The following is a 69,878-nucleotide window of genomic DNA, read 5'->3' as shown; positions in this document are numbered from 1 at the left end:
AATCACAGAACAGTTTTAATCATAGTTTATCTCTTTTCTCATATAAAAAGGCAACCATACAGTGACCCTACTTTAGCGCATCCAATGGAAAGCAAGTCAGCCGGAAGTATTACCTATTATGTTCTAGTACCAAACAACCCAATGAACATTTCCATCCAGGTCAATACAGTATTTAGAAAGCCAAAACGTGTTTCTATAAGTCCACTGAATTGTTCAAACCCCATAAGGGCGCAATTTCAAGTTGTCTTTCGTAGACACAAAAGGTCTTTATCACCGCTCTGTATTCCAATTGTGGTTACAGTCAAGTCAACTCATTGTTAAACAAGCCCCAGACGGGCTCTACAAATGTCAAGCCAGAGCTAATTGAACCTCATTATGGCTACCATCAACCCATATCTGCCATACAGTCACCACAGACATACTGTTCTCAAGTCCACTGTGTGTTCAAAAAACCTTTTGTGCCAAACAAACAATAAAGGGGCTCTATGAAGCTCTATTAAGTGCCCAATTGAACATGATTTTGTAATACTTGAAACCATTTAGTGTAAAAAAATCAAGTCAATTAAGTGCCATGTAAACAAATTCTGCTGCAATGAAGTGTATCTTTTGTCAAACATACTACAGTAGGGCTCTTCTACATTCAACTCAGTTCAAAATAATCACAAATGCAGCTACATTTAAGTCCATCGTGTGTCAAGCAAACACAAAAGCAGCATAACAATCGGCTTTCTTAACCACAGAAGGATTCTACACATACCCTTTCCAGAATTTAACAATTCCTTTTGTGGCTACATTCAAACATATTCATAGATAAACAGTCTAGTTCTCTGTCATTTTCATTTACATTATGACTATAATAAAGCACATTCAGAGCCGAACACACCCACGTGTTTCTCTCATTAAGCCTACTCAGTGCTAAATTGTCCACATTTTAGCAACCATAGTGCCAATTTTAAACCAAACAAGCTTATTTGCAGCTGTCATTAGGCATTTTCAGTGCCTAAAACACCACATGTTGGCAACTCATGCTTTAGCCTATTCACAGCCAAATCAACCCATGTGCTTCTCACACGAGGTCTTTTCAGTGTCAAATACTTCACATTTGTGCAACCGTGAAGCCCAACCAAAAGCAACCAAAATCATGTGCAGCTCTATTATTAAGACGAGTACTCAATGTCATGGAAATATTCTGAGAGGGTCCTTACCAAAACCATAACAGGTTAGTTTACTTAATAATGTTAACTATTTTATAAAAGTAAGCTTATGTAATAAAATATTCAATTTACATTTATATCATCCCAAATTGAATACATACAAATTTGAATTAGCTTTATACAAACAATTATACTGGAAATCACATTTTGTTTTTGGCATTTTTGTACTTTAACCTTGAAATGGCCTTGACCTTAAGGTAGTAAATGCATCAGGTTAATTTAAGGTACATTGGGAACATGAGCAGAATTCATTAAAATATATTTTATTTTTTTAATGTTTGACATATATAGAGAAAATAAATTCTCGATTAAATTTTTATGGGGCCATCTTGAATATCATTTTAGATTTCTTGATCCTTATTAAACAAAGGTTACACGAAATGAAGTTCAAAACTTCTGCAATACTGTAACACATTAAATGCTTTGTAATAAGCACCAATTTATGTAAGTATAGGGTTCTTGCCCTTGAACTCGATAAACTAATCATTTTTCAGGGAATTTATGTTTGCCATGTTTTTGATGAATATTTGTATGAAAATTAAAATAGGTCTTATTCAATATCTTAATATTATTAAACATCACTTAACGACATAACATTACATATCATATAGTTTATTGTAAGCTAAGGCCTCCGGCCCATAATACATATATTCAATGAAAGCAATGAGATATCAACCATATTCTTGCAAACTCCTTTAAACAAATGTTTTAAAATTCAATGAACCAACAAACTTGTACCTCCTTATTGCATTCATAAGCATCCGGTGTAAGAATAAGATGCATTTATTATTATAGAGCAAAGTGGAATGACACTATAACGAGTTATCATTACGTTAATGAAATGTTTCTCTTGTTTTAAAAGCGTTGTGAGTATATTTTGAAATCAGTATAATACTATTTTTGACACTTCTGACATAATGTTGTAGAAAAATGCTTAAGAATAGACAATATCCAGTAAAGTATGAAATATTGTAGGGGGCTCACCTTAGTTTCACGCTTGTGAATGTACTAGACACTTGATACTTGTTTTACTTGTTTAGCGTTAACTGGCCGCGGCGAAGCTAGAATTGTGGCCACATTGGTCGGGTCGGGACGCAAACCCTCGGCAGAGACAACATGTCCGAGAAACGTTACTTTGATCTGCAATAGCTGGCACTTCTCCGGCTTTAACTTCAGACCGGCTGCTACAATACGGTCTTGAACCTCTGCTGCTCTGGTCATATGCTCATCAAGACTGCGGCCAAAGACGATGATGTCATCTATGTATACCAGACAGGTGACCCACTGGAGTCCTTGCAGCGCGAGCTCCATAACACGCTGAAAAGTCCCGCTTGCACTATTAAGTCCGAATAGCATACGTACCATCTCATTGTGTCCGCATTTACAGCAAAATGCTGTTTCCGGTATGTCCTCCTTTTTTACTGGTGTCTGGAAATAGACACTTGTAAGGTCAAAACTACTAAATATGGTGGAACCTGCATCGTGACAGTCTTATATTCTAGGCAAAGGGAGGCCTTCTGGTTTCACCAGCTCATTGACCTTTCCATAATCTACACATGGTCGTATTGCAACCGACTTCTTCTTGACAAGGACAATTGGTGAAGCCCAAGGGGAAGTGCTCTTGCGTAGAACACCCTAAGTAAGTCCTCAACCGCATACGCAGTTGGAACTCGTCTGGGCCGCTGTTTTACTGGCGGGGCCTCACCTGTATTGATTAGGTGCTCTGCTAGATCAGTGAGACTCTTGTTCGCGCTGACTCGTACCTGTCGCAGACCGTTCAGAGATTTTAAGTGCTCAGGAACTTTTGCAACTTCATCCCGCATATCCCCACATGCTGGCTGCACATCAGTCGCGCTTCTAATCTGCAATCTTCGGACTGGGTTCGCATTTCTTTCCTCCTTTGCATTTTCGTTTGGAGCCAATACGCCTACTACACGCTCCAGTCGCTCAGCCACCCCTTTCTCTGCATCCTGTTTAAGGGATGTCGCAGTAAGAAAAGTTTTGAGTATTTTCACCTTGCATGACGTATAGCCGTTAATGTCAACGAGGGTAGATGCCAACAATAGTCGGTACCTCGCTTTGAACGAGTCTGTGGTTTCGATAATGTAGTTTGCCCCATCTTCCAGGTCATTCTCCTCTGTCCTCTAAACAAAAACATCAACAACGGCTTCTGACTGCGCCGGCAAACAAATGTCCTCGGCAACAACCACTTTCCACAATTTTTGTAGATTACCTTTCCGCTGGAACACCATTCACCTCGCCCCGGATGAATATACCATCGTCAAGGTCCCTATGTGTCTCTCCGTTTTTTAGGACCCCCGCCGGCGTGCATGCATCATCTTCAAAAGTATGGCCTTTGACTAATTTGTGCTCACTTAACTGACCCCCCTCTTGCCGCGAAAGACGGTTCCTGCCTTTTTAAAGCCCTGCTTTCTTGTTTCTCAGTGTCCAAACCCTTCTTTTGCTGCTTCACCAAACGTTTGTTCAGGCACTCCCTGGCGTATTGGCCTAACTTATGACAATTGACGCACTCAACATTATTGCTTCTCCACTGTGGCCGTTTTTGCCTCGAAGCCTGTTCTAAATTTTCAACTCGCTGTAACAGTCGTTATAGAAGCTGTTGATGGTTATCAGGTGAAGCGGGTTTGCTCTCATCATTCCGCTTAGCCGTCTGTGCTTTAGGTCGCAATACCTTCACGTCCGCTGCTCGTCGTAACTGCTCTTCGCTTTCATCCCCAAGCTCTTCAACGTCAACGTCAAAAGTGCGTCTGGCTGCATTCCGGCCCTGACTCACTCCCGCTTTCATCTGTATCCAGCTTACCACGTGGAACACGGCCTCATCTGTATTGCGCGGCTCCTTGTTGAACTCGACGGCAAACCTCGCTTCCTGATCTTGCAAACCGTCAAAGAATCGCCTAGTGAGATCCTCGTCTCGTGTACGCCTGTCCATATGCCGATGGGCTTTGTCGTAAAGACGCTTTAATTCGGAAATCTTCAGCGGTCTCACCATGTTTTTGGTACCGTCTGCTAAATCTAACAGCAAACAACTGTTATGTTCCAATTATATGGTATCTGCCTGTTGATTCCCCGACTATAGCCTCGTAATCATCCAGAACGTCCGCTGATATCTGTAAAAAACACCAACTCACTTGTCTGCCCCTCAATTATCGGCAACAAATTGTCTAGGCGCTCTTCAAAGTCCCACCCATGTCGGTCAGCAATCGTTTTAAACTTTGTCAACCAGACGTTCCAGTTCTCTTTTCCCGCAAATGTTGGCAATTTGAAGTATCTTTCAAACGCGATTTACCGGCCGGGTCTCTCAGCGCCATGTGGCGGGCTCTCATATGCTCTGGGCCCGCCGGTTGTTATGAGAGTTATTTGCATCAGCTCCCCATCTGTATTCATGCGCGGCTACTTCCGGTGACGGTTCTTTTATTGGTCGCCATCTCTCGCTGGTGAATTGCGCTTCCGCTGGCACATATGTACGCTGGGCCTCTTTTAATACCCGTAGCTCAGTGACCACCATGTCTGACATCATTGCTTACAATTGCGCCTGGGCTGGTTCGATAACGTCAGTATGCGTATGTCGCTCATCAAAATTTGCGTTGCGGTATGGGCTGCAGTCGCTATCCTCCTCTTGCTTGCCTGATTGCTCTCGTGCTCCCGTCCTTGTCCGGCTTCTAGATCTGGGGAAGGTTACCTCTTCGTCGCTTTCGTGGCTTGCCATGTTATGCGCAGATGCGTATCACTGGATTGGTATAAAATAGCCAATCCCATTTCTGACACCAAAATGTAGGGGGCTCGCCCTAGTTTCACGCTAGTGAATGTACTTGACACAAATGTATAACATAACTCTAGTGGGCCGTGCTAACCAGCTCAGCTCTCGGGTGACCGACTCCACTCTGATATTAAGCAGACATTCTATAGTTCGTACCAATATCAATCACGTATTGAAAACAGTTTGTAAGTTTTTAACAGTTTTATTGCATAAATGAAGTTGAAACATCACTCGAACTAAGTAGAATGGTTCATACAGAAATATTATGTATTTATATCATAGTATTTATTAAAGTTCACTATGTTTTCGCTGATGCGCACGTTCCGTAAAAACCATATTAAATAATATAATTGATCTGTTATTTTAACCGTGAATCTAGTGGTGTTGTTTCTGTAGTACAGTTTAATATTGGTCTGGTAATGACAATCTAAACGAGATAACACACAAATGTCACCCTACTTGCTCAATACAGTTGTCTGTGCTTTATAACTTCAGTACGTATACACGTTATGTTAATTCCTGAGTAAATATTATATCAAGCAGTTCTTTAATGTTACTTTTGTTATTATTTCAGTTAAAACTCAGCTTTATTACTTTATCGAACGTAACGTGGCTCTGCTCTGAACAAAGACTGGGTTCAGACTGACTGCCAACGAAAATCGTACGCTTTTATACCCGCACAGCAACCGTTGGCGAAACGTTATTGCCACGAAAAATGATGGCAATGTCACCCAAAGCGTTGGCAGTGCCAAGAAAAATGATGGCAGTCACAACAAATTGAACGGCAGTCATGTGACCGCAACAAAAAAGAACGTTTGTAGGAATTCATGGCAGCCATCTTGGAAAAAAATGCAACTAATACAAAGAAAGGCTCTGATGATAGCCCTAAGTTTTGGAATTTAAACATAAACAAATCAAAAGGATTAGTCACCTTATACATGACTGCACTTGACCTTAAAACAGCGGTAGTTGCGTAGAATAACAACATGGCTGATATTGTGCGATTACAGAAACTTACGAAATATAATGCAAGAAATATGGATTAAAAGTCGCACTAGTGGTTATAAAAGTTTATCTGAAGTGCACTTCTGACAAATCTAAATACAGAGTCAGTTCCTGATATTTTACCCATTCCCCCCGAATGTCATCAAGTCCTGAATGGAATCGGGTAAGTGTCAAATAAAATCAATTCTAATATAATATGTTGTATTTATATTGTTTAGGTAGGTATTAATGTACATAACAATAACAATTTTAACATTAAAGTCTCTTGTGTCCAAAGATCTGGGCATAACCATATTCATTTTGCAAATTTACATACAACGGACAAATCTTTAACATGTGGATTCGTTTTCAATGACATATAACAATTGTTCAGACAAACCATATGGACAAAATCTAAACAAGGCATTTATTAAGGTCACAGTAAATACCACAACTATTTATTTACATAAATATGGTAATGACGACCATCTTGAATTTTGGTGACCATATTGTATGAATCCAGAGTGAGTCCTGAGCTTTTTTTCATCATATTTTTATTTTCTGCAAGTGTACCAAGTTCAAAATTTAATTGTGCACATTTTTTTACAAGATAATATCTAACCTAAACAATTAAACCACCTGAATTGCGTTTAGTATCTGTCATTTTCTCAGATCTGTTCAAAACAAAACATTTAAAGTTTGCATATTCAAAATCATTTTCGCTACCTTTACACGTTTCTGTAAAGCAAACAATGTCCTTGTTGTTAGATATCGTACTTAATTCATTTACTTTTAATTTGTTTAATGTGTTTTTTTAAGCCCATGAATATTTAAAACAGCAGTGCGGATAATTTTACTATTGTATACATTGGGATTACAACAGAAATCCTATTTATTATTGTTCTCATTGCTCTCACTCGGTTGTGTGTTTGCTTCTGAGTTTTACTTCCTGGTCGTGCTTTCGGTTGATTGGTTGGCTGTATAGCACGTCATTGTAGCTTTTACTGATTGCGGTGTGTAAAGATAGACCTGCACTGTTTAAACTAGTCTAGGTCTGCTGCGCGTGCGCATTCTGTGATAGGTCGGGGGTATCAACACCTGTATCTACATCTACATTTAAAGACAATACATTTTCAACAATAGCATCAATATTCTGAAATTTAGATTGTATAATTTCATGGGATTCATCTAATTTTTCTTTGTCCCACTTAATATAATCAGTTTTAACATTGTTACTTTGTTCGTTGGTAATAAGCATTCTTGTGAGCAAGTTCATTTGTATAAGGGTATGTGTTGATCAAGATTGAAAATCATGTACAATAAAGTTATCAACAAAGGGAAACAACTCATACGAACATGAAGCATAATCAATTAGGTTACTACCATTTCTTGAGTTTACCAATGATGTGTTCATGTCATAACATAATTTGGGCGTGTAATTTTACCAGGTGGAAAAAAGTGATCAAAATTCAACAAATTTGAGACACGCACCTCTGCACAAGTTCCCTACTCACACTTTGCTTTAGTTATTCCACTCCGTGTGGATAGGATTTAAAACTACAACGTTTCTCTTATTTCGGAAAGCAAGTCTGGTTATACACCATTTATGCTATTTTCAAAGACTTTATAAATGGTTGACTTGTTTGTTGTTATGGATACTAACTAACTTAGGCGTATTTCATCTGACATTAAAATAATATTTTATGATAACTACTTTATAGACATCATTCAAAGTAAAGAAATCGTTTTTGGTAAAATGCAACTTCAATAAAGCTGGTAGTCTTTAGGAACAAAAACCAGATTGAAATGATGATAGATGGTCGTTTTGACGCAAGAAATTAAACATGTACTTATGCAAAATTCTTTCAAGAACCTTACTGACAACACTTAAAAGTGAAATTGGTCGATAATTTCCAACATCTTGAGGGTCAGACTTCTTATAAATAGCACAGACATGAGCCAACTTCCACTTACATGGTACTTTACCGAGACGAAGTGAGGTATTAAAAAGATCACGGAGTGGGTAAGAAATTTCAATTGCTACTTCGCGCAGTACATAGCTATTTATTAAGTCTGGTCCAGTTGCTTTGCCGGTTTTAAGAGCCATTATTGAATCGATTACATCTTGAAGTGAAATAACAAAGTCTTGAAGTTTTGGATTATCACTGTCAGTGGAGGAAGGGAGGGGCCTGTTTGGTATATTTAATAGAGTCTGGGATTGGAAGAAATTATTTAATAGGTTCGCTTTGTCCGTATCTGATTCGTAGATAGTACCGTTATTGCTAAGTGGAGGGATTTCTTTAGATGAAATTGTTGAGAAAGCGAAGTTCTTTATGGTTTTCCAAAAATCGGAGGTGGCAATGTTTTTTTCCTTAAGTCGTGTAGCTAGTTTGTCATAATGTGACTGCTTGGCAGTTCGAACAAGGTTGGTAACGCGATTTCGTATTTGGTTGTATATACACCATTGGTGTTTGGAATTTATACGTTTCGCCGTTCTATAAGCGCGCCGTCTTTGTCGAAGAGATTTTCGGATTTCGTTGTGAAACCAAGGGGGGTCCCTATTGCGAATTACAACAGTCTTAGTAGGTATGCATGTCTCACACATAGTCATGAAGTGGTTAGTGAAATTATCGGTATATATATTGATATCTGTGTGCACACAGGACTGCCAGTCAAAATTAGAGATAAGGTTCCTTAGTTTGGCATAATCACCTTGAACGAATTTCCAGACCTTTCGTTTAAATGATGAACCGACAGTTTTATCGAAGCGTAGGACGCAATAGACTGGACAATGATATCGGACTAACTGTTCGAGGAATGGTTCACCTACTCCACAGTCGAGAACAATATCTTTTGAAGAAACGAGAAATAGGTCAATAAGAGACTCAGAGGATTCGGTAAACTGTCAACCAGCTCGTATCGATCTATCATTCTTTTTGCCTCGCTCTAGATGAAGGTAAAGAAGTAAGGCAGTATTTTGTGATATTTCGAAAGCCTTTGATCGAGTATGGCATGACGGTCTTATCCATAAACTTCGTGAAAGTGGCATTACCGGTTCTTTATTGTTATGGCTTCGTGATTATCTCAGTGAACGTAAACAACGTGTTGTTCTTTCTGGTTCTATGTCTGATACAGTTACAATATCAGCTGGAGTTCCTCAAGGCTCAATTCTTGGGCCGCTGCTCTTTCTTATCTACATTAACGACATTGTTGATGATATACAATCACATATTCGACTCTTCGCAGATGATACAACCTTATATATAATTGTCGAAGACCCCGTGTCTGCTGCACAGCAACTTACTAATGACCTAGACAAAATTCATATGTGGGCTGACAGATGGCTTGTTACATTCAATCCTGCAAAAACCAAATCGCTATTATTCACTAGAAAGTCTAATAGGCATATGCACCCCTCAATATTCATGAATAATACAGAAATATCTGAAGTTACAACTCATAAACACTTGGGCGTCACACTTTCTAGCACCTGCTCCTGGCACGATCATATTCAATCCGTCAAACAGAAGGCTTGGCAGCGAATTCACTTCATGCGATCATTCAAATACGTTCTTGATCGTAAATCGCTTGAGGTTCTGTATTTCACATTCATTAGGCCTTTGTTGGAATATGGCGATGTTGTCTGGAATAATCTGACGCAAGCTGACGAGGATGACTTAGAAAAAGTTCAACATGAGGCGGCCAGAATTATATCCGGTGCAACTCGTTTAGTATCTTTGACAAATCTTTATGTTGAAACTGGAATCGAGCCACTCAAAGAAAGGCGACGTAAACATAAACTTATCCTATTTTACAAGATGTTTCACTCTCTTGCACCAGCATATCTAACTACTCTGATTCCAACAAGAGTTGGCGACACTACTTCGTATAACCTTCGAAATGCAGCTAATCTTCGAAACATTTCATGCAAATCACAGTTGTTGACGAGTTCATTTCTGCCATCAACTATATCCGCATGGAACGCACTCCCGGAAGAAGTTCGTACATCGCCATCCGTGCCCTCTTTCAAATGCAAACTTAATAAGAACAAAAAACAAGTTCCTGACTTCTACTACGAAGGTGACCGCAAATCTTGTGTCAATCACGCGAGGTTGCGTATGCACTGCAGCAACCTTAACGAGCATCTATTCTCAAAAAATATTGTCAACAGCCCTAATTGTCAATGCGGTGAAATTGAGGACACTTTCCACTTTTTCTTCACCTGTCCATTATATAACGTCCAACGAAATTATCTCATTGTTCAGTTATCCACCGTTGGTCATTTGTCTCTTCCACTATTACTCTTTGGATCGAAGGAAGCTTCATATCAAACGAACAAACTTATCTTTGACCACGTCCAGAACTATATACGCCAATCTAAACGTTTTTGAGTACAAGCTCCAACAAACCTTATCCCGATCCCGATCTGACCAGTCCCTGTACCACCTTGCTTATCACACCTTCCTTTTCTTCAACCTTTATCCTTTCTTCCTTCTTACTAATTGATTACAAACTAAAACAACTGGTTTTTACACAGCATAGTTTGCACCATTCGACTGTAAGATTATATTTATTCGAATCACTGCAACTTGCGCACCAGCTTAGCAGCGTGAATGACATACAGAAGAGAGACATAGTATAAGCCTCAAGGCTTTCTTCTCAATTCTGTGTACACTATTGTTTTGTGCATAATTTACATGTTCTTCTCTTTCAATGCATTACGTATTTGGTCTTTGTTAATTTGGATTATGCTCAAATTTGTTAAACTAAACTAATTGTAAATATTATATCGAAATAAATATTGTTTAAACCAATAAAGCTGGTATTATTTTCATTTGCTGGCTAAATGAGCATTCACAATGTCTGAATCAAATGTCTATTTTAAGCAGTTTACTTGAAAAATATAACTATCATGCAAGAATCCGTTCTCTGGACTATATCTACAAATCTCATTTGTTGGATTAACCAGCATTCACAACGTCTGAATAAATATTCAATTTTCACCGAAGCGAATTAGAAAAATATAAATATAATACAAGTTTCCGTTCTCTGAACTATTCTTGACTGTTGGAAATGATATCAGTATTATGTTACCCCAGACAAGGTGTACACTTTAGTATAACATGTTTGCTTATAATACATATGTAAGTATTAGTAAGTGCAACCACTACCTGAGTTACTGTGTATTTTTTTAAACTTTGTTGTGTTGACACTTTGTCGAGTATGAAAAATAAAATCCCCAATTTACTGATGCATTGTCCACTGTAATAACCGATATAGAGCTATGTCAAACGATACAATATGTTTGACCAAACATAACCACAATCCTCGCAGTCTTCTGCGCTTTGATTTATATGACATGTAAGTGAAATCAAGTACTATGCTGTTGAATTAATAATCATTTAATGCTGACCTATATTTATATTCAATCTGTCCATCATGATAATAATACTTCTTATCTAAAGTGTACTGATTACCTGAAGTTCACTTCCATAATACGACGACATTTGAATACAGTTGAGCCTGCTTCGGCACATACAAAGTCATGGTAAGTCAACATACCTAGTTCTAACTTGTTTGCAGGGCTTTCTAAGTTTCTTTATGCCAATATTTAAGAAAAGTTGACATTGAAGTCTGTGACTTAAACTAAACTTTACACAAGTGCTGCTGAGTTACCTATTCAATGTAACCGTAACTCATTTATTTAAAATGTGTGTTAGTTTATTTATTTCTGGTCGATTGGTTTTTCAATGGTCGTGGACAACATTGTTTTATATCTTTATACCACTAAATTTTGAGTAATATTTCCATAGAATGGCATTCATGCCCTCGATTTCATTACGTGTCGTAGATGTTTTGCGTCTCATTCATACAATCATTGACTTCCAAAAGCAAGAGGCTTCGTTAATTTCTGAAAGTTTCTAACACCTGGACAACTTACTATTTTAGAGAGAGAAATGTATGTTTTTTTGAACAGATGGTGGAAGCAAGAACGTCATTGTTATGTTTGGATGGCCGAATGTAAAGTTCGACAGGATATTAGTTTTATAAATATACCAAAACCTTCACTCTATTGTTTTATACACCACGTACGACTTCGTGCCGCATAAATCATTAAGACATGACAGTTACTTAAGGAAACGCGGTGGAATGAAACGTTAATTGCCATGCGATCGGTGATTGGCGTCTTAAACTGTGATGCGACCGTTTATAAAACCGGGCCCTAATATGTAACACTAATATTATTGTCTGTTTTTTCAACAGATGGTGATAGCAAGGACGGTATTGTGGTATTTTGCAGTCTCTTTAACCTTTCATATAGGTAATATATGAATCAACTTCTAACGTAAAGCTGTAAACAATCAATAAAATGACTGCGTCCATAATAAGACATGCTTTGAAGTCAATAAATAATTTCAGGGTACTTGTTATTTAAGCGGATACAATAAGCTGAAGAAGCCAAGTTTGTTGGATAGCTTAGTTGTTTCTTGATGCGGATATGTGAATCTGGCGGGGATCAATGAAGATACTAGTACTTGTATCGACTTGGTCACGTTTGTATTCTAATCTTCAATATCTAGTTTATCTGAAATCTTATTAATATTATCAAAGAGCCGATTGACTATATTATATTTTGAAATATAATACGGACGTTTCTCTTATTTGGGTTGATTATGTATACCACAAATACGTTTTCAAGATAGGCGTGACTGTGCATTTATGTTTTCTCATCCGATTGTTCGATTCTCGATCATGAAACGTATTACATTCGTCCGATCATGACACACTATCCTATCGCTTACAGGAGGATGTCTTACCTGTCTGAAAGGTGACGATCTCTTGGAGCCGAGACTAAGCATGACAGTGATCGATTGTCCAGATGCTCATGTAATTATCATTGGTGTGAAATATGCTATTACTACCCGTTGTGGCTATGGAAACTAAAACGGTGAAAATGCCACTCTTTTTATTAGATCCTGCAATAACTCAAGAACAATGCATGGTATATGTAGGTTAATGGCATTTGGTGTGCTGATAGTAGACCATAAGTAGTTTATGCACGTTGTTTTTGCTTTAGACAAAAGTATGGTGCTATTGTAAAGGAAATAGAAAAAAGTAATATCATTTGAAAGGATCGTGGTATTACTCTTAAAGTATAAAAGCTACATTTACGAAACTGTGTTTCTGGTAACAAGGCATTTAGCTGATTATGCATGCCATTTGATATGTTTCGCTTCGATGTTTAGTTACTTTGGCAACAAAAAATAAAGAAAATACCACTTTCAAACTTGATCTTAGAATTACGCAAAAAGTAAAAAAGGTTTACATCATTAAAGTTGTATTACGTAGTTGAGAATATCGTCAAACAAGGTCTGAGTTATGTTCGGTGACGGAAGCGGAAGCAACAGGGACGTCTAGTGCAACAATGACGACGGTGTCGGTGGTTCAACAATAAATACGGGGCCGGTAACAACGGCGACCGTGGGTGCCAAATTGACAATTATGGCGGTAACAACGGCCACAGGTGGTGCAACAATGATGATATGATTTGCAACAACATGGACGGGTAGTGGAACATGCATGACTGAAGCAGCAACAATAGTGATAGGAGTGGTATCAATATGGACGGGATGTGGAACATGGATGACCGGACCAGCAACAATGGCGACAGGTGCTTTAAACAAAAACGACGGAAGCGATAACAACGGCGACGGTTGATGTTACAATGACGTTAGTAGCGGTAACAACGGCGACGGTTGATGTTACAATGACGTTGGTAGCGGTAACAACGACGACGATTGATGCAACAATGACTTTGGTAGCGGTAACAACGGCGATGGTTAATCCAACAATGACTTTGGTAGCGGTAACAACGGCGACGGTTGATGTTACAATGACGTTGGTAGTGGTAACAACGACGACGGCTGATGCAACAATGACTTTGGTAGCGGTAACAACGACGACGGTTGATGCAACAATGACGTTGTTAGCTGTAACAACGTCGACGGTTAATGCAACAATGACGTTGGTAGCGGTAAAAACGACGACGGTTAATGCAACAATGACGTTGGTAGCGGTAACAACGGCGGCGGTTGATGTTACAATGTTGTTGGTAGCGGTAACAACGGCGGCGGTTGATGTTTCAATGACGTTAGTAGCGGTAACAATGACGACGGTTGATGCAACAATATCTTTGGAAGCAGTAACAACGACGACGGTTGATGCAACAATGCCTTTGGAAGCGGTAACAACGACGACGGTTGATGCAACAATGACTTTGGTAGCGGTAACAACGGCGACGGTTGATGCAACAATGACTTTGGTAGCGGTGGTAGCGGTAACAAAGACGACGGTTGATGCAACAATGACTTTGGCAGCGGTAACAACGACGACGGTTGATGCAACAATGACTTTGGTAGCGGTAACAATGGCGACGGTTGATGCAACAATTACTTTGGTAGCGGTAACAACGACGACGGTTGATGCAACAATGTCTTTGGTAGCGGTAACAACGACGACGGTTGATGCAACAATGACTTTGATAGCGGTAACAACGGCGACGGTTGATGCAACAATTACTTTGGTAGCGGTAACAACGAAGACGGTTGATTCAACAATGTCTTTGGTAGCGGTAACAACGACGACGGTTGATGCAACAATGTCTTTGGTAGCGGTAACAACGACGACGGTTGATGCAACAATGACTTTGGTAGCGGTAACAACGACGACGTTTGGTGCAACAATGACTTTGGTAGCGGTAACAACGACGAGTAAGGGGTCGGGAAGGTCGCAACCAGACTTTGCATCTTCTAAAATTCGTCTAAGTGAACAGTTTCATGTCAATATTTGAGAAGAAAAATGATACATTATACCCAAACACACAATAACAGACTTAAAATATGCAAAATTGTAAGGGTCGTATATAGACTTTCCTTTTTATTTTAATGGCAAGAATATATGCACTTTCTTTTCTCACAAATGTTATTTTTTTAAAGAAATAACATTTAAAAAAGAAAAGCCTACAATTTGACATGCAAAGAGTACCAGTTACGACGTCTTCACGTACATAGTCTCGCATTTTATAAATATCCTGCCTTATCTCTATAATTATGCCCCCCTTCGAAGACATGTCGGTCGGTCGGCAGACCAAAGTTCGAGTGATAACACAGCAATTCCTGGACGTATGGTCATCAAACTTGACAAGCAGACCAGTAGATGACCGCTATTGATTTTAGGGCTCATCGGACCAAAGGTCAAGGTCACGGTGACCTAGAATGATAAAAGGTTGTCCGAGTGATAACTCGACAATGCCTGCACCCATAGCCCTCATACTTGACTTGGAGTTTGGGCCCGACCAGTAGATGACCCCTATAAAAATTTTGGGGACAAAGGTCAAGGTCACAGTGACCTTGAAAGCAAACTCGACAATTCCAGGGCCTATGGTCATCAAACTTGACATAAAAGTTGGGCCTGATCAGTCGATGATCCTATTTACTTTGGGAGTCAGCGGGCCAAAGGTCAAGGTCACAGTAACCTTTAACGCATTTTTTTAACAAATCTTCTCCCAGTGATATCACAACAATGCCTGAACCTATGATCATCAAACTTGACATGGAAGTTGGGCCTGACCAGTAGATGACCCCTATCGATTTTAGGAGTCATCGGGTCAAAGATCAAGGTCACAGTGACATTGAATGCGAAAATGTTGTTCGAGTGATAACTCGACAATTTTGCACCCATGGTTCTCAAACTTGACTTGGGGTTGCGTCTGACCAGTAGATGACCCCTTATGAATTCCGGGGTCATCTGGTCCAATGTCAAGGTCACAGTGACCTTGATAGAAAAAAAGCTTTTCTGTGTGATAACTTGACAATGCCTGCACCCATGGTCCTCAAACTGCTTTGGTCTGAACTCGACCAGAAACGCCGCTTGTAATCGCAATCAACATGAAAAAAGAATACACATGTTCTTTACAACTTTCAGGAGTCTGTATTTTTGGCGTACATGCATTGGCTGCCCTTAAGGCAAAGACATGTTAATTAGGTTGCAAAATTACATAGTGTTACAAGAAATCAATTTGTAAAAGCATAAAAGCAAATTATGTTGAACGATATGAACAGAGACCTGCCTTTATTTAGTTCAATTGCAAATTAAAACTAAAAATAGTACGTCCAAATGAGGAATGGGGTATTAATGCAAACAGTTAAACCCACCGGCTAGCTAGGCTTTACAGCAGATCATCAGATTCAAATTGTCGCAGTGTGTCCAAAACTGTTTCGATTAAAACCAGCCAATGATATAAAGTTTTAAACAGAAAATAAGGTCTTCGACTGAATAATCAGCATTGTAAATCTCGTCAAGACAACTTATGCGCAAATTGACCACCAGTTTCTTTTCGACAAAATATATTTTAAAACAACCACACTGTAACTGTTGACTTTTACATTAATTTTGACAAGTCTTAATTATTACTGAATTTCGTTTGCCATTTTAGGTTTGTTATGCAAAGAGGACTGTTAATGGTTTCGGTGAACAAGGATACAACCTCGGGTGTATTGCCTCCACGGTAAGAAAATGAAAATGTACGTGGCATACCTTTCACGGTATAATCATTACTTAAGAGTGCACGTAGCATGCCATATGCACGCATGTTTTCGCCGAATGCGATGCCAACGGTATCGCACAGCCTTGTTTAATTGTTATTCTTTTTCTCGCCACAGGTCCACATTAATATGTACTTCTCATGCAAATCCAACGCATTTTGCAGCCCTGTTGAATTGTTATACATTTCTCGACACGGGCACGCACTATTGGTTTCTCCTCATAAAACATCCATGGCCATCGAGCAGCACTATTAAATTTTAATTGTTGTCCAAATCTCTCTACAGGCATGCAGCAACGTTTCAACTAGCTCACAATGCGTTCACTGTTGTGGAGAAAATTTGTGCAACCATGAAGCATGTGGTGTACCAGGTTTCAAAATTATTTGTTAATAAAATCTAGAAACAATGTTATATAAACGTTTCAAGGTCATTTGGATTTTTTTAAAAATTAAATCTCGACCGAGAACATTTATTTCAATATATGGTTTCCGAATACAAATGGTTAAATCAAACGCTAACACACACGTGACGATATAGTCACGACCTGCAATTATGAAGTTATGATATGAAACATTCCGCAATCATTTGTTAACCAATACACAATGTAACCTTGTCTTAACCTTCAATTTACGTTTTGTAAAAGGTTTTATGCCAATTACGATCGATTCTGTGTGCATTTACATGACTCCCTAAACAATAAATTAAGGTAGATTCAGTACCCATATTTCTTAACGTCTTGAGTCTTAATTTCAGCCTTGAAATGAGATGTTTTATTTTTTACATTTTCAAACATATGCTATATTGAACTCTTCGCTTTTGTTACTTTCCTTATTCCAGGTTACCCTCTAGACCGCGGTGTTATATGCTATAGTTGCCATAACAATCCCCAACCAGAGAACAGATGTCATAACGTAGATGTTTGTAAATCCTGGGAGGTATGGATACTGTTCTGTTCAGTAATTTTACTTACCGAATAAAATACGTGTTCTTCATCATCCCTACTCGAGGGCAGATGTCAATACATAAATTTGCGTTCAACCGGGAGATGTTGTTAGCGCCAAGTAATTCCAGGAAAAAGAACTTTAAGAACTGTCACGGTACCGATACCTAAACATGAGATGAGAAGGTGTGTTAGCGGTCCGGTAGCTCAGTCGGAAGAGCATTCGCCCTGATAGCGAGGGGTCCCGGGTTCGAGCCCCGGTCTGGCTGCATACTTTTCTCACCCTGTGACATTTGGCGCCCAACGAGGGACCGTGGCACCACTGATTGGTAGCATAACGCGCTCTCAGTGTTAATTATGTGCATTCCTTAGCACTTGTGTTCCTCAAATTCGAGGACGAATGTCCAGTTTGCGGGGAAATATGTCACGGTACCGATTCCTACACATGTGTCGAGGAGGTGTGTAAGCGGTCCGGTAGCTCAATCGGTAGAACACTCGCCCTGATAGCGAGGGTCCCGGGTTCGAGCCCCGGTCTGGCTGCACACTTTTCTCACGCTGTGACATTTTGGTAGCCCAACAAGGGACACTACTGGTGAAATCACTGGAATCCAAGATGAGGAGCTGAATTATTTTGCAGAGCAGCTACGAAACTCAGGGAGATACAGGGTATAGGAAACTTCTAGCACTGCTCGTTTTGATGCAGACACAACTCGTGTCCTTACGCCAACTCTTGAGAAAGTTGTGCGTCAGTCGCGACAGTTTGATTTTGATACAGCGTCAGGTGGTGGAACTCCCCGAAACTTCTTTCTTTTTCTCCTAACAACCCATTTCTGGATGACAAGCCTAAACCAGTGGTTGCTGCTGTTCAGTTTTCATTTCAACCACCAGTTGCTCGCTCAGATCCTGTTTTTGATCCTTTTGATTCACTGAAGTTTACGAATGATCGCAAAGATAGCGCAGTCAAGGTTCCAAAACTTGTTGAGCTTTCTGGTGAGAAACCAGATGAATTTGACCTTTGGCTTTATGACCTGAAGTGTTTGTTGCGTAGTCAGGTTTATTATACAACATGTACACCAATTATTCTTGAAGACATTCGAAAGAGTCTTAAGGGTACGGCTCGTCTGTTACTTCTACATGTTGGCGAGTCAGCCACTGAAGAAGATATTGTTGATTAACTGGAGGCTGTCTATGGTAATATTCACTCCAGTGAGAAAATCAAAAAGAGGTTTTATAATGCAAGGCAGGAAGCTGGTGAGTCGGTTGCTGCGTACAGTCTTCGTTTAGAGCAGAACTTGTCTAACATCGCCCTTGATTCAGCAACTAAAGATGAAATGCTCCGAAACAGATTGTGGGCTGGGTTACGTAATTCTGATCTACACAACATGTCTCGATATAAATACGAGACTGCTCTTGGTTTTAACAAATTCCGCAAAGAGCTACGTCAGATGGAGTTGGACATGCAGCCAAAGCAACAGATTGTTGAGCCTGCTGTCCAGCAAATGAATGTAGTCGTGAGCAGATTGTTGCAGCAGATGCAAGATATGACTGCACAGTTCAAGTTGTTAAACACTAGGGTGTCTAGTATAGAAAAAGACTTGATTGTCGCGAATGAAAATGGTTCGTCTCTCAGGGCGACTGGGATTATCCAAATACACTGGAATTATCCAAATACACTTTTATGAAGAAATAAAACAATAAAGTTTCCAAATTTATCAAACGATGTTTACGTCTCCATCGACAAAATATGAGTGCCAATACATCAAATTACACAAAAGACAAATTCACACAATGCCAACATGTATATTATACTAATAAATGATACCTGGAATTATCCAAATACACTTTTATGAAGAAATAAAACAATAAAGTTTCCAAATTTATCAAACGATGTTTACGTCTCCATCGACAAAATATGAGTGCGCTTTGCACGAGGAAAATACCGCAACTAGATGTGAACGAGGCGAACTACTTTATAAAGTAAAAGCGAAAATGAAAGTGAAATTAGTATATGAATTAGTGGATGATAGGAATGACTGAAATGCCTGAAAGTAATGAAAGAATAGGAAAATGGATTATCACAAGAAAGATGGACTTTGAAGGTATGTGTACTGGATAAACATACATGTAGACATATGACACTAACACAAACATATAGAGCAGGGCAAATTGACCCCGCGACAGAACGATTTCATCTCGCAAAGGAGGGAATGAAAACTTTTTAAACAAAGGAGATGGATGCAATCAGAAAAGCGACTGACAACAGTCGTAGCACTCAACAATCAATACTCTGGCGATGCAAACCAGTCCGGGAAAGCAAGATAACCCTGAACACGGGATTAATGCGATGTATCTTATAATGAAATTAGTCAAGTGGTGTCAAATTGGTTGTCCGAGGTCAGCAGTATTTTTATTGGCGGGAACGGCGAAAAACAATACTGCTGATAGAGGAAAAATAACTCATCGCATATGTAATCACCTTATTAACATTAACGAATAGTTTGTAAATCAAATATTTATTTAAAATAATCAAAACAGCTTAGTTCTACAGTTTGTCATGTACACTCATATATTTACAACGTGTGATAGTTATGCTATTTTCACGTTTATTCGTCAATAACGGATACTAAGACTGATTGCTATTACATTTTCCTAACGACATTAACCAGTTTTTCAATTAATCAGGAATGCCAAGTTGTTGGAAGAGACATTTTTGGACGAACAGTTTATACAACAAGTTGCGTCGTAAAAGGGGTATGTATTCTTTCTTTAATAATTCGGTTTTATTTACACTTGTTTCAGTGGGAATTATGAAGTTGTTTTACTATTGCTTTTTTAATTCTAGCCCCATCTTTGATTGTGTTAATGACATATTCCTAATACCTAACTGATATAAAACTCATTGCTGTTGTTTGAACTTGTTACGATTATTACTATACATTTTCAATCTTTTCCTACCTTATAGGCTTGTGGTGTCAATTCACCTGAAACCGGCTTGATTGGAAAACGTTCTAAAGTAATTCGTTCGAGCCAATCAGAATTGCTTAGAAGGTCACGTGAAACCAAATGCACAATGTGCTGCGATACTGATTTGTGTAATCGGAACTGCGACAATGCGACTTCCTCGTCACCTATTGGTAGGTACGATAGATGGTGGTAAATGAAGAGGGCTAAACCCAAAGTTATACTAGGTATTAACGGAAATAAAAGCATATATAATCGCGTCTGACCCATCATTTCTATAAACGTGGTACAGATTGACGTATCCATTTCTTATTTGATGGGACTCTGAACTTGTTCACTTTCAATACACAATACATGTACACCAACAGTAAATCAGTTCATAACAAACACTGAATATAACGCCTTGAGTAAGAGTTTAAGACTCGATACTCAAACCTCCTTGTTGAATAAATATCTAATAGTAGACCAGTGATCGCAATGGTTGCAATATTCTATATAACTATATTGATCGCAGTCGAAACTTATCATAAAAAATCAGATATGTAAAACTATCTCCAATCGGAACACGTTTATTATTTATTTCGTCTCCTTCGTGTTCGTATTCAATACAGGCTGAAGTTCAATTTAACATGGATATGTAGCACAATAACAACAATATGACACTTATATCATCGATTACATCTAAGATAGATTAAGAGCGTAAATGAAACGCACGCTTATTGTCAAATGGAATGGTATTAATGTTATACATTTCTGAGTCTTAGTCTGAAATTAAGATTGTAGAAGTTTGTGAATATTTGAACAAGTACTTGATCACATACTGCGATAATGTTTGTTTGAAAAACACAATCAATTCAAGCGTCAGTTGTTTATTGTAAATGCATAGCATGCCCTTTAACAAATGTATGATATTAAAACACAGCAATGATTTATAATCGTAGAATTGCAAACATTGTGTTTTCTTATTTTCAGTTGTCATCAGATTTTATCATATCATTATATTAAGGATTTGTTTTAAGCTATTTGCACATTTTCATAAAACCGACCATTCATAAAAACGCATACTTAACATTTGAGGAAATAATGTTGTTATAGCAAATCTGTTGTCCAGTAAACGCAGTGGTTAGCGCACTCGCGACTCACTAAGGCGACCCGGGTTCGATTCCCGGCCGGGGCGCATCTGAGATTGGTAAGTGGTGACCAAGCCGTAAGGTTGGTTTTCTCCGGGTACTCCGGCTTCCCGCACAACACAAGACCACACTCTCGCGGAACATAGTACCAATGAGAGGGATTAAGTTATCTTCACAATCATTGTAAAATAGATAATGTTTAAACTAAGCAAGATTATGGTAGCAGTTTAATGTCTTGATTATCAAATACTCCACAATCTTCATTTTTACGTACTGCAAATTATTTGGATATATATGTGTATGCGTCAAAGATTGAATACAAATTTACGATTTACACTTTGCATCTAAAGCATTGAACATTTAAATTTCATTATAAAACACATAAGATATTAGCATACAAACAGCACTATAAAATATAATATTAAGTATACAATGCATGCATAAAAAATTGAAAAATAAATGTGAAATTAACCGGGTAATCGTAATATATGAAATGTGGCTACAGAATGACACGCGATTATTGTCATACCAACACTACTTAAAGGTGTACACAAAGCTGGATCCCAACAAAAACTAATAACATATCAAAATAGATGTTATGTTATGTCTGTAGGCTACACCTCTGCCTCCCCTGTTATAACTACGCCAGCTGGTCAGTCATCATGCAGAGACAGCCAAGCTACGTGCAACCTGCTCGACAAGAACTTCTACTGCAAGGGAGATTATTTCTCATGGGCTTTGACCAACTGCAAGAGTTTTTGCGGATATTGTGATTATACAAGTAAGTCTTCAACAACGAAATGAAAACAAAAATACTATTAAATTATTTTTAATCCTCCATCAAGAAGATCTTGGTAAACACCGATCATTTTGTCTGATTTAACTGATAAATTGATGGTGAATAATAGTTTAATAGTTTTATACGCATTCCCTTTATCACATATATACGTATACGTATATACTATATCACATGTACTCTTAGTCAAATGCAATGTTTTGTTTGGAATATTGCGAATACTTCATTTCATTACTCGACCCATGTACATCAAACAATACAGATACTACTTTTTCAGCTGCTGCTGATACAATTTATAACACCAGCCAAGTACATTATTGCAATACAAATAAGACTTCTTAAAGCTGCTGCTGCACCAACAATTCATGCATCGACCAATTAACACTATTGCAATACACGTACTACGTATTTCAGCTGCTGCTCCTACTTAAATTTATACTACGACCCTTTTTCATTATTGCAATACAAATATTTCTTCGTTCACCTGCTGTTTCTGCTGTTTGTGTTTCAATAATACAACAATCCCTGTTCATTATTGCAATACAGATAATACTTCTTTCAGCTGATGCTTCTGCTACAATTCCTATAACAACCCATGTGTATTTTGGTAAGTTTGTTTTCATTCTGTTCTAGTTATTGTTGGTTCTCTCAATTTGAGAATTGCTTTAAAGGCTTCATTTCTGGTGGTTGCTAAGTGATGAACGCATAGGACTCTTGATCAGAGGTTCAGTTATGCGATCCCCACTCTGAGCTTCCTGATATTGTTTTGTGGTTATCACCAAGAAAGGAAAAATATATTTTTAAACTTAACCTTTGTTCGTCGCCATAAAAGCTCTTTAGAGATTATGTTACTTCTTTCGTTTTGACGAACAAATAATATTACCTTTTAAGACTAAAGTTAATCCTATCATGTAGTCCTGCAGGCTCTACCTGAGCCGTGATGTTAATTTTCGTACAAATATTTTGTTTTTAATCAACAATGGCGTCCAAAATTGAGATGTGCTGTATGTATTGTTATGAAATTCAAATTATGTGTTTTAAACTTACTTTCAACACATAATTATGTAGTAAACACAATATTTGTGCCATATTTTGTGTGTGTGTGTGTGTGTGTGCGTGTGTGTGTGTGTGTGTGTGTGTGTGTGTGCGTGTGTGTGTGTGTGAAAAATACATGATAAGAAATTGAATAAATGCGATCCAAAAGAAAGTCCTTTTTCATGTCATCTAGCTACCCTGATCTTAATATTTTTCATGGTTAAGGGTAAGAGTAAATAGGTTTCATCTGCTTCTTATTTAATGCCACTAAGAACTGTCTCACAACCCCCCCCCCCCCATGTGAATGTGTACTTGGATCCATTCGATTCTGTGGTACAAATAACTTATTCAACATGCTATTTAAGTCAATACTGTATTTATACATTATTGCTTTCATTCACTGTATAGTCCTTTTGTTTTTGTTTTATATAATACCATGCAACCCATCACCGTTCTTAAAAGGATATTGAATACCACCCCGTATGAATATTTCAAATACCACATGAAGCTTTTTAACCCATAACTTCATACAATGGGGATGTCTATTAACACCAACATGAATATTACCCGATAACTATATTATATAGACATATTTCTAAGATGTTTGATTGTGAACAAGTAGAATGTTTTGGTTAACAATACTATTTTCACAGTATTATTTTCACATTAATAGGATAATAATTTAAAGTAGCATTTAAAGAAATCTACAAATACGTGTAGTAAAGTCAATGCATTTGATTAGTTATATATGTTCCAAAATTGCCTTTGAACAAATGCAATAGTTTAAGCCGAATAGCAATCATATTAGAAATAAATCGGGTAAACGCCAATGACATAGAACAATAATAATAAACTAATAGGTAAACCCAAAATACTTCAATGACGGACGAAGGCATACAATTCAGAGTACCTAATGCAAAAACCTTTCAAAGATACGATGCAGTTATTGTTTGAATCTATGATCATCACACACAATCTGTCAGATTACCATAAAAATGGTTTAAAACTGAGTGATCATAGAGATTTATAACAAGAGGGCCAAGATTTATATCAGTAAAACTTTGTGCTATAGACTTGTTGATAATTAAAGGGCAATAACAGGGATTTGGCTTCTCTGATGTATGAAATTGTTACCTCGAGAGTGTTAACAAGGTTTTTCCATATTTGGGCTCTGTGACCTAGTTTTTTACCCCAGATTACCCATATTGGAACCTGAGCGGGAAATCATCGAAACAACATTTCTGACAAATTTCCAGGATATTTGAGCTGAAAATGTTGTCTCGAGGGTGTTAACAAGGTATTTCCATAATTGGGCTCTGTGACCTAGTCTTTAACTCTAGATGACCCATAAACAAACTTGAGCTAGAAATCATCAAAACAACCTTTCTGACAAATTTCCAGGATATTTGGGCTGAAAATGTCCTCTCGAGAGTGTTAACAAGGTAATTCCATATTTGGCTCTGTGACCTAGTTTTTGACCCCAGATGACCCATATTCGAACTTATCCGAGTAATTAAGGGGACAAACATCCTGACTAAAAATGTGACCCCTAGAGTGTTAACAAACTAAGTGTGGACGGACGACAGACGACGGACAATCATGGATCCTAAAAGCTCACCAACAGCCTACAGCTAAGGTGAGCTAATAAAAAACAAACAAAGAAAACAAATAAAATAATCAACGTGCTGAAAGCACTGATGGACTAGGGCTTCATTTAAAATGTTGAATGTTGATAACTATGTTCTAAGCATTAAACAAATCGTTTCACATCACAAGGGGTCACTGTTTAATGGGCTAGCTTAAACTTTAGACTAAAACTGCTTGCAAGCTGCAAAGGAAATTTTAAAAGTGTGGGTAGAGGGAGGAGGGGGGGGGGGGCTAAAGTGTTTAATCAGATTAAGTCATAGTTCGTTTGATAATCTAAATGTCGTTAAATCAGACCTAAACAAATTAATTTACGTGGTTGGCGTATGTTAACCAAAGTACACATACTTCTTTAATTTGATTAAGTCATTTTATACCAAAGGTCTGTTATTTGCAGTTTCAGAGAAGATTTTCAATGATGTAATTATATCCTATATAGAAAACCTGTCACCTCTTTTTCAGGGGAGCTTTAAACCACAGGGCCATACTTTGGATAATATTTGTAAAAGACATCAATAAATGCAACAGTTGGCCATTCGTGTATTGTCCTCTGTCTCTGTCCTGATAGCTCACTATCTCAGTAGTTGCAAATGGTTGTAGGTTCATGATTCTCCTGGTCATTGGTCATACAGAAAGATGTTGAATGTAGAACCAAGAAGCTTTAATTTCAGGCACTCCGAATTGAATAGATTTGTAACATTTGGAGTGCCTAGAATTTGTAGGATTCCTAGGCAACATGTATCAGGTGTTGCAGTACATTTACTTTACTACAAATACTTTTACCCGTCCTTGTAAATCTAAAAAAGCTTTCATTTCCCAAAGTAGTTCATATATTAAACTATAATAAGGTTGCTAAATCAGAGTTTGAATAATTCTAATATCTAGATTTGCCTTTAATTGCAGCAATTTAATGTCCAACTCATGATGTCAATTCAGCTGGTTAAGCAATACTACATTTCCTTGGTGTGGGGATTGCTTTATTTACTTGAATAAACAAACAGTTCTTGCGTTGGAAAGTACAATGTATTAACAATGTTACATGCAATTTTTTTGACCTGACTCCATCCAAGCCTTAAATCTTAGATCAACATGTACTTGGAGCTATGTGTTTTATAAATGAGAACTATAAATTATGTTCAATTTAGTGCCACTTACGATATATCATTCCGAATACAAAAACACTAGCATTTTCTTTAAAACCATTAGCATTAATATCCTATGTTATGATAAAACCATTGCCAAGGTGGTAATTTGAAAAAACTAGAAATTTTATCTGGTAAGGGTTTGACATAGTCTTTCTAGACAGCTGGACTTATTTTGCAGTTACTTTGAAAATCTTCAAAAGCTAAACTGATCAAGACTGTAGCAAAAAACTCACAATACCAAAATGGATTTTAAAGACTTAAGAGATCATTCTCATATCACCTATACCATTAGTTTTTATCTACAAACTTAAGTCAACATAAGAATGTTTTACATTATTATTGCAATGAATAAAACATATTGCAATAACATACCAATCAAGCTTAAACATGAGATTTCAACATTTTCCAGATAAACAATAAATAATTTTACTTAATAATTTTCTCGATACTTACACAAGCTGGAAAATGGTCTCTTTTTGAATACTTTACATATTTCATGGCTTTCATCATTCAAACTAACATTTCGCTTGTTATTTCAATATTCAATGATTTTGTAAACATTCATAAATGATGGTTAAAATTTAGATTCATACTAATCATGCCTACCAAAAACACCTGACTGACCAATTAGAATCCAATTTCGGCATGGCTTATTGGTGGTTCAGTGAAATCAACCAATGACCTCCCACACTCTGCTTTGATCAACAGTAGTAAATGCATTGTTTCCATTTTTCTTATTTTCATAAAGTTAGAAAACAACTGCAGTGAATAAAATTTATTCCTTCTCACTGAAAGAGAGTTTAGAATGAACGAAGCCGACGGTTACATTTAGTGGGATATCAAATCCAACAAATGTATTTATCATTTTATGTAACCGTATTTAGTATAAATGTTAAAGTTTTGAAAGTCTAAAATGTTTCAATTTTATAATTTTATATTTTGTGCTTCATTTAATTTTCTTTGAAATTTGTTTTTCTTAGTGTTCAATCCCAAGCATACTTGTTCACATTCAAGTGCAAGAAAAGTCTCTAAATTATTATCTGAATAAATTTTTATATTAATGTTTGGTCACATAAAAGATAAACAATGCTTTTTAAAAATGACAGTTTTTCATCTGTTTAAAATTATTTCAAATGCTGTGCATTAAAATTTGATTATGAGTTTAAACTATGACAGGAATAATTCAAGGGAATGTTTTTTTGTGATTTCTAGCATTTAAATTGTCTGAATCGCATGAAAATTTTTTGAACTTTGTACTGTCTTCCTTTTGTTTGTCTCAAATTTAATACAACATTAGCTTCACTTGTTATTTATTAAAGGGACTGTACACGCAAGCTTTTGCATCAGTCAATTGTAACCATGCACCCCCCCCCCTCGGTCCAGGGAATAGCGGGGACTTTTACTTTCGGTTCAGCCAACCCAAGCTAAAATCCCCGCCCTGCAGGGATGATCTGATGGCAAAGTCCCCACCAAATCCCCCCAGCACCCAAGGGACATTAAGTTAAGGCACATCCGCACTGTATTTTCCACGAAGACCCGATTCTGCGGGGCCACCTGAAAGGTAAAAACACGGCCCATTTTCCCGGATGTGGGGGCCCTGGTTACAATTGACTGGTGCATACTGATCCAGAGTAATCCAATCTCAAGACGATTTCTGGTCTGACATCGCCAGGTAAGTTATTCTTAAGCATAAAAAAAGCATGGACAGCATTTGAGAAAGACTGTTGTGAGGTTAAATCTACATTACTTCACTATGCCACAACATTGGGTGATTACTGATTTTTATTCTTGGCTAGGAAACAAAAAGTGAGCACAAAGCGTCTTCAGAAAAAGAACTTTATGCACCAGTCAAATGTAACCACGCCCGCACCCCCCCCCCTCCTCCAGGTCTGGGGAATACTTTGACTTTCAGTCCAACCAATCCCCTATAAAATCCCTGCCCTACCCTGCGGGAACGAACTGGTGGTAAAATCCCTGCCAAATAACCTCGCACCCCAAGGATCTTAGGTAAGGGTAATTCCCCGCTATATTTTGCGGGAATACAAAACCACCGCAATCATCAGGCACTGCGAGGACACCTGAAAGGTGAAAACACTGCCCTTTTCCCTAGTATACCCCGAGGGGGGTGGTAACAATTGACTGGTGCATGATAAGAGTAGAAATCAAAAATGAGCAGGCAAATGCCGATGGTTTATCACACAATGTCATTGATTAAAATGTACTTACACTGAGAATGGCTCCAGGACATTTCTATGCACATAGGTAAACACTCATCATATTCATAAGCCAGATGCTGTGCGCATATTCATACATTTGGCTTCAGTTAGAATGAAACTTCATAAATAAGTATGCGCATATTTGATATTTCTTTATCTCCATTTTGCAAAATTGAAATCACATGATTTTATCAAACGAACTTGTATTGCTTGAAATTCAACGTGTCAAATTAAACATGCTATCCACGGTAAGATGACAATAAATCCGTTTGATGGTGGTAATCATTCAATGGCGACTTTATTGATAAATTTCTTCAATATAACACGTATTAAATTCACATCATCAGCATCCGGAAGTAGTGATAACATGTACATGTGTGAATCATTCGGCCGCTCTGATCAGAGTAACTGAGTCAATACAGTAGACTTGTACCCGAATTTACTTTTCCTCGAAAACACAAGTTATAACGTTATACAGATACGCGGCATATGATTTTTATTTTACATTAATAGTATTTAAACAATCAATACCAAAAATCATGCTGTATTTAAAAAGTGCTGAGTGCCATGCAATGATTAGTTAAATAATAAACTTTGTATTTAAAAAGAAAATGTCACGGAAACATGCAAATTATGTCGAAAAAAAAGAACAGCCCTGTTAATAAATTAATACCAACATTCTATACAAAGGATAACAATAATTTAAAAAAAAAACACACAACAACAAATATCCTGGTTGTTTACTACTTAGACCGCACGCTTGATTCTGTTTACGGACCCACAAGGCACTTCGAATGCGCGACGGGCACCGTGGTTAGCTGATACTGGTCGCTTTTCGGATAAAAGAGAAAGCGGCTACCAGTCTATCAATAAAGAGCTTTGAACGGCAAATGTCGATGCGTACTTTTCCAATATGTTCATATTCTTATTGCATTTAATCTGACCGTATCCAAGAACATTCATGTTGTTAACCCGATTAACTCACTCGCTACGTACCCATTTCTTGTGCTTCATTAAAAGAACATACAATTAGCTTGTCTTGTTAGGAGAACTTTTGTTATTGGATGTTTTCATTGTAATCAGTTCTGGTACTACTTTGATTATTCAAATTCGCTAACAGCAATCCAATCAAAATACAGCGTGTGAATACATTACGTCAGTGAACCCCCAGATGCGGCTTGAAAATGCAGACATCGCGGTTACGGCTATGAACTAGGCCACAAGTTCCCTAGTCCAAAACGACATGTATTAGCTAAACTTTTCATCCAAATGATTACCTAAGTAAAAATTTAAAAGAAAGATACGTCACAAGCTGGAACATTCTCAGCCAGCCAAAAACGGTTTTAAAGATAACATGAATCTGCAAAATGTGCGTAAAATCAACGCACTGAGATTTTAGTTATGTAAGGACGCCATATTTAACCTTATATTATGTTTGAGGAATTCATTATCAAGAACAAGAAGGCAAGTACTTTTCAAATTATTGCCGTTATATCCACGGTTTAAATAAATTCCAAGCAATTTATTAAGTCTATCTGCTGGAAACATTTTAATTTACGAATTTTCATCAATACCATAAAAATCGGGATGAGCAATACTATTAGCAATCAGCGATTTAAGACTACTTTTGTACTTTGATATAATATAATAATGACCATTAACAAATTTTGAGAAAGTTTTCCTTAATTTATGATATCTGAAACCCTGTTTAGAAGTTTACCGTCAATAGTTTACTACGAGAGCTGCAATTTTTGACAGCTGTACATATTCTGGCGAATTTATCAATTGTGCAATAAAATCACCATATGATAGTGAACTAGGAACATCTCCAATTAAAAATGGGTATTTATTTATTTTGAAATTAATATCATCACGTTTATCATAAAGATTGATAATCAAGTTATCTTCCCTTATTTCGAGTTGCAGATCAACAAAGGATGCTGTTAAAGTTGGATGTATTACATTTATTTAGTTGGAATTGTGAAGGGTATATCGATTAAATATTATTATGTAAATACCGGAGTATCCAAACTAAAATATCGTCAATATATCTTAAAGTGTTATTGAATTTGTCAACAAGTAATTTTCTCCGTAGCAAAAATTTGTTCGATTAAAGGAGTCAATGTGTTCGTGATTAAATACTGTGGAATATATGTATAAAGCGTTGAAAAGCCATAAAAAAATAAGCACTAAGACCTTATATCGTCTACTTTCAAAATCATTAATTACATCTATTTTCTTTACCTTACAATTGTTTTCTTTACTGCAACAGGTGCATGAGAATGGTGCTTGTTTGTTGGTTCTGTTCCTGTTGTTTGTCTCTTTGGTAACACAACATAACATAACATAACATAACATAACATAACATAAAGTTTACTATCATTGAAGCATGCGCAGTTTATTATTAAATGAAAACGTGTAAATGCCATATAATTATTAAACATAAGGAATGTTTCAAAATATCGTATTATACGATTAAAGATTTTCATGAGTGTGTAATTTTAACAATTACATAATACTACACAGGAATGTTTATAATATAAATTGAGTTTTTATCGTTTTGTAGCAAATAAACAGATTTAAACATACGGGCTCTTCTCCAAAAAACAAGATGCGAATATATTGTCCATATACGTCCCTATAGATAAGGCAAATTAAAACAACGTGGTATTCATCTTTAATGTAATTGTTTCCACAAATATTTTTTTATGATGATATTATAGTTTGCATTCTAATAGCTGATGTTTGATATCATTTATTATGAGCAGGAAACAATACATATCAAAGTTCGGTTTAAATGATTGCATTGCGTCAATGCCGACGACAACCGGGGTCCTTCACGCCATTGTGTAATAAATAGATCCTTTAATCTCAATTTAAATTGTTCAAAACAATATAACATGTTGACAGCAGAGTCTCTATATATCCATTCATTGGCAAAACCAGTCACTTTAAACATACATTGTACATTTCACACCCAATTCAGTTGACATTGATCACCTGAAAAAGATGTGCAACAAGATATCAAGGCCCCGATGCTAACTAAGGCACTGCCCTTTTTTTAATGAAAATTTGGTATTAATGGTGATTACACCATTATACGACGTTTCAGCGTTCTGTCGATACAAGGGACAATCCTACTTGCAAGATGAGACCTGGAACGACGTCGGATGCAGCCAAGCTTGTACCTGTACGGACGCTATCAGGGGTATCTACAACTGCGGCAATGTGTAAGTTATTAGATTTATTTGCTTGTCTGTTTTATGAAGAACCTTTGATGCCATCGATGTTGTCATAACTGTGTCACGAAAACGTTAACATAGCTGTAGGATATTGACACGTACCGTGTTCATAAACAGGTGCTATCGAATTTTAAATACACATTGGTGATGTGTATTCACACCATGACTTCGGCTCTGCTTAATGCTGAGTAATGCATGTAGTACTATGTTAGTTTCATATGAAACAAATCCTACATCATGTTCTAAAATTTGAACATGAAATCAGAAAGGGTGAAATTTCGTGTTGTCCCAAAGATAACATATTCGTTTGATTCGTTCATATATATATATGAAACCAGAAAGAATGTTATTTCATGTTGTACCATATTAACATGTTTGTATGATTTGCACACACATGAATTCATGAAACCAGATAATTCGTTATTTGAAGTGGTACCAAATAAAACATGTTTTCTAATGATTTATTTGTACATATTGAAAACAGAAAATGCGTTATTTTATATATCACAAAGATAACATGTTTGTTTTTTCAAGGTGCCTCAACTGGGATAATCTACCTGGAATATGTCACCTTGAGCCTCCTGCCCCAGGGTTGTGTTGCGAGCAACCAAGATGTCCCAACGGTGTTATCATCAATATCCCTATTGCCTTTAAAGACCAATACCCTGGATACCACTATGTCAAATAGTTTCTTTTTTAGGATTTGTTTTATTAATAAATATTTATACATGTCACATAAACACAGATTTTGTGGGTAAAGTCAAGAAGAACATAATGTAGTGATTTGAAGCTATGTATTTCGGTTTAGGGCAACTAAGAAACTATGCACGTCTATTGTTTCCAATTATAATGTCGTTGCTATGACAACGAAAATAAATACTGAAATACCACGTTCTAGTTGATTTTGTTTTTCAAAAAAATATAGTTATCGTTCCAATTAATACATTATGTATGAAATTTGATTTCGCCCTTTGATAGCTCTCATTTTGCAACGAGATTGCAAATTAGTGTTTTCACTACTCTCGTTCGCTCCATTTCTTCTGCAGTTATCCGCACAACAAAAATACATTTGTGTGACTTTAAGAATTTTTTGAAATATACAGCATGCAACTGCTGTATGTATCTTTGAGTGTAAATAATGTGAGGGTTAGTGATAAATAACTTTTTACATAATTTTTGACGGCTAAACTTAAGTTATATGCATTTGTTGATGAAGACACTCGGTATGTTTTCATATGCATTATGATTATTGAAAAGGTGCACCAAGAACATCAACCAGCCCTTTCACGATAGAGAAACAGCCAGGTGCCTGCTGCGGCCAATCAAATTGTCATATGGGCTAGGCCTCTCCCATCAGCATTATACGAGGCACAACTGTCAATCAAAATACAAGAAATATCCAGTCAAGAGCTACATTAGCTGTAGACACCATTCGATACAGTTCGGTACATAGCCAATAGACGATTTTATCAATATCAAATCCTCTAACACATCGAGCGGTGAAAATATGTTTATTTGGTGCAATCCGAATGTTTGTCTGTATTGATGAGTTCCTTATATCATCGACAAAGTTTAGCGAAGGAGCCATCTATAAACAAGAGCGCCGTCTGTTGATGTTTTTCAAGTGGTCTTTATTACATGTTGCTAATGAATTATTTTAAACTTGTGGAAGCAAATTTTCAAAGGTGGCTTATAAGCGAAATTATTGACAGTCAGTTATAACATGTATCAATTATGTGAGTGAATTAGGTGACACGGTATTATAGACATAAACCAATACTGTGGAGATTAAAGGTTACACTTCACTGAATATAATAAGTGTTTATAATGTCATACATTGTTTTATGTTCGCATAAAATTCCATTTATAGTTTGACCAAGGTTAAGGGCCCGGGCAAACTCGTATGAATGAAGAGAAAACACAAGCACAATGATTTTAATAAAATGTGGGTATTATTTTCAAACGACATTAAATGATGTAACGAAAAATCACTTTGTTTTGAACGTTTTTCCGAAAATATCCTATTCGGGTGGACAAATCCACCCAAAGGAGAATCCAACAACACCTAGAGAAACTGAACTGAGTCACCTAAGCCTATGCCTGTACATGATTTAAAGGCTCTTAGTTGGTCATTTTCATAAGTGAACTATTTCCAAATGTACCGTGTAATGGGAAGAAATGGAAAACTAAAGTTATACAGTGACACAACAAGAAGGCGTAATTGTGTATACGTATGCTGCGGCCTTGCAAGATAGGTTAATAGGTTGAAGGTTGTGTATGCACAATCCTAATATGTACAGCCACATTGAGTTTCATATGTAGTGCAACTGGCACATGTAAGCTATGAGACGATCATTTGAATCAATCTCAAAGAAGGCGTTATTATGTGCAGGTAAGTTGCAACGTTACGCTGTTATGCAATAGCATCATGCAAAAACACAGTAACATTGCAATATAGAAAGGAAACAAGTTGAATTGGTGAACAAATTAAATATCCAAAGCAATACTCTGTATATTAATATATACAATTATATCGAAAGCAAAAATACAACGAAATCGGAATAAATCGCACTAAACATTGATGCATTTACTAGGTCCGTCAGATTTGGCAACATGTAAAAGAAAACAGTACTACTAAATTGCGTGTTTAATAACAGTGCAGCCTTAAACCGTCAAGACCTAGACATCAATTTAAACAGTATCGCACATTCTGGGACCAGTCCGAGTTTGAGTGTCAATTCATAAAACTGCTAGTTTTAACGTCATTGTAAAATTGCTATTTGAAGAGCGATAGTGGTAAAAATGTTGCAAATGTTTAAATAATCTTTTTTAATTTATGTTGAAGCTAAACTTTAAGGCACTGTACGTACTTTCAGTATGATTAGGATCACTTGTTACTAGTTGGCAAAATTTATCTACTGTAAGGTGGGTTTGCTGATGGAACCATTTACTGACAAAAATAGCCTGTTAACATGTGTCAATCATCATTGTTGTAGCCTGGACAATCAATGAAACAATGAATAAGAGCAACACATCATCTTGAATCAGTGTGTGTATAGTATGTATACCACGTGATAAATTGCGTCATAAATGCTAATTCGGAAGGCAACATTTTGCTTCGAATGAAGACTTTAGACAAAGATAACTTTCCTTTTTCTTCATCATTTTTAATGAAACAAAGCGCAGTCTACGCCGCTTACATGGCCCCGCCTTCTGTCTTTTACTAGAGTTTTATTGAAAGTTTAGTTTCTTAAAACAATTCGACAAACCTTTTCACAGTACGGCCATAGACTGCCATTTGTTTCATTTAAAATGGTGTAGTAAAAAAAAGTTATCTTTGATTTAAGTCCTTATTTTGAGCACAATATCGCCTTCCCACGTAGCATACATAATACAGCCATAACAGATTATGAGTTGTGCGTGCAAAACAAAGGGCATAAGGGCGCATGCTATTATTCGTATAGTGACAAACATCTCGCTGACGTTTGTTGTTCTGGTGCTGATAACAATCTGGGCGTTGGTAAGAGCACCATAAACTACTCCCAAAGGCAGCTCTGTGTGCATCCTTGCGGCACAGTGACGTACAATACTAACGAAAACTCAGGCCCAAACGTTAGTCATTCAGCTATCAAAAGGAGTTAATAATGGATGTGCTGTGGACCCGTCGAAAGCATTGCTCAGGTTTGTTACAGAAGGTTAATTAAAATATATGATCAGAATACAAATGATTTGAAGATATCATATTTTAGGCCTCAGCACATGAAACATATCGAATGCAAAGGAAACTTTATTGTTAATGCTTGTTATCTTGATATCTTAAAAATAACCTTCGTATTTAAATGTCAATAACGCATCTTATGTATAATTATTGTGTCTGGTTAGAAAACGATGCTTGTTCAAGTATAAACTTCATTTCCGCACTAGGATGTGGTTGAACAATACTACGAATACAGGAAAAACAGTGCAAGTAATTAGTCGTTTTGTAAATTAATAAGGGTAATTAGAGAAGCCATACAATAAGAAAGTGATGCGATCTCCCTTGCCATAAAACAACTAAGTAATAAAAGGTTTGTGGCATACGACTTGCACATATTTCCTCAATTGCGTCCACTTGGAACTAGAAGGAGAAATATTTGTCAGACAGCCTGACTTCTATATTGTTTCTTTGCAACTGATTCTTATACGACAAAAGAAGACAGGCAAATCTAAAAATGAAACCAGTCCAACGAGATCAACAACCATATAGATCTTTTTTCAAATAGGTATGGCACCACTGGTGTCCAGATGCAAACCATGTAAAACCAATCTAAGATATGGCGGTTACTATACAAATTTCCTGTCAGCGGTTTTCAAGCTGATCAAGTTCGATAGACTCTCAGTGTCTGTATCGAATCCTGATCAGTTTAATATTGACAACCCTAATGATCATTTTCTGGTTTACTATACCTATGATTTGCCATACTAGCATATTAAGACTCAATTTGCTCAAGAAATTGTTTGAAATCTCTTAAGCGTCTATTATTTTTCCAAGAACACAAATTGTAAAATATGGCTGAACTAATTATATCCATATATGAAATCAAAGAAGTAAATGCCTTAGTACAAAAATTTCTTGGTGTAAATATTAACCATAATTTAACCCGGTACATGCAAATCACCAATGTTTGTAATAAGTATAATTCCAAACTATTTCTTCTTAAGCCTTAATTCCATTTTTAAATGCAAATGCAGATATTTTAAAATTTATATATTATTATGTCTTCGTTCAAATACTGTCGTCCCGTATTATGGAAGCCATGTTGAGACTAGCTGTTGATTTAGCTTTGATTTTTTTATAATTTTTATGTTATTACTTTTTTATTATTACCTTTTTTATTACTTTTAAATCAATTGCTGTTCGCATATTACACCATTGAAAGACAAATGCATGAAAGTTGTTTACTCCTACATGTCAAAAATTATATTTATTATAACGTTTATGTATATTGCGACAAATGGAGATACGCATCTAGAAATGAAACCAGACCGACATACGTTCATCATGAAGTTCTCTTTTCACACAGGTATTGCAGACTGGTGTCCTGATACGAACCAAGAAATAAATTTTTACTCTTCAAGTTTCCCGTCTGTTTTGAAGCTTTACCAGAGTGATAGGATATCTGTGTCTGCATCGAATACTTAAGTATGCACTCTTACTGCCAAATAAGATTTACCACAATTAATTTTATTGTTTTAATATTCGAAAAAGGATTAATAAATGTCGAAAACAATGGTTTTTATGAAGGATACCGAGTTTAATTTGAAAGAAATGAGCATAAAACACGGTATTTCTACCTTATGAGACTATAGTAGAACACCGTAAATATTTTAGCGTTCACCAATTATTTAATATTTTTGCGCTTTCTGCTTTCAAATACACGGCTACAATATTGTTATCAGTAATTAATATTTTTCGTAAATGCATTATATAGTAAGTATTTAAAGGTTTATAAGTAAAGATTAATTTTTGTTATACATGTGTATTTATTGATTTTGAATAAGAGTGTCACTTTAATATTTAGTAATTGGCAACCCCAATGATCATTTTAGGGTCATTATTCCTATGATCCGCCATACTAAAATAAGACTTAATTTTATTAAGAACTAATTCATTTTTTACATCCCTGTGAAATTTTGATTTAAACGTACAAAAATTGAAATATATGACTAAACTTTTACTACAAACAAATTAATAATAGAAAATGTCTCTCCTTCAAAATGAATATGAATGCATTTAACAATATGCACATATATATATAATGTATTCGTTTGGTAACTGTTGTCCGCTATGGGTAAACAACAAGCTAACATATTTACGAATAATAACACCATGGACACAGTATCAATTTAATGCGTGTTTTTGACAATTTTCTGTTTTTCTTGTACTTGCATCATCTGGTGTCTAGTCCCTTTAACATGGAGCCATTCTGAAAAAAAAATGCTTTATAAAAGGTCTGTGCTGAAATGCTATTTTGAAGTGACATTGTTTAATGCTACGTTTACACTATGTTCCCGGTGGCCACGGCAGCCCCGTTTGCCCGAAACGTATTGCGCCGTGGGATTTTGGCCATTTTTGTCTCCATAAACAAGTTTTGTTAGGTTGTGCTAAGTTTCCTTACGTTTTATCAAGGTAACCGTGGCAATTCGTAGGGGCGAAAAAGTGTTTCGTCCAAGGCGCACTAAGGTCCGGGCGCGGTCTACCAGGGATGCATGTACGTTGCGTTCCGGTCCAATACGTTCTGATAGGATCCCTCACGTTGTTCACGTCTTCATCCAGGTCTGATGCGTTTTCCAAGTTTTGTCAAGGCCTCCTATGCATCGAACGCGAACACCGCAGAGCTTTGGATTACGTTTGTGTCCACGGTATAAAGAAAATCCCCCAGGCAACAGCAATCACTGTATCAGAATACTTCGACAAGTAAACATGAATTCCCAAGATGAAGAAGATTTTGTGTTTTCACCGCAAATGAAACGTAACGAAACGGCTATCGTCCACCCTAGCTTGCCGTGAAAACCGTGACAAAACGAAACACAACGTGACAAAACTAGAAAGGGACTTCAGATGCCGGGGATTACATATCATTCCCGCCCCCCTACGGACGATTTATAAGTTGTGTAACGGCCTATTACGTACTGTCACGTGTCATTGCGTTTACCCCGTTTTAATACGACCTACTACGTTTCTCATTCACACCGTGGCTGCCGTGGCAAATTTTTTGACAGTTTAAAATTCTGGTCCGGCATGCACGGCAATAACGGTCTGTCACTTTTGCATATCCCGTTCCCCCGCGCTGTCTCACGTTTATCCCGTTTTCTCCACGGTTGTCTGAAACGGGGCTGCTGTGGCCACCGGGAACATAGTGTAAACGTAGCATTACATTGAAAGATAAACAAATATGATTAATACCTAAGCGAACAGGTATCTTTTTCTTGTAATGAATTATTTAGAGGTTAATACACTGCGTAGCCGGGCCGTTGAGTGATAATTGGCCCGAGTGACTCATAATGGCCCGAGACGTAGTCGAGGAACATTATGAGCACGATGGCCAATTTTCACTCAACGGCCCGGCTACGCCGTGTATTAACCTCTTTAATACATATGTTTTTTTTTCTTATTTTGCAAGTTTAAAGTTTGCTTTTTAAAGTTTACCTGCAATCCAGTTGTGCATTCTCATTTCGTTCTGGCTTGACTACGAGTAAACTCACTCTCAAATTAAATTTACTTTTTATTATATAGTTTTTGAGAGTTGGCCAAACAGGCTAACAACGTTTTGTTGTCATTTTTATGTTCCTATTCCAATTTCAATTGATCACCATGAAAAATCCACAACGTCTATCCGAATTTTTCTGTACGAATCACTGACATCTGTTCATGTCCTGAATATCAGAATTCAATTCAATAAACATGAACACTTAGCAAGTAGAAAGACTGTGTGTACTTAAATAAACCAATACCTCGTATTATTGATGTCAACATGTATGAACAGTTGCTGCTTTTCAAGTAAATTTAATTTGGCCGCTTCCTTTGTTTTGTTTTTTGATTGTCAACGCAAAATTAAAAACGTCGCCCTAACGGTCCACACTAGTTATCAAACAATAGCATATCTTCCTAAACTGCGTTTGCGTTTGCCCCCCTTTAGGATTTTAATAATGAATATGTTCAGGCAGATCAATATAGTTTGATTATTTAGTCAAGACATTATTAAACAGTAGCCAAAATTGATTTTAAGGCGAAAATTCACGTGTGAACGTTCTACGGGCCGAAAATAATAGTCGAAAATCGGCCCGGGCAGCAAAACTGATAATCGCTGAGTCATGCAAATAATCGCGAAATCCCTGTACAGATGTGTTACTATATATAGTAACACATGTATTAATCATATTTATTGCATATGTTACTATATATAGTAACATTTTGGGCCGAAAGAGGGTCATTATGGACCGGGTTTCACCGCTGTAATGACTGGTGTGCCAATTATCCATAATCGGCACACCTCGAGGTGTGCCAAAAATCCATAACGAGACTACTTCCGGTAAATCGCACACCTGAACAGGTAACGTTAGAGTTCGATGTAATAAGCATCACAAACATGGCCGGAGAAAGGCTGCTTGCATGGCAAGTTCCTATTTAGCAAGTAATTAAAATAACAAATAATAGTGTGACCATGTTTGATGACAGTTATTTTTATTTGTAATGCTATATAAATATAATATTTGTATCGATTTGGAAATCGATAACATGTATTTGTTATGTTTAAAGATATGTATTGTGTATAAAGGTTTGAAGGCCGCGAATTACCTTTGTTATGATAAACTACAATTGATGTGTGTACTGTGTCCATGTTTGAAGGCGATAACTTGTATTTGTTATGTTTAAAGATATGAATTGTGTATCAAGGTTCGAAGGCAATAACTTATATTTGTTGTGATTCATTGATTTGTTTACTGTGTCCATGTCTAAAAACAGTAACTAATATTTGTAATAAATAAACGATATTTATAGTTTATCCATATTTGAAGGCGGTAACTATTATTGGTAATGCTTTATCGACATGCATCTTCGTGTAAAAATGTACACACACATGTATGATTCTTGGAGAGTGTGGAATAATGCAATTGTGTATATCTTGTTTTCTAATTCCAGGAGGTATATTGCATATTGTTTCGACTGCCCAATATAACATATCCCAAACAATGATGCTTAATGCTTAAGACTTTAGATAAAGTTGGATGAGACTGTTGGGTTAAAAATGTTCAGAACATGCTATGTTTGTATCGCTTTGGATATATATGGACATTTCTAAAAGTTGGTGAAGAAAAATATTTCTTAATAACTTAGCATAAGGTAGCATTTTTAAGAATACATTACGATCTTCAAAACTTAAATTACCAGTTAAAATTGGCAAAGATAATAATACCTCTCAGAAAAGATCACATGTGTGTTTATTGTCAATATAAAGATAATGCTACTATTTTACACTGTACGTGCAATGTTTCGTACAAATTAAGTGCTGTACGTTCGCAGAAAGTATTTGGTTAGTATTGTAATGACACAGACTAAAATGGCTTTATAGTCCAATATAAAATAAGGCCATTCCGAAACATTTCAATTATTGAGAAATTATATGAACATTAACTCTTAAAGGGAAGTAATCATGTTTAATATAATACATAAGGTGTTTATATTGATGCATTCCCGTGTCACAAATTATCTTGTTATGTTTAATGCAATGTAGTTTGGGCCGTCAAGTATAACAATTGACTTGACTTTAGTGTATTGATGTTTCAAGGTAGCAACGTTTATTTTTAACGATTTATGGATAAATGCGGTGTATCCGTTTGTTTCAAGCAACTCTTATTTATTTATAAAGATTTATCTGGAATAGGATCTATATGTCTGTAAACTGTATATGCTGTCTGGTGTACATTTGAGGTTTGTCTGTTAATCTTGTGAAAATATATATTTAAATATACATTGTAAATGAATTATATAACTTTACGTTTTAGAATTTAAGCTTGTTTCTGAGTTTCCCATTTCAAATTAAAACAAAACCGCCGCGGAGCGAACGCCAACTATCGTCTGTTGATTTGTTTTTGGAAAAAGAGTATACTTCGACAATTATTCAAGTCTGGAATGTGGGCCAAGCGAATATTGCTTTGGCATGATTTGTGTCAAGTTTTATTTGAATATCTTGAATGTTTTTGAGTAATCGAAAAGGTTGAAATGTTTCCATTTTATTGCCAAAAAAAGTCTCTTCTCTCGACACACACACCCGCACACGCACACGCACACACACACACACACACACACACACATATCGACTGCGTGGTCATATATATACTGAGGGGGGAGGGTACCGAAATGTACTAGATGTATTAAGATTTGGCAATAGTAGAAAAGGGTGGGTCGTCGATGTTTCTTCAGTATGAAAATAAACCCATTCATGAACGGGTATAGAAAGACGTTTTGTTAAACATACATTTGTATTTTTATTTAGATTATTTCTGTAGATGTTCGTCTTTAGATTCTAAAACCGCGACTAATTGCATCTTGTGTTTTAAGCATTTAACCAACGGTGGCTTAAAATAACACAACACTTGTATTGTATAATTGTTAGTATATTAACCAAAGATGCAAACATAATCTTTTGTAAACATTGTAAATAAATGTTGAACATTTGAAAAATATATGACATAAAACAGTGTGGATAGTTGAAACTGATAAATCTACACATGTAATGTATAATGCATGCATAATTGGGAGTTTTATTCGCAAAATATCGTTTCTCGGTTTGGCCTTCCTTTGTCTGTACTCTCTTGTCATAGTGTTACCCTCTTTACTAACACAATTATAGAGAGGACAAAGGTATTTCGTCGGTTAAATGACATCAAAACCTGATTTGATTGACACGTCCATGTGTGCGAGGTAAAGACGTCGTTTCTACATGTTCATAGTCAAGGATGCTTACCATCAAAGTCTTACATGTGTGTATTTGTGTCCTGGTATATTTGACATGTGTCGAGTCGGATTATCATCCCCCGGCAGGTATTGAGCGTGTTTGTTGTTGTTTTTTATACTATGCGTGTTGCGTATTTCTTTCTTTCTAATGATTTTTCATACAGTGTGTGTATACCACGTGATAAATTGCGTCATAAATGCTACGTCGGAAGGCACTACTTTGCTTCGAATGAAGACTTTAAACAGACATTACTTCACTATTTCTTCACCATTTTAAATGAAACATAGTCTACGCCGCTTACGGAGCCCCGCCTTCGGTCTTTCACCAGAGTTTGATTATGAGTTTAGTTTCTTAAAACACTTCGAAAAGTGTCAAAACATTATTTTGGAAACAGGTTTATGATGAAACTAATTACCTTATCAAACTTCGGTAAAAAGGCGAAGGCGGGGCTCTTTAAGCGGCATAGACTGCCCTTTATTTTATTTTAATTGGTGTAGTAAAAGAATTCATTTTAAGCTATATGTTTAGATGTAGCATATATAATTTATCACGTGGTATACACACACTGTCATATGTATTTCAAAGAAATAAATGAGATATCGTCAAGGTTTTGGTATCGTCGTCGTTGTCGAGGAGGGCCTGTATTCATTAAACGTAAAAATAAAGTAGTTTAGGTTACCATTACGTTATTACACAATTCGAACAGTGAAAAACTTAACCTTAAAAAATGACTTAAGTTAGGAAATGGTTTATGATGTTTTAGAATATTTGCCCAGAATTTTTAATCTTGGCCACATTTAACTTACACTTCAGGATATTCACATGAACAAAGTACACGTGTCACCAGTTGCAATACGCATTTTAATAGCTAGGCAATAACTCTGGCCATTTGATGACGATTTCGTATTTATCATTTAGAAACGATGGTATGAAATACTATTCAATATAACCTGAGCATGTGATAAGCCGTCAATTTATACATCATGTAAATAAAACTATACAGTCGTTGGTATATTCTTCCGATGTTGTTGCATATTTTTTAAATATCAATAATGTTAAACATTTTTATTTTGGGGGTTTCAGTTACGCTTGAATCATGCTTAGGTTCTCGAGTAGTTGTCATGGTAACAAACATGTCGTCTGGGGGCTTGATGTACATACGGACGGACACCTACTACAACATGATACCAACTATCGACGGAGACCTTCAGTATGAATGCACTTTTGAGGATTGCAAAATAGAATGGGTAGGTGGCTTCAGATGAAATAGTATTTTAATGTAATACTCATGTCACTGTTGTAATGATGTCCAACGTGAAAGATCCTCAGTGCCGGGGGTATTCATTCTTAGGTTGTAGATTTAGCTCATTTTTTTAAAAAATACTGTCTAGATTTTAGCTAATTTCTTGAGGGTATGTAAAGTCGAGCCCCGTTTGCTCGAACTTGCTTTGCTCGAATTCCTCATTGACTCGAACTGGATGCAAATGACCGATTTCTTAATACTGAAGGTAAGCACTCCCGCTTAGCTAAAATATTCCGAGTTGTTTAACTTTCAGCTGTTAAGGCCTTTTGATATTTTCAGACATTTTTTAAACTGCAGTAATTCATAGTTATTTATGTTAGATGGTTGGAAGATGTGACCTCTTTGATAAATCTGAACAAAAAAATACAATAGTTCAGGTTAGATGTCACTATTTTTTAAAGGTCAAACACCAAAGCAGGATTTTATTCTCATCATACTACAGTGAGTCATTATGTTATGCGAGTCCGTTTAAGGGTTGGCCAGTGACAGTATTACATTTTTTTCAAAAACAAATATATTGTCTCTATAACTGCGACACCATGTCGTAGCTACATTATGGATAATTTGCCTGTAAAAAATCGATTAGAGAACTTGTGCATAGTGAAAGGGGTGGGTCCAAGATTTGACGTTAGAGGGGGCGTAACTTATGGGCGTAACCTTTTGACTTGCGCACTTCCCTGAACACCGAATTGGTATTTGGCATAAAGTGGTGTTTCCCCCAAGAAAAAAAAAAACAATTTCTCGTCCGAAATGGTGCGTTTTTTTGGCGTTTTTTATTCCTCTTTTTCTCCTATATTTGAAATAAAAAGTAAACTGCGATTTTAGGGAAGGGGGATTGGGTAGTGGTGTTGAGTTCAATATAGAAAGCGTATCTTTTACAGCAGATTACACAAACCTACTTTTGTACAAAGTTTCCCTATTTGTTTTCTTTATTTGTGAATATAAATAAACAGACTGAACAAAGTACGACAGACCGGTGGTGACATTTCAAATTCAATATTTCATGATTTTATTTTCACAAAATCACGATTTTAACTTCACGAGTTCATGACTTCACAATTTGAACTTTATGAATTCACAATTTCAACTTTACGAATACACGGTTTCACGATGAAATCATGAACTACGGATTTGAAATGTCACCACCGGTCTTTCGTATCAAAGCCGATGTTAGCACTTTTGTTGTAATTAAACCGGATATTTTAGGTGTGTTCAACTGTTTATGTTTGTGTTAAGTTTTGTTTGGTAAGTTGCGTTATACTTCATAGGTGTATAGTGATTTATTGTCTGGTGTGTTGGATAATTAGACCATATATTATTGCTGACAACACACAATCATAATAAACACGAGTCTGCTGTTCCAGGGTTTAAATGTACGACGTGTTTCTAGAAAAACTCCCAGAATTCATTATCTGCTGCTTTTATCCTATGTTCAATAATGTTAAATTGTGATGCTTGGTGACCTATAATTAGTTTAGTATCATTTGAAAGAAGGCTGTGTGTTTTGAAAAAATATGTAAATTCTATACCGATACACAAACACGCTGTTGGCCTTTAAAAAACAACAATAAAATAAAAATACGAACTGCCATTAATTCGGACTCCACACACTTAGACCAGCCCAACTGCGTTCATACCCCGATAATGACATCAACCCCACAATTCATTCCTTAAATAATTTACTGCGTAATACACTTTTACTTTTGGTATATAGTTTCTGCTGTATTGATGTTTGGGGGCATTGCTTTTAAACTTTAATTTGATTGGCTGTTCCTTTTAGGGGCATAAATAAAGAATAAGTTTCGCGGTTTTTCATTAGAACTTTTTTCTTCGAAATGCAAAGTTCGATAGTTTGTCGAAAATTTTAATTTATTTTACATGATGGTAATAAGTGAGCAATGCCCTTTGGAAAGATACCGTACATTCATTTCATTATTGTCAATTGCTGGATGGAATGATTATTTCAACATCGAATGCCTAAAATTGAAAATATATATTTTCAGGATGTGAAGTTTTTTATCATCATTCAGCGAACAGTACTGTACCAGTCCAGTGATGACGTCATTAAGTGGTTTGTGTGTTCCTCAAATGTCGGAATCATTTCACCTATACAAATTCTTAGCGAGACGTAAGTATATTTCCTATTGCTTTCTTAGCGTGTCCATGTAGCTACTCGCTGTTCTATGAACACTTAATATGTCCTGTGATACTCAACATGACACGTTAATGCACTTTGAATAACATATCTTCGGGAAAAAACAATACTTTTTTCCATTTATTTCCGGTTTTGTTAATATGTTTAAAATGTTCTGATTAAAGATTTATTTATTCAAACTAGTTACCAGACGATACTTACAAATCGATCCATTACTTGACCGTAAACAATTATTGGAATAACTTTTCAATGAATACCTTACCCATATACGTATGAAAAACATACCAATGTCAGTGTATTTTACTATTTCATTATCTGCAGAATGACAGATGACGAGAACACAACCGTGGTCATGTACAAGCCAGATTCTGTTTCCATGACGTTTGTGTCAGGTGACAGTGAAATACCTGGCGGAAGTGACGTGAAACTGGGAACGCTTGTACACTTGATGCTGTCCGTGCCAAATAATCCGGGCGGTATGACGTCACTATCATAGACACGTTATTTAAAACAATTATACATCTATTTCAGTAGTGTATTTTTATAAATATAATATACATTTACTTGATCACAACCACGCCATTCTGAGCCATCTTTGCTGTTGACCAGTTGCAGCGATACAGCAAAGTCAAGGTGACGTGCGATTATCTTAGCGGGCCTCTCTTTCGGCAGTGTTTAATTGCGCAGAATCACTCCTTTTAATACAAATAACGACAAATTATATTTGAAAACAATGACCTTTCGATCGTTTTAGGTATGTTTGACATTTTCCCCAAATCGTGTTGGGTGACTTCAATCAATTTATTAGAAGATAAGTGTCCACTTGATGACGATATATTTGGCTCGTTTGCAAGGACGTCTGCTGGAAACGTCAACAACACGTTCCGCATGTTTCGTCCCACGTCGATATCCGGGGGTCCACAGATGGTTATTTTCAACTGTTTGCTGGAAGTCTGCATGTATAATTGCAGTGAGGTCAGTACACGCTTCCATTGTTTTGGGATTAGTACACGCTCACTTCTGTTATAGGTAGTACACTCTCACATATGTTTGAGGTCAGAACATGACCCATTTGTATGAGGTCAGTACCCACTTACCATTGATTGGGGTCAGTACACGCTTCCATTTGTTGAAGGTAAAAACAGGCTTCAATCTGTTTGAGGTCGGTGCACGCTTCCATCTGTTGAGGGTCAGTACACGTTTCCATCTGTTGAAGGTAAGTACAGGTGTCCATCTGTTTAAGATCAGTACACGCTTCAATCTGTTGAAGGTAAATACAGGCGTCCATCTGTTCCAGTTCAGTATATGCTTTCATTTGTTGAGTGAAAGTACAGGTGTCCATCTGTTTGAGTTTTGTTCCCGTTTCCATCTGTTGAAGGTAAGCACCCGCTTCCATTTGTTGAAGGTAAATTCAGGTGTCAATCTGTTCGAGGTGAGTACACGCTTCCATCTGTTGAAGGTCAGAACACGCTTCTATCTGCTGAAGGTCAGTACATGCTTCTATCTATTTGAGGTCAGTTTATGCTTCCATCTATTTGAGGACAGAATACGCTACAACCTGTTTGAGGACAGTTAGGGCTGCTATCTATTTGAGGTCAGTACATGCTTCCATCTGTCTGAGATTAGTACACACTTCCATCTATTTGAGGTCAATACACGCTTCCATCTGTTTGGGGTCAGTACATGCTTCTATCTGTTTGAGGTCAGTACATGCTTCTATCTGTTTGAGGTCAGTACATGCTTCCATCTGTCTGAGGCCAGTACACGCTTCCATCTATTTAAGGTCGGTACACGCTTCTATCTGTTTGGGGTCAGTACACGCTTCTTTCTGTTTGAGGTCAGTACACGCTTCCATCTGTTTGAGGTCAGTACACGCTTTCGTCTGTTTGAGGTCAGTACACGCTTCCATCTGTTTGAGGTCAGTACACGCTTTCGTCTGTTTGAGGTCAGTACACGCTTCCATCTGTTTGAGGTCAGTACACGCTTCTATCTGTTTGAGGTCAGTACACGCTTCCATCTGTTTGAGGTCAGTATACGCTTCAATCTGTTTGAGGTAAGTACACGCTTCCATCTGTTTGAGGTCAGTACACGCTTCCATCTGTTTGAGGTCAGTACACGCTTCCATCTGTTTGAGGTCAGTACACGCTTCTATCTGTTTGAGGTCAGTACACGTTTCCATTTGCTTGTGGTCAGTACACGCTTTCGTCTGTTGAGGTAAATACAGGCGTCGGTCAGTACACGCTTCTATCTGTTTGAGGTCAGTACGCGCTTCCATATGTTGCGGTCAGTATACAACCGGTGTTCGAATCTAACACAACAGTCGATTTTATTTATGAGAAAATGTAACATACGTGTTGTTTGTGCTAGTTGTGTTTATTTTACTTGGTTCTTAGCTTTTCGATAAACGGATATGAATATCTCGTCAGTTTCTTGGGCGGAAACCAATACCACTGTACATATTATGATTTAAATGAACCGTTCAACGTCCTCATATGTGGTTCAAACAAACGGAACACTCTGTGCGAGTTGGACACCTTTTATAATAATACCATATTTATGGATATAACCGCAAAGATATGATAAGAACTAAGGCAAGTTTACCTATAGTTATTTTAAAGTTAGTGGAAAAGATAGAGACATGGACTTCTGTGAAAAAAAAATGGCAATGAACACGGTGTCACAATTTCTCAAATGCAGTGATTTCCCTTGGTGAGCACGCAACAATTATTGCCACGACTTACGAAAATAGGTGGATTACAGCTGTTAAGAAAAATGAAAACAATATGTGTTGTAGCAATATGTCATCAAATTTCGATTAAATAGCGTTGGTATCCAAGCTAAAAGTAAAAGTTCATTGGAAATGAAAGTGTTTTTTTTAACTTTTTGGATGACGTCACGTAATTTTGATCATCATCGCATGATATGCGCAGTGGCAACGATTTCTGTATACCAAAGGGAAGTAACCGCTGTGTCGACTTTGATCAAATGACATGGGTTGTGGAAATCGTTACTGTACGGCAACGGGAAGTAACCGATGTATAATGTTGGATCATAATCACGTGACATGAGTTGTGGCAATGATTACTGCTCGTCATAGGGAAGTAACCGCTGTGGGGAGTTCTATCAAATGATATGCGTTCTGGCAATGGTTACTGCTCGTCAAAGGGAAGTAACTGCTGCGTGGAGTTTGATCATAATCACGTGACATGCATGGTTGCAATGCTTTCTGCACCTCAAAGGAAAGTAACCACTGTCTGGAGTTTGAATATCATCACGTGACTTCCTTTGTGGCAATGATTACTGCTCGTCAAAGGGAAGTTATTGCTGTGTGGAGTTTGATCAAAAGACATGCGTTGTTGCATTCATTACTGCTCGTCAAAGGGAAGTAACCGCTGTGTGAAGTTTGATCAAAAGACATTCGTTGTTGCAATGAGTACTGCTCGTCAAAGGGAAGTAACCACTGTGTGAAGTTTGATCTTCATCGCATGACATGCGTTGTGGCAATGGTTTCTGCACGCCAAAGGGAAGCTACGGCTGTATGGAATTTGATCATAATCACATGATAAGCGTTGTGGCATTGATTACTGCACGTCAAAGGGAAGTAACCGTTGTGTGGAGTTTGATCATCATTACGTGACATGCGCTGTGGCAATGGTTGCTGCACGTCAGGGGGAAGTAACCGCTATGTGGAGTTTGATCATCATCACATGATTAGCGTTGTGGCAATGATTACTGCACGTTCAAGGGGAGTAACCGTGTGGAGTTTGATCATCATCGCATGACATTTGTTGTAGCAATGGATACTGCATGTCAAAGGCGAGTAACCGCTGTGTGGAGTTTGATTATCATCGCATGACATGAGTTGTGGCAATGATCACTGCACCCCAAAGGCAAGTAACTGCTGTGTGGAATTTGATCATTGTCGCATGACATGCGTTGTGACAATGGTAATTGCGCATCAAAGGGGAGTAACAGCTGTGTGGAGTTTGATCATCATCGTATGACATGCATTGATGCAATAATCTCTGGACATTAAAGGAAAGTAACAACTGTGTGGAGTTTGATCATCATCGCACATGGGTTGTCGCAATGATTTCTGCACGTCAACGAAAAGTAACCGCTCTGTGGAGATTGATCGCCATCAAATGGCATTTGTTGTGGCAATGTTTACTGCACGTCAAAGGGAAGTAGCCGCTGTGTGGAGTTTGATCATCGTCTCATGACATCCTATGTGGCAATGATTTACGTGACAAAGGGAACCAACCGCTGTGTTGAGTTTAATCATCTTAAGGCAAAGATTACTGCATGTCAAATTAAAGCAACCGCTGTGTGGAGTTTGATCATCTTAAGGCAATGGTTACTGCATGTCAAATTGAAGCAACCACTGTGTGGAGTTTGGATATAACGTCGGTGCAAGCGCTTCTTGGAAAATTTGCAAAATCGCGGCCGAGCGTTCATACTGCATGAACGCACGAACATATTATCAGTCCTGATATTTACATTTTCCCTTTTCAGTATTTTTTTATCGACCTAAAATATTTATCGACCGAAAACAAGTTCTTTATAACCAAAAAGGGAACAAAATGAGTAGAGAAAATATAAATGGTAAGAGCACTTGTCGCCCTTGGTGTATCATTTGGAAGTTACTGTAAAATATGTGATGGTAATAATGATGTCCGTTGTAAAAATATAATCAAGAAAATTATCAATATATTTTAACTCCTGTTTTACATATGCATGACCCATGTGAGTGGGCATAAATATGTGATCACGGTGATTTTATGGATTACTTTCTGTTCAAGGTAAAAAAGCGTCATAATTTTATTTTTGATTTGTTTGCTTTTAACGTTTTCCAACAAACTGATGTTTAATAATCAGCTAGTTTTCTCGAATTGACAATTTTTAGACGATTGTTCTTACTCGAAAAATACATGACACTTTGACAGTCTCCATACATTTCATGTATTTAAATGTTTTTGTATAATACGTTATGTAATTTTAAAATGCTGTTCTATAATAAGAGAGATACCATACCATCATTCTAAAGATGAGAAAATGCATTTCGATATTATCTGAGGTTTCAAAATTTTAAAACTAGAAACATTTATGTCATTTTATCAGGTTTTTTTTATGTAGATGTGCCGAGCTATATTAAGCAATATAGTAGATCTTAGTAAGATCTCAACGCACGGTGATTCACTTGTGGCCAATCAGAGAGTTGCTTTCTTGCCAAACTCCACCTACAACAAAAGGTCGACCGGTTCATGCATAATGCACTCAGTTTTTATCGTGCAGAAAATCAAGTACGAATGTTAATATTCCCCAATGAACATTTAATGTAGTTTACTCTTCTTCTGAAATGTATGACATATCAATGCATATCATTATCAACATGTATTGCAGACGTCTTGTGACACCGGAAACGCTAACAGACGAAAACGAGAGGCAGTTGAAAGTGACAGGCCAACAATGCTTTTAGGAGCTATGCTAAGAGCAGTTTCAAACAGTACGATTTTTTTTCAAGTCTAAATAACAACAATTCAAATTTTATAATATCCTTTGTATGGATACATTACTAGCGTAATTATACTCAGTAATGCACCAGTCAATTGTAACCACGCCTGCCCCCCCCCCCCAAGGTCCGGGGTATACCGGGGATAGCCGGGGGAATGGGCCGTGTTTCTACTTTCAGGTGGCCCCGCAGTGTCGGGTGAATGCGGTGGTTTTGTCTTCGCTTAAATTATAGCGGGAAATGGGCCTTACCTAGTGTCCCTGGGGTGCGGGGGCATATGGCGGGGATTTTACCACCTGTTCGTCCCCGCAGGTCGGAGATTTTAGCCGGGGTTGGCAGGACCCAAAGTCAAAGTCCCCGCTATTTCAGGGACCTGGGGGGCGTGGTTACAAATGACTGGTGCATAATCGCCTCTTGGTTATGGAAATGGTCTTTAAAATGAAATTTATTTTCAAGAGTTCTGGCAATTAAGGGGACAAGACACGTAATGGTCCAAAAATCGGCAAATACAATATATCTTTAAAATAAGAGTACATGTTGTTGTCTCATCCGAGTTTTCCCGCCGAAAATAACACAAAAGGGTTTCACAGTTTAAATCATGTCTTTTTATGAGTAGAGATAAACATACCGACGCTATTTATGTATATCTGGTGTCTATTCCCTTTTATGTTATGTTTGTCATTTTACGAACCTCCAAGAAAAAACAGCATAATATCTGTAATATCAAAAGTAACCAGATAGTGTTTACTTCTATTACCCAGTGTACCCTTAACCTTGCCATAGTAAATAATTTATTAATTTCTTTCCACAGGTGACAATCAGGGAAACGAAATTATCACCAACAAAGAATCGTTTTGCCTCTCATCGGAAATACTCGTAGTTATAACTGTTACATTCACTATTTGTTTCTGCGGTGCGGTCACTATGCTGTTATTTAGCATCTACCAACAGGTTATTTACGTACATTCAATCAAAAAGTTCAAATCAAGACAAAATGCAAAAGAAGCGACTAAATGTGAGACAGTGGTAACGTCAGAAGCAACCAGATCAGAATCTGAAAATAATGCCGATCGTGACGATGGATCAGATATAGAGCCGACCAGCGATGGGGAGAAGTCGGATAATGCTCACATGCATTCAGTCCCAACTGTTGGTTGTGTAAGGCGGAACAGCACTTATAACACTTTCGTTCTGCAATGATGTATCGTTGTTACAATGATAGGGAAACTTTTGGGACACTCGAAATGTTTACCTTTGTCCATTGGGAAACTTTTGGGACACTCGAAATGTTTACCTTTGTCCATTGGGAAACTTTTGGGACACTCGAAATGTTTAACTTTGTCTATTGGGAAACTTTTGGGACACTCGAAATGTTTACCTTTGTCCATTGGGAAACTTTTGGGACACTCGAAATGTTTACCTTTGTCCATTGGGAAACTTTTGGGACACTCGAAATGTTTAACTTTGTCCATAGGGAAACTTTTGGGACACTCGAAATGTTTAACTTTGTCCATTGGGAAACTTTTGGGACACTCGAAATGTTTAACTTTGTCCATTGGGAAACTTTTGGGACACTCGAAATGTTTAACTTTGTCCATTGGGAAACTTTTGGGACACTCGAAATGTTTGACTTTGTCTATTGGGAAACTTTTGGGACACTCGAAATGTTTAACTTTGTCCATAGGGAAACTTTTGGGACACTCGAAATGTTTGACTTTGTCTATTGGGAAACTTTTGGGACACTCGAAATGTTTAACTTTGTCCATAGGGAAACTTTTGGGACACTCGAAATGTTTGACTTTGTCTATTGGGAAACTTTTGGGACACTCGAAATGTTTACCTTTGTCTATTGGGAAACTTTTGGGACACTCGAAATGTTTACCTTTGTCCATTGGGAAACTTTTGGGACACTCGAAATGTTTACCTTTGTCCATTGGGAAACTTTTGGGACACTCGAAATGTTTACCTTTGTCCATTGGGAAACTTTTGGGACACTCGAAATGTTTACCTTTGTCCATTGGGAAACTTTTGGGACACTCGAAATGTTTAACTTTGTCTATTGGGAAACTTTTGGGACACTCGAAATGTTTAACTTTGTCTATTGGGAAACTTTTGGGACACTCGAAATGTTTAACTTTGTCTATTGGGAAACTTTTGGGACACTCGAAATGTTTAACTTTGTCTATTGGGAAACTTTTGGGACACTCGAAATGTTTAACTTTGTCTATTGGGAAACTTTTGGGACACTCGAAATGTTTAACTTTGTCTATTGGGAAACTTTTGGGACACTCGAAATGTTTACCTTTGTCTATTGGGAAACTTTTGGGACACTCGAAATGTTTACCTTTGTCTATTGGGAAACTTTTGGGACACTCGAAATGTTTACCTTTGTCTATTGGGAAACTTTTGGGACACTCGAAATGTTTACCTTTGTCTATTGGGAAACTTTTGGGACACTCGAAATGTTTAACTTTGTCCATTGGGAAACTTTTGGGACACTCGAAATGTTTAACTTTGTCCATTGGGAAACTTTTGGGACACTCGAAATGTTTACCTTTGTCCATTGGGAAACTTTTGGGACACTCGAAATGTTTAACTTTGTCTATTGGGAAACTCTCTGTTCTGACTAGTATATTTATTATTTTCACGATTTTTTCTTTTTTTATAAAAAAGATTAAAATATGGCTATAGAGGGGTGGGGTAAGACAAAATTACAAAAAAATATCAAAATTACATTAAAACATTATTCCATTTTTATGTACAGTTTGTTCAAGAGTAAACATTACATATTTTGTTACTTATTTTAGTGTAATAAAGAGATGAGTAAATTTTACTGAGTAATAATGTGCTATGTTATTTGGGACACGCGTTTGTATTTTTCCGGAAAATATTTTGTCAATATGAATATATTTGTGTGTTAACATGTTACGGACTATCTAATCAACAATTTCTTGTGGTATTTCTGGCATATTATGATAATACCTTTTTAAGTAAAGAAATAATTCAATAACATATTTGAAAAGGGAACCTGAAGTCATATTAAAATTATTACAACTAATTGTGTTATGGCATTTAGTCAGGTTTTCCTCAATTACAGGTCAAACATGACTTCACGTATAATTGGACTGATATATGTTTCACGTCATGTATAATTAGACTGATATATGTTTCACGATACGTATAATTGGACTGATATATGTTTCACGTCACGTATAATTGGACTGATATATGTTTCACGTCACGTATAATTGGACTGATATATGTTTCACGTCACGTATAATTGGACTGATATATGTTTCACGTCACGTATAATTGGACTGATATATGTTTCACGTCATTGATATATGTTTCACGTCATGTATAATTGGACTGATATATGTTTCACGTCACGTATAATTGGACTGATATATGTTTCACGTCACGTATAATTGGACTGATATATGTTTCACGTCACGTATAATTGGACTGATATATGTTTCACGTCACGTATAATTGGACTGATATATGTTTCACGTCACGTATAATTGGACTGATATATGTTTCACGTCATGTATAATTGCCTTGGTAATTACTATATTGAGCACTTCTCACATTTTACTTTTAATGCTATTAACTGTGTTGGTTAAAGTGGACATAAACATTGTATTGTTTTGCATTGCATTGCATTGCATTGCATTGCATTGCATTGTATTGTATTGTATTGTATTGTATTGTATTGTATTGTATTGTATTGTATTGTATTGTATTGTATTGTATTGTATTGCATTGCATTGCAATGTTTTGCATTGCATTTCATTGTATTGAATTATATTGTATTGTATTACATTGTTTTGCATTGCATTGAATTGTATTGTATTGAATTGTATTGTATTGTATTACATTGTATTGTATTGTATTGTATTGTATTGTAATGAAATTTATTGTATTGCATTGTATTGTATTGTATTGCGTTGCACTGCATTACATTGCATTGTATTGTATTGTATTGTATTGTATTGTATTGTATTGTATTGTATTGTATTGTATTGTATTGTATTGTATTGTATTGTATTGTATGTAATGTGAATTAACTATTCTGAGCAATAATAAGTAGACAAAAACATTGCATAGCATGGTACTGTATTTTATTGTATGAACTGTGAATGAACTGCTTTTAGTAATACTAAAACGACATAATGGTAATACATGATATTTTGTAGCCAGAAATTTATTTGTTTTGCCAAACTGCATTCTTTACACTAGTTATAATTAAATTATTTATGATTGAAATTATGAATTTTTGTTGAAATGAGTATCTGTAACACATTTTGAAAGAGATATGAAACTATTGTCACAATCAGCAAGAATGTGAGATAATCCCTTTAATTCTATGAGAACTTTATAACATTCAATATATAAATAACTTCAAGGCAAACTTATAACCATAAAGAAACTGATTAATTATATTTGCTAAGGAAACCTGAGGAATTGATTCCAAGAAGCCGGAGTTGTATTTCGTTATTTAAATCTAGGCTATCATTGGATCAGTGAGGGAGTCATGTGACCGTGTTTGCAGTGTGAAAACGAATAAAGCAGCAATGCAAAACAACGATGAATAATATATATGGCGATTCTGCTATTGCATATTTGTTTTGCCGGTTTAACAAGTTTGCTCTCAAAGAAACTGATATATCTTTCATCTCGCTGTCTTCGATAGCGCCACGGCTAGTGGTGCAAACAATTTTGGCAATAATTTCTTCACTATTCAAGTTGTTGGTTTGAATATTATGTCACAGCAACATTACTCATATGTGTTTCGAATACCATTGCTCGAATAAAATACATATTGAGTTATGACCCGTTGATTTGAAAATCGGGTACGCGTAGATATCCCTTCGTGGTGCTCTTGTTTCACTAAATATTCCTGTAATGTTGTGCTCCCCTTTTGTGTTTTGTTAACGTTATGGATTGATTCAGGCACTCCTATATAACAACACATATACTCAGAAGAAAATGTTTAGTCAGTATTTTCATTTTTGAACTAAGTCAACAATTTTGAAAATAGTTTCAGTAAATACAAGTTAGTGTGCCATTTTAGCTTATCATACATCTCATTATAACTGAGAATAAAAGTGTTCCATTCCAGCTTTCCATATATCTCACTTAATATTTAAAAAGAATAAAATATTTGAAAATTCGACCGTGCGATACGCTGTTTGCTATCATTACCGCATTATTAGGTACTATCTATCTCGGATTGCGTGTGTAAGTTAATGAATAGAGAAAAAACCCAACTTAAATTGCTTTCAATCAAGAGGGCGTTATTACAATACGCTCTTAAGAAGTGTGCGTAAACAATATATGGTGTAAAGATGGTGGCTCTTCACCTGCAATCTATCTTGCACTGGTTCGCATACGTCTCCCCGTCTTTACCGCAAACTGGGTCAAACAAGTCCGTACATTGACATCCCTTGTCGGTAAATGCCTGCTCAATGCATACTAGAGGGCGACATAAGAGTTATGTTTAATTTTATGACCCGTAATATATGTCATAATAGTGAAGTCACTCTTAAGGATTAAAATTCGACATGTTCCATTTTATTGGGATATGGTAAGCAATGGGGCTGTTCAAAATTTTGAACTGCGCCATTGCATACCATACCCCAATGAAATGCAACATGTCGAATTTTAATACTTATATTTACATTCATTTAAATCTACATTTTGGCTAAAATAAATTGATTATTCAAGATCATTTTCTCTTTTCTTTCTCTCGTTGTTCTCAACGGTGGGTAAATTAGAACAGCTATCGTAACCTAATTTTATACGACAATGAATGCACACATAAAATAGTTCCTTATTTATATGTTTATTTGCTATCTTTTCAAGGTCAAGAATATTATAAATACGTATTATTGCGTACAATGTGTGTTTTCGGTCCGTTATCGTGGTGTATGTCAACGCAAAAACCCGGGCGTTATCGGTAGAAAACGTGCATTATTCAGGTAATTCACGTGCCGTTAATGCCCGTTTTTTTGTTTTACATATGCGCTTTCAGGGCCCGCATCATAACAATGAAGGCTGAGCGACCTGGTTTCTGACCGAAAGGTCAACGATGCAAACTTTTGCACAAAAACGTATTTTAGAATATATAATGTAGCTGCATAAAATACCAAAACATGAAATAAACCACATATAACTTACATATGTTCTGCTGAGTTGTCTTTTCCTGGCAAGCTGATGTGTTTACCAATAGTTTTTTCTGCAGTTGTTTTGACTATTAAAAGCACTAAATTATGTCTAAAACGAATAACTCCTCCGAACTTTAGTTATTTCTGTCGATTTTATTCAGAACATACCACTTATATGGACTTGATTCCATTACGTCGTATGCAATGAACAAAGAAATTTCAAATATTTTTTCTCTGATGCTGAAGATGCTGCACATTTTATCAAGAACATGTTTACAAAATGTTCAGGCTTAAATTAGTTATCAAAACAAATAATGGTTAAAGTAGGACTGAATAGGTAATTAATTGATTACCCAATAGGTATTGTGTGTAAATAATCCCAGTAATCCAGTCAATTTTCGAAAAAACAACACTTTCAAAACGATTGAACACTACAAAAAATGGCGTCGAAACAAAATGCAGCTGTCGAGTTATGTTGCGGCCCGAATCGAGCTTAATGTAATACTTTTTCAATGACATCACTCATGACGTCATACAAGCATCCGTTATAGAGGTTATTTTGAACTAACTGTTTTTGCATTTTCGTGACATTTAACAGCATTTTTAAACACAATCATTTCTTCAACTGTTCCATCCATCATGAAATTATTTACATTAAAATCAATCAAATTATCGTTGCTTATTTTGTTTTAACTGCTTTACTGCAGATTACAGTTTTGCATGTTGCCAATAATTTACTACGATTTCATTACAAAAAATAGTTCCGTAGTAAATATGCCCCGCCCCTTGGTATTATTGCGCCCAATGACAGGACAGAAGTATCGAACAAACGCACGCGATATCGATGGGAAATGCCATTGCACTTTATACAGAAATAAAGTGCAATTGATAAACAACAACCATCGTTAAGGAATGAAGTGTGAATGTAAATATTTGCTGATAAGGTGCGCCTTTAGAAGAACTAGTTCTTTCGATATTGAAACATCTCAAAACCGAAAGTAAACGAGCTTAAACCCATATCACCAAATTAGACTAGATACTATAATAGATTATCGGTCATGAATTAGACAACATAATATAATGGAGTATCGGTCATAAATTAGACAACATAATAGAATGGCTTATCGGTCATGAATTAGACAACATGATATAATGGAATATCGGTCATGAATGAGACTACATAATATAATAGATTATCGGTCGTGAATTAGACTACATAATAGAATGGATTATCGTCGTAAATTAGACAACATAATAAAATGGAATATCGGTCACGAATGAGACTACATAATATAATAGATTACCGGTCGTGAATTAGACTACATAATAGAATGGATTATCGTCGTAAATTAGACAACATAATAAAATGGAATATCAATCACGAATGAGACTACATAATAAAATGGAGAATCGGCCATGAATTAGACAACATAATAGAATTGATTATTGGTCCTGAGTGAGACAATATGTCTGACCCCTAATGTTGTTCAGAACCTGTGTCTGACCCTTAATGTTGTTCAGAACCTGTATCTGACAACTTATGTTGTTCAGAACTTTTATCTGACATCTTATGGTGTTCAGAACTTGTATCTGACAACTTATGCTGTTCAGAACTTTTATCTGACCTCTACATAATATAATAGATTTTCGGTCATGAATGAGACTACATAATATAATAGATTATCAGCCGTGAATTAGACTACATAAAAGAATTGATTATCGGCCATATATTAGATTACATATTTTAATGGATTATTGGTCATGAATAAAACTACATTATTAAATGAAGTATCAGTCATGAATGAGACAATATAGTAGAATGGATTATAGGTCATGAATGAGACAAAATAATAGAATGGATCATCGGTCATGAATGAGACTACATAATATAATTGATTATTGGTCGTCAATAAGGCAACATGATACAATGAATTATCGGTCATGAATGAGACTACATAATATAATGGAGTTACGACCATAAATGAGACAACATAACAGAATGGATATTCAGTCCTGAATGAGACAACATAATAGAATGGATTATCGGTCATGACTGAGACAACATAAATGAATGAAGTATCGGTCATGACTGAGACAGCATAATAGAATAAAGTATTGGTCATGACTGAGACAACATAATAGAATAAAGTATTGTTCATGACTGAGACAACATAATAGAATGAAGTATCGGTTCATGACTGAGACAGCATAAAAGAATGGATTATCGGTCCTGGATGAGACAGCATAAATGAATGAAGTATTGGTCATGACTGAGACAACATAATAGAATGAAGTATCGGTTCATGACTGAGACAGCATAAAAGAATGGATTATCGGTCCTGGATGAGACAGCATAAATGAATGAAGTATTGGTCATGACTGAGACAACATAATAGAATAAAGTATTGGTCATGACTGAGACAACATAAAAGAATAAAGTATTGGTCATGACTGAGACAACATAATAGAATAAAGTATTGGTCATGACTGAGACAACATAATAGAATGAAGTATTGGTCATGAATGAGACTACATAATATAATGGAGATACGACCATAAATGAGACAACATAACAGAATGGATATTCAGTCCTGAATGAGACAACATAATAGAATGGATTATCGGTCATGACTGAGACAACATAAATGAATGAAGTATCGGTCATGACTGAGACAACATAATAGAATAAAGTATTGGTCATGACTGAGACAACATAATAGAATGAAGTATTGGTCATGACTGAGACAGCATAAAAGAATGGATTATCGGTCCTGGATGAGACAGCATAATAAAATGAAGTATCGGTCATGGATGAGACAGCATAATAGAATGGATTATTAAGTCATCCCTATAGGAATGACGTCACCATTACGTCATATGTACTTCCGTTGTATGGAAAATTCTCAATAAAAAAAGTTCTTATGATTGATAGACATGTTTTCACATGCTCAATTCACTGTAAATCAAAACTATCATTATTCCTGAAACTTGTATACCTTAAGTATCTATTCTTGCTTGATTTATCATTTAGAGTAGAGATTAAAGCATAAACCGCTGCCCTATAGTTGAAAGGTCATTTTGGAAGAACTGTCATGGAGGACGGTGCAATTTTCAGAGTTTGTTTTTCAAGTGGAGTGATTATTCTTGAATAACTTGACCCCCCCTTTTTTTATTGGCTTAAAAGGTAATTTAAAGCTTGTACTTTAAGAATATATGTGGTTATCATAGCCTGCATTCGCTCGAAATGCCTTTAAATGTTGTCTTAAAATTATAATTTTACATTGAATTATATAGGGAATAACAATGGTGGTGTGTAACCTATAGCAAAATCATCCCTTACATTGGTAACATGTTTGTGTCGATACCAAGTATGTTTGTTTTACAAATATAATTATATACTATGAAATGTTAGTGACGGCGCATCATATTCATATTTTATCAGCTTGATGGTTCGAAATACCTTAAAAATGTCATTGAAAGAGAAGAATTTAATTTACATTTAATAATAAAAAGTAATAACACTATTTTAGAATACTTATTGGTATTCATTTGTCTTACCAAACGTCAAAGCCGCAATAAGCAGTAAGATTTTCATCGTCTGATTTCAACCTGAAAAAAACTATCATGTTTATAATAGAAGTTAATCAGTTATGCACCAGTCAATTGCAACCACGGCCCCACAGGTCCGGGGAATAGCGGGAACTTTTACTTTTGGTCCAGCCAAGCCCGGGTAAAATCCCCGCCCAGTGGGGACGAACTGCTGGTAAAATCTCCACCAAATGCCCCCGCATCCCAGGCACCCTAGGTAAGGCCCATTCCCCGATATTTTTGGCGCGAAGAAAAAACCACCGCATTTACCCGGCAATGCGGGGCCACCTGGAAGGCAAAAACACGGCCCATTTTCCCGGCTATCCCCGTTGATACTCGCGGACCTGGGGGCCGTGGTTACAATTGACTGGTGCATTATTTGTACAATGCGGCTTAAAATACCATTTAGCGCCAGTGTATTATACTAAACTAAAAAGTTGTTTAACTAAATATCCTACGCTGTCAATTACGCACAGATTAGACCTGTTTGATAAACTCATTTTTCTAATATTAAGCTATGGTTCGGAAGTATGGGGACTACAAAATAGTATACAATTAGAAAGAGTACACCTGAGTTTTTGTAAGGATTTATTATGTGTTAGAACACAGACTCAAAACAATTTTGTATATGGAGAGCTTGGTAGAGCAACATTGTTAGCTAAACGTTGTACAAGTGTAATACGATATTGGATGAAAATTATTCAAATGGAGACTATTAGATACGTTAGGATAGTGTATGATAAAATGTATTGTGATTTATATGATAATCCAAATTTTAAATCATGGGCTTTTTTGGTGAGGCATTTACCCCAAACCTTAGGCTTTAATCATGTTTGGATGTACCAAGGTGTTCGAGATGTTAACTTATTTATGTCTACAGTCAAACAACGAATAACTGATATATTTATACAAACGTGGATATCCGAGTTAAATAATTCTACTAGAGCTAGATCATACATATTGTTTGCAGATTTTAAACTTCATTTTTTGGCAAATGTTAATATTGTAAAATATAGGTCTGCTTTAACGAGAATAAGAGTATCTGCACATAGATTAGAAATAGAAACCGGTAGATGGCACAAACCAGTAACTTGAAGACGAATTTCATTTTATTCTTGAATGTCAACTGTATAAAGAACTAAGAAAGCAATACCTGAAAACATATTATTATACTGCACCGAATATACCTAAATTTATTAAATTATTTTATATCGCAAAATGTAACTGTAAACAGAAACCTTGCCATTTGTGTGTATAAGGCAATGGAACTAAGAGAAAGATATTTATTGTATTACGGGTAATTTTATTTGTTAACATTAACTACTTCACGTTTAAATGTAAGTTTATTGATGAAATATCATTTGGTCGCATGATTTGATGTATTTATAATGTTGATCAGTTGCTTATATAAATGTATTGGACCTTGACTATGTTTAGAAACATGTTTCGTAATTATATTATGTATACGCATGGGCATTTTTGTCTAGATGTATTTGGAAATAAACTGTAAACTGTAAAACTGTACGTTCCAATCAGGAGTTTTTCGACGGGCTGTGTAACTATTTTGTACCATGTTGTGAAAGGCTATGCTCAATAAATATAATACTCTTGAAGTCAAGAGCGTTGTAAGCTATCCGCACAGAAGTTATAAAACGGTTCTGCCTATTCTACTTATTACCCTCCCGATCTGAGAGTTAGAGTGTTATCGAAAACAACGAAACTTTCTCTCAACCCAGACCTCGGTATCCGGTCATTTCAGCTATGGAAGATTATAAGTATCTTCCATGGCCGAGAGTGTAAGATAGGTTCATTCTAACCCGAGCGTAGGGTGTTTCGCTGAAACGAGGTTTACCGAGTTTCCGCGAAACACCCTGCGGGAGGGTCGGGATGGACCTATCTTACACGAGCGCCTATGGTAGATGGTTTCTCTTCCACCTCAGTTAAACAAAATAAAGTAAAAATGGATTTTTTGCTGAAACTCTTTTGTGCTTAGTAAAAATAATTGCGTATGGATAAGCGATATTTCGTGGTTGTCATGGATATGCGCGCAGTGATTCAGAATATGTTAATAGTCAAATCGGTCTTTAAAAAGTTCTAAGGAGAGTGAAGCATTATTTCTTGAAAGGTGCGTTAAGAATGTTTTATGGTGACATTTGAAGCGAGAAATAATTAATTAGCGTTCTAAATATTACCACAAGACAAGGTTTTCATGATGCTACAGACGACAGTCTTCAACAAGGGAGGTAATAACAGTGTGGTGACCATTAAAAAGGAGTTCCATACGGGCATTTTATCCTCGCCCGTGGGCAAGATAAGAATTTCTATCATGGTTAAATTATTGGATCTACTTATCTGAGGTGGGAGAAAAACTTTTCTCCCACCCCAGATAAGTAATAGATCGATAAGGTTGACTATGCTAAAAATCCGTATCATGGCAACGGACAAATATAAAAAGTGCCCTAATGTAAAACACAAATTAAAAAACGTTTCTACTATATTTTGTGTTACTGAGGTGAGAGTTAAAGCATCTACCATGGCCGTTCGTGTAAGGTAGGATCATCTCAACTTTCGTGTTGCGGAAATTCGTTTCTTACACTCACGGCCATGGACGATACTTAAAATCCTATCCGAAAGAAGAAAAGGGATCTACAATGAGCCGTCTTAGATGAATAAGAATATTCCAAACTGATGGAAGATACCTATACTGAACAAAGGTACAAGAAATCAAAACGAAATATAACAAGAGAATGTACAAATTGTGTACAAACACACATAAAGACAGCGTCTTACTTTTGCAATGAGTTATATATATCAAACACTGTTCATACACAAGTTGTTACTGTAACATCCGAACGTGGATGAGGATGATTTAAATAGTCATACCATTACGGTGATGTAACATATGTTACTAATTGAATTTTTGATAAGTAGGTTATTTATTTGATGGCAGTTTCGAACTACTGTATATGCTTTATTTTAACCCTGAAAATTTGAAAAAAGGTTCCAACAACTGTGTGAAAAGTGAAGTATTAGTTGAAAAAACAGCATGTCACAACATTCCTTTAGGGACAGGTAGGAGTATGAATAATAATGGAGAAATCAGGGCAGCATTTTCTGTCATAATTAGTAAGGCTAGAAGGAGTTTCAACTATACAGCATACACTCAATTTAGATCATGAACAACAGTGTTCCTGTCTAAATAATTAAATGTTTTTAAAACATATGTACGTATATAATAATAATATAGATTTGTAAGTGCTCTTGTTGAGTGGAGAGCAACATATTCAATACCTTGCAGGGGAGAAATGTATATAGAACTAACAATAAGTAAAAGATGCACTCTAACTTGAGATAAGATTTACCACATTCAATAATATTGTTTTAAAATTCCAAAAAGGATGAATAAATGTCGAAAACAATGGTTATGAAGGATACCATGTTCAATTTGAAAGAAATAAGCATAAAACATGGTGTTTCTACCTTATGAGACCATAGTAGATCACAGTAAATTATTTAGCGTTCACCAATCATTTAATATTTTTGCGCTTTCTGCTATTAAATACACGGTTACAATCTTCTAATTAGTAATTAATATTTTCCATAAATGCATTATTTAGTAATAAGTTCAAGGTTTATCAGTCAAATTAATACATGTGTATGTATTGATTTTGAATAAGAGTGTCACTAAAAATAACGTCAGGAACAAGAACACCTTATTAAAATACTAGTAGTATATATGCATAGGTGACAAACAAACAACCACGAAGGCATAAACCAGTTGTTGCTAAGTTTTAATTAAAGAATAAACAAATCCTCAATTCTCCTTTCATTTAGGGCCGGGTCATAATATATCTTAAGTAGTTTTATAACTACTTTTTTTAAAACTACGGATTTTTAAAATATGAAGGCAATATAAATAAGCAAAAAATTTAAATGATTGGTGAATGCTAAAAGATTTATTGTAGTCTACAATAAACTCATAAGGTAGAAATATCGTGTTTTCTGCGCATTTCTTTCAAATCAAACTATATATCCTTCATAAGAACATTGTTTTCGACATTTGTTCTTCCCTTTTGGAAAATTAAAAGATATTATTAATTGTGGTAAATTTTATTTGAGAGTAAGAGTGCATCTTTAAAATGTTTTATTAATAACACGTCCTTTATTATGAAGAACAGCTGTTTCTAAAACATCTGCTTGGAAATTTTAAATACAGTTATGAAAATGCCAGAGGAATAATAATCTGTACATTGACAATTTTACCTCTTGGTATTAAACATGGAATGATTATAACAATTATCTAGTCGTCATATAAAGAGATATGTAAACACACACATATTATGATGAACTTTAATTTTATATATTAAAACTTCAAAGAAACGCTTTAAATATTTTCTACACAAATGAAATATGTGTTTATCTTACTCGTGTTAGAATACAACCTTCATTTACAGCCAATGAAAATGCAGATAGGCAGTCATGAAGAACTAGGCCTAATCGTTAAGAATTTCATCTATCACGGGTCGCTACGCTCACTCCGCCAATTCTTAATCATTTAGATTTTAATTCAAGTCATCTAACTAGTACGTGCTTACTAGCATGTCATATTAAAGCTGCGAAGGTAAAAGTCAACTCGATCCGGGTAAACACGCGAACGCAAAAGTCCGCCTGTTGTGAGCTGGTTTGGACCTAACTTTGGATGTCCCTGGGGTGAGGGGGTATTTTGCGGGGATTTTACCAGCAATTTTACCTGGGATTGGCTGGACCGAAAGTAAAAGTCCCGGCTTTTCGCCGGACCTGGGTGACTGGTGCATTTTACGCTTCTTGTCGTTTGCACCTTATTTTTTATAAAAGGGGGAACACTTGGATAAATAAAATCAAAAAAAATCATGACAGTTACCAGTTTCTAAAGCACTTATATCAAAAGCGTCAACCGTAAAATGTTACGTTAATGCTCAGTATTCTTAGAAAACGTCATCAGATGATCATCGCTGTTTCTCTTAAATTAAACAACGTCCAATATAATCTTATATTTGACTGTGATATTACTTAATAAATGATTTAAACACGATTATGTAATGTGACACTTCCCATTGAAATTGTGAAATGCGTCCTTATACGGTGGTACAATACGAGTACTCTCCCTTGGATTGAAAACGTTGCTCGCCATTTCAAGAGTCATCTCGCTTTCATATTAAGTAATTTCTAAAACATAGAACAACTGGCTTATTTTTATAATTTCAACATAAAGCAAACTGATATATATTAAAGGGGAAAACTTGGCAAGTCAGGGTGTACGTGTGTGTGTGTAACTGGTTTGCGTAAGAAATATTGTCAGAAATTTTCCGAAGTATATGTGTACAGTTAAAGTATAGTGTGTACAGAAACATTATATATTAGGTCCAGCTGTTTATAAACGCTTTAAAGAATAGCCCACTATTTAACATAATAAAGCAAGATTGCTAACAAGGTTCATTTTCGACTGCTGGTAGTACTCTTTTTCTATAATTAATTACTTATATTACTTTCAATTTTGAATACCCGATGTTCTTTATTGTTTTTTCATCCATGTTATTTGCTGATTAACTGACCCTTAATGTCATTCAGAACCTGTATCTGATAACTTAGTTTGTTCAGAACTTGTGTCTGACCTCTAATGGTGTTCAGAACCGGTGTCTGACCTCTAATGTTGTTCAGAACTTGTATTTGACCTTTAATGTTGTTCAGAACTTGTGTCTGACCTCTAATGGTGTTCAGAACTGGCGTCTGACCTCGAATGTTGTTCAGAAGTGGTGTCTGACCTCTAATGTTGTTAAAAACTTGTGTCTGACCTCGAATGTTGTTCAGAACTTGTGTCTGACCTCTAATGGTGTTCAGAACTGGTGTCTGACCCCTAATGTCATTCAGAACCTGTATCTGACAACTTAGTTTGTTCAGAACTGGTGTCTGACCTCTAATGGTGTTCAGAACTGGTGTCTGACCTCTAATGTTGTTCAGTACTTGTGTCTGACCTCTAATGTTGTTCAGAACTGGTGTCTGGCCTCTAATGGTGTTCAGAACTTGTGTCTGACCTCTAATGGTCTTCAGAACTGGTATCTGGCCCCTAATGTCATTTAGAACCTGTGTCTGATAACTTAGTTTGTTCAGAACTTGTGTCTGACCTCTAATGTTGTTCAGAACTGGTGTCTGACCTCTAATGTTGTTCAGAACTGGTGTCTGATCCCTAATGTCATTCAGTACCTGTATCTGACAACTTAGTTTGTTCAGAACTGGTGTCTGACCTCTAATGTTGTTCAGAACTGGTGTCTGACCACTAATGTCATTCAGAACCTGTATCTGACAACTTAGTTTGTTCAGACTTGTGTCTGACCTCTAATGGTGTTCAAAACTTATGTCAGACCTCTAATGGTGTTCAGAACTGGTCACTGACCCCTAATGTCATTCAGAACCTGTATCTGACAACTTAGTTTGTTCAGAACTGATGTCTGACCTCTAATGTTGTTCAGTACTGGTGTCTGACCTCTAATGTTGTTCAGAACTGGTATCTGACCTCTAATGTTGTTCAGAACTGTTGTCTGACCTCTAATGGTGTTCAGAACTTGTGTCTGACCTCTAATGGTGTTCAGAACTTGTGTCTGACCTCTAATGGTGTTCAGAACTTGTGTCTGACCTCTAATTGTGTTTAGAACTGGTGTCTGACCTCTAATGTTGTTCAGAACTGGTGTCCGACCTTTCATGGTGTTCAGAACTGGTGTCTGACCCCTAATGTCATTCAGAACCTGTATCTGACAACTTAGTTTGTTCAGTACTTGTGTCTGACCTCTAATGTTGTTCAGAACTCGTGTCTGGCCTCTAATGGTGTTCAGAACTGGTGTCTGGCCTCTAATGGTTTTCAGAACTGGTGTCTGGCCTCTATTGGTGTTCAGAACTTATGTCTGACCTCTAATGGTTTTCAGTACTTGTATTTGACCTCTAATATTGTTCAGAACATGTGGCTGACCTCTAATCTTGTTCAGTACTTATGTCTGACCTCTAATGTTGTTCAGAACTGGTGTCTGACCTCTAATGGTGTTCAGAACTGGTGTCTGACCCCTAATGTCATTCAGAACCTGTATCTGACAACATAGTTTGTTCAGAACTGGTGTCTGACCTCTAATGTTGTTCAGAACTGGTGTCTGACCCCTAATGTCATTCAGAACCTGTATCTGACAACTTAGTTTGTTCAGAACTTGTGTCTGACCTCTAATGTTGTCCAGAACTGGTGTCTGGCCTCTAATGGTGTTCAGAACTGGTGTCTGACCTCTAATGGTTTTCAGAACTGGTGTCTGACCTCTATTGGTGTTCAGAACTTATGTCTGACCTCTAATGGTTTTCAGTACTTGTATTTGACCTCTAATATTGTTCAGAACATGTGGCTGACCTCTAATCTTGTTCAGTACTTATGTCTGACCTCTAATCTTGTTCAGAACTGATGTCTAACCTCTAATCTTGTTCAGAACTTTTGTCTGACCTCTAATGTTGTACCAAACTTGTGTCTGACCTCTATTGTCGTTCAGATCTTGTATTTGACACGTATTCGTTTTTTTGTAATAATTAATTACTTCCGGTATATATTGAAAATGTTAAAATAAAACGCCGATAGAAGATGTTTAAATGGACCTTCACGTTTCCATAGGTGAATATGTTATATTTTTCCAATGGGCCTTCATGTTTCCATATGTGAATATGTTATATCTTTCCAATGGACCTTCACGTTTCCATATGTGAATATGTTATATCTTCCAATGGGTCTTCACATTTCCATAGGTGAATATGTTATATCTTTCCTTCAGGTGGGTATGGCTGTGTATGTTATAACATTCCAATGGGTCTTCACGTTGCTATGGGTGAATATGTTATACCTTTCCAATGAGCCTTCATGTTCCTATAGCTAAGGGTTGCACGTTATGTTTATGTACATGAAGTTGGCAGCTTAGCGGACTAGAGACGTGAAGTGGATTGCCTGATGGCGTAAAGTTTGCGGCCTAATATTTGATTTCATTTATTGTACTAGTAAGATTATCATTTGCATACAATAAAGAGCAAAATAATGATTTTTACATGTTCTTGCTGAACTTGACTTGATAATTAACCATTTTTCAATATGAACATCAATGCTGTAGGATTTTTATTGAAAACAGAGCTATGTGAGGTCTTAACATGTATTCGACGCATTTACCATGATACTAGTATTCTGCTTTGTATAGTGTATTTGAACATATATATTTTATGAATATCGGTCTGGTGGCCTAGCGGCAGATATGGCCTTCCAAAATCCCCTGCTTTCACTAAAAAACGAACCCAGGGCAGGCGTCTGACCTTTGCAAACGCGACAGTTAAAGGTAACGTCTGGCAGATACCTTTTCAGCGGTACCTCGATCGTCTTGACCGTACTACTGGCCACGGAGAAATTTCACAAGGCAAAAAAAATACACATCAACTAGCAGCCCAGCCATCTATAGCAAATTATAGCAGTAATATCACTTCTATACCAGTATATAATTCAATTATTGCTACTCATATAGGTTTTTTAATGAATTATTTTATAAGTCTAAGAATAGTTTATAAGGCCCAAGAATTGTATATGAAGACTGAGAATTGTATAATTTTTAATTATTAAGATGGTGTGTAAACATGTCTCATATTTTTACTTTGATGACAATATGGTATTCAGCCTCTAAACCAGCTTTACAAAATAACCTTTCTTTCAAATCGTCGATCGTATTCCCCATCCATATATTATCATCTTTAATATATGCACAGATTTTGCTTTAAAGGCAAATTTGTTGCCTATTATTTCGTTGGCCTACCTCATACCTGTGTAACAGACTCCGACAGACTCTTAATAATTGTTCGTTATGCTCATTTTCTGAAACTCTAGTTACTATTGACTTTTTGTATAAAAGTAAATTCAGTGATATAT

General features: G+C 36.4%; 1 protein-coding gene across 2 annotated transcripts; it reads left to right on the top strand.

Moving 5' to 3' along the window:
• Positions 1–11,447: 11,447 nt before the first annotated feature.
• On the top strand, positions 11,448–32,579 carry LOC128236514 (uncharacterized). Of its 2 annotated transcripts, XM_052951411.1 has the most exons (12): positions 11,448–11,524; positions 12,241–12,298; positions 12,782–12,864; positions 16,472–16,543; positions 16,866–16,950; positions 17,418–17,515; positions 20,203–20,271; positions 20,483–20,654; positions 22,225–22,392; positions 22,970–23,014; positions 31,560–31,677; positions 32,224–32,579. In XM_052951411.1, exons 1-12 carry the CDS (start codon positions 11,522–11,524, stop codon positions 32,375–32,377), a joined length of 1,125 nt encoding a protein of 374 aa, XP_052807371.1. In that variant the 5' UTR covers positions 11,448–11,521; the 3' UTR covers positions 32,378–32,579. The 2 variants fall into 2 exon arrangements, with proteins under 2 accessions (XP_052807371.1, XP_052807372.1); XM_052951412.1 differs by lacking the exons at positions 31,560–31,677; positions 32,224–32,579 and adding an exon at positions 25,549–25,621.
• Positions 32,580–69,878: the final 37,299 nt, after the last annotated feature.

Source organism: Mya arenaria, chromosome 6 (assembly GCF_026914265.1).
Source record: "Mya arenaria isolate MELC-2E11 chromosome 6, ASM2691426v1".
Taxonomy (NCBI): domain Eukaryota; kingdom Metazoa; phylum Mollusca; class Bivalvia; order Myida; family Myidae; genus Mya; species Mya arenaria.
This window is presented reverse-complemented; position numbering and strand designations above follow the sequence as displayed.

Excerpts from the sequence above, each read along its gene's own strand:
- LOC128236514 (XM_052951411.1), top strand. Across the intron at positions 22,393-22,969 it reads CGGATATTGTGATTATACAA|CTGATGCTTCTGCTACAATT; the intron begins GTAAGTCTTCAA and ends TACTTCTTTCAG. Across the intron at positions 23,015-31,559 it reads AACAACCCATGTGTATTTTG|CGTTCTGTCGATACAAGGGA; the intron begins GTAAGTTTGTTT and ends ACGACGTTTCAG.